Genomic DNA, 72,089 nt, shown 5'->3' with positions numbered 1-72,089 from the left:
AATTTGCGCAATAAATATATTAAAACACTATTTACAAATATACCAATTGCCAATGTTACTATGTACAAACAATCCCAGTGGAAGTATTATGTACAAACATTTCCTGTGCAATATTTAGCAAATGAATAAAGTGCTTTTGTGCAAAATTTACAAAAGGAAGGGGTTAAATTAATATATATATATATAACATGATTACATTAATAATTTATTTTAATTGGATAATATATTTAATGAATATGTTTGTAAGTTTTTAAAGGTTACAATTAAATATAATTAAATATATTTAATGTTTTAAAAATATGTTTTTTAAGACTTTATTTTGGTTTCCATTTGTTGGTTAGTTTAAATATCAATTTAAAAGCTCTATATTATTGTTATAAATATTCTGGGACTCAATTTATTTAAACTTTAGATATTTTTATATTACGATATTTGGATTCAATATTTTGGTAATTTTAACTATCAAGCGTTGGGTGTCGATATTTTGTCGTCAATATTTGTTTAAAGCAATATTTGTATTATCGATATTCAATAATACAATCCATAGAACCTGAAGTATTGCTTTACTAATACCTGCATGAGGAAAGTTGCTCCTTACAAAGTCGCTTCAAGGATCCCAGCAGACTAATAATGAATTGATGCCACTTCCTGTGATGTAATTTCCTGTGATGTCATGATATATACAAATGTTAGGAGAATTGGATTTTTTTTTCTCTGAATAGGCCCCCAAAAATCCTACAACCATCTGTGAACACGTGCTTCACTATATACATGTCCAATATTACTCAGATGAATGAACTTGTCGGGATGAAGAAGGATCGCGATGAAACTCAGCAAACCAAGCAGGTGTTTACTGAAGTCCGGTGAGCACACACAGCAGTGATGCTCAGGCGGCATCTTGGCAGCAGAGGAACATCTGGGGTGATAGACTTCATTCAATTAAATCTAAGTGCTTTCCTTGTTCCATACAAAACAAGAACTGCCAGTTCCTCATCTGGTGATGAAGATGAAGATCCCAATTAAAAGCAGTCGCCAGATTGTGGTATATCTGTTTGCATGACGGAAATCTCATTGAGTGAGGAGCGGCAATGCTACAGATAATTAGAGTCTCATTGAGCGAGGAGGGGATAGTGCTTCAACATGAAACTAATCAGGCACAGCGAGGACAAGATAGCGCTGCAGGGTGATCAGAATGACAAGGAGTCCGGAAGGGATGGCGCTGTAGCGTAAGGAGAATCTCACTGAGTGAAGAGGGCTACTACAAGCAACCAATCAGGAAACAATAGAGAGTTCCGCCCACAGAAAAGACTATCGAGAGCCAATCCCAATCCAGCACCACACACCGGAAGCAACCAACCAAGAAGCAACAGGAAGACACAGTCACAGTAGGTTTCATAAACAGGAAGTCCTACTCACAGGAAGTACTATAAGTAGTCAATAGCAAGCAAGTATTAGTCACTAGAAACAACTAATCAGGAAGTATTTATTCTCCTCTTGTTTAGGAAGATCAAAGGGCATCCTTACCCTGGTGTCTGGAGTAAATGGTAGGCAGAAGAAAGTTGACACTTGTTGATTCCTGATAGGCCAGGAGAGCGTCAAAGGTTCAAACCCTGGCATCACACAGGCCTTATAAGCTACCACCATATGCATTCGTCCACACAGATTCTTTACAATCCCCACGCATACAAATGTATAGAGATCTCAATTTACACACACACAAGCACAGCCAATTAGAACAATCGTATTCACATCCCCTCACTACTTCTTATAACAAATAAACAGAATATAATGTATCTCGTGCTCATCAACACACACTTCGCAGTGCAACGTCAAGCTGACTTCCCAGACACACTATTAAAGCACTAAGCGGGCGCAACCCCACCAAGACATACATCCTTGACAGCCTAGAATTTCCAGCTAGAATCCATCATTCAACTAAGAGCCAATGCCGGACAGGAGTACCTTAGAGTCGTCCACATAGTCCACTCTCCAGGAACAATCCTCAGTCAAGGCTTTTGAACTCATCTGTTCCCTCAGTTCCCTCATCTACAGGCCTCCAATTACTCCACAGCATTTGCTTTGGTGACTTCAACTTCTGTGCAGATGCAGCCACGTAGACATTGTAATAATCACCACTCATTCTCCCGAATGAAAATGAAATGGGTTTACCTCCACCTTGTAAATACGGCCCCTTTACACCCATCACTTTGCATGAAAGGGGCGTGCAATGCGTGTTGCTGGTGGCGTTCCAGATTTACAAGGATCTGTAAATCTAAGACAGATCCAAGCGCTAACGCCGAGCAGCGACAGACATTAAAATGGCAAAATGAGAAGAAATACTTTTATTTCTCCTCGATTTTGCTTTTTCTAGATGTGAAGTATTTTGCAGCAGAAATAGAAAGAGCAAAAGCAAATAATGAGTGTTTATGTGCGGAAAGGTGTCATCCTGCACATAAAATATCATTAAGTAATGACAATTTGCTCCTTCTATGTGTGCGGAATTCTGCAGCACACATAGAAAGAGCAGTACGCCAATACTGGTTGTTTATGTGGAGAAAGGTGTCCCTTCCTGCACATAAACAATCATTAAATAATGACAATTTGCTACTTCTATATTCTGCAGCACATATAGAAGTACCGAATTGCCATTATCATTTGTTTATGTGCAGGAAGGGACACATTCCTGATCATAAAAATTATTGGCGCTATAATTTTTGTGCCAGCGCTAGGAAAAACACAGGGGCGCGCCGTATTGTTGTACATACAGCGCATCCCTGTTTTTTGGAAATGTAGGAGCTCAGCACTGCCAAATTTGGCAACTGCTTTGCACTCTGACTTTTTCCTGTGAATATGCCCCAAAGTACTTTTTCTTTTTAAGTTGAAGTACCGGCTGGAATACTTGCGACATTGTCACTATTATTGTCTCCAATGAGTTCTGAGTTTGTAGACCACACCACTTCCGGGAACTACTGTACCTTTCGAGTACTTGCACCTGGTGGTCGGTTTGTCCGGGCCCAATAGTAAGCTGTCCCCAATTCCACGACGGTAAAAGGATTCAATTGACACAACTAAAGTCAAGTAACCCCTCGCTAACCTGGGACCCCATTGCACTCCCCGAACTAGTCCCCACAAACACATGCAGCCATAGTGTTGGCTGGCTCACAATGAAGAAAATCAAGAAGCCCAGAAGAGAGGCCTTCTCTTGGTCTATAAGAATCTGGAATTCCATCAACACAGATTTAACAAACGTCTTCACTCTTCCTCGCAGGAAGAACTTACTGCCCCTCCTCTTTTACAGCGATTGGATGCCAGACATAGACATTAATTAAGCGAACCCTCCCATTTGTAAGCCAGTCTTATTTTCTCCCACATTGTAGCAGCTATTGTACAGTGCTCTGTTGCATTGCCGCTAGGTCTCGGTTGGACCTGATACTCGGCAGGTAGAGCTTCGCTGAACGTTTTTGCTTTTTTTCCGCCTAGGTTTTGCTGATTCTCTTGTGTGGCCTCTGGGCACTTTCCCACTGTAAATAAGGTGTGAAAGGATGTGCGCCCTCCCTACACGTGTTGTGAAGTGGTGCTGCCTCAATGTTCTGAAACTTGGGCCACTCTGCCACTGCAGACCGGTGTGTGCGCACTGGCATCTATCATGATTGATACACAAGAAAGGGAGAACTAGTTTGAGTTCGGTTGGGGGACAACAAACCTGATATAAGATTCATAATTAACAATCAGGAGTGATCTCCATTATAGCTCTGTAGCTCTCCCGTAGTTGTTAGGAATTGTTATTCCTCTTTTTCTCTGTCCCTAGGATTGTTTTTAACTATTATGTTGTTTACTATTATGTATACTGTCAATGTATTTGTGATTCTAAATGTATTATTACTTTGATTACTGTTTACAAGCCTTAGCTGGTTTTAACTTGTTTTAATAAACTGTATGGTTTTACCACACATATATATTTTTTCTCGCATTTTGAACAATTCTGCATTTTCCGTTGTTTGCTATTTGCTGTTAGTGTATTAGCTATTTGTATGGATGTCTTTTGAGCTGAGTGTATGCCTAGGTTTGAAATTACCAAAGGGGCATTTCATTGTTTGACAATAAACTCATGAGCAGCCTGCCATTGCAGGCCACCATAGGTGCACACCCACACTGATGATGTCTGTGATTGCGTGTGCTGTCTGCCATTGCAGGCTGGTGCGTAGGCACTGACACTTATTAATTAAACCTGTATCCAGTCTGCCATTACAGACTTTGGCCGGTGTGCTTGCACCCCTGGTGCTGGGGACTATCTGTCAAACCTGCCATTTGCAGGTCTGTTCGTGAACTAGTGCACGTCCGCCCAGAGAGTGAGGAAAGTGGTTGGCATTACTTCAGGCTGAAATAGTGGATTGCAGTGGAGCAGCCATGTGATATTTCCTATCAATAGATTCAGCATGCCAAATCCTTCCCAATGGTTAAAGGGGGTTTTGGCATAACTTGCTTAGAAATGCCACTTATAAAATATGGACATTTCTATTCTCCAGGAGTCTTGTGTGCCGAGGTGCCTGGCTCTGGTGTACAATAGGGGTCGCTGGGAGCACATCTCTGCATTCCCAGTGACCGTCGTAAACCATGGGCATGCCACTAGAATGAAAAGACATCTTCCATTTGAGGGCCGGATGGAGAGAGATGTTTTGTCGTTTAGGCTCCAGGGGCCAGATCATGGCCCCACTAAAAATCAAGATATGCATTTCATGGCCCCATGGCAGACAGGTCTACAATTTAGGGGAGACATCTGTGGTTCAAGGGGAAACCCCTTAAACAACCCCTAACTTCAAGGACAGTCGACAGTATAACTCCTGGTGCCATCCTTCAGCAAAGGGTGAGCTACGCTTGTGGGGAAACAAGACTGCAGGACCTGGGCTGCGTGGTGCACACTGCCAGAGGACTCTGCTGTGCATATTAAGGATTACTGCCCATGAAGGGGACCTCGTGCCCTTTCTGAATAGTGGCTGGCCTGGGCCAAAGACCTGCTGAAGTGTGATACCCTGAAGCATGCTCTCAAAGGGCCTTCTGTTCTCCTGGAGATCTCAGGGACATCAAAGATCTCCCGTGAGGGACCAACTCCATCTACCTGTGTCATTTGAAGAGTGGTGACCTGTCAAGTGCCCACATCGGCTACTGAACCCCAACTAGTAGTGCAGTGTGAGTGTGGAATTAAAACTTGTGCCTGGGGACCAGATTGTGTAGTGAGAAGTCCCAGAAATCTTGCCTGTACCGCAGGGACCCTGACACTCATGAGCTGGAAACATCGTTTACAATGCGGGGATTACATTGCAATGCTATTACATCGCGGTTTTCACAATGCAAGTCGTTACAACGACTTGCGCTGGATGGCGTTCTAGGACAAAGCATAGTATAATTTACTATCCAACACCTTCCCTACTGTATGTAGACTGGAGTTGGAATAGTAAATTATACTACTCCTATGTCCAGCGTCCTCCAACGCAAGTCATTGTAAAAACCGCAATGTAATGTACCGCAATGTAAATGTATGCGTTGTAACGTCATCCATCCATCATGAGCATCTTGGTGGTGGTGAGCGGGTTCACTGGTTGCGGACAACGCAAGGTCCATTTAGTTTATCGTGCCACATTATTATTATTATTATTATTATTAAATGAAACTTGTAGAGCGCGCAGCTACCTGAAAGGGTCTCCCGGCACTGGAACAGGCAGCAAGCAGGGGAGCAGAAACCCAAAAGCAGGAACCACGAAGTTAAATCAGGGCAGTTGAAGAGCAGAGTCTTCGGGTTCTTACGGAACGAGAATAGAGAGTGCCGGTTGCTGAGATCTATAGGAAGGGAGTTCCAGAGCTTTCAGCCTAAGTATGAGAAGGAGCGGCCCTTTATGCGGCCAGGCAAAACCTGGGCATGGTACACAGGGTGAGGTTGGGTGATCTCAACAGCCGGGTGGGCACAAAGGGTGACACTTGACCTTGGATGTATGAAGGGGCGAGGCCTGGGCCTAGCTAGAAATATGTAACATAAGGCCTTAAATTTAATGCGCTTGTAGACCTTAAGTAAGTGTAGTTTATGGAGCAAAAGAGAGGCAGAAGCGTATCCAGGAAGCCGAAAGAGTAGGCGGGCGGGCGCTTTCTGGATAATCTGCAAGCGGTGAATCATAGATTTATCGGCGCCCAGATACAGAACATTACCGTGGTCCAATCTGGAGGTAATTAGGGCCTGCAAACCCGTTCTTTGGGTATTCAAAGGAATCAGCCAGTAGATTTTCTTAAGCCGTTTGAGAATGAAAAAACAAAAGGCTATGAGTTTGGAGACCTGCGGCTTCAGTGAAAGGTTCTTATCAATAATCCCTCTCATGCGACATGCCAAGTTAATGCTCATTGCGTGTAGTGTCGATTCACAGGCTGCAACTCTCGGAGGTGGGGTTGTACCCTCTGTTGTGCCTCATTCTACCTCACGTGGCTCTGCTGAATTTGTGCCTAGGTGTGTGACCGGGTTGGTCTGGTGCAACCTGTATCATCGTGCACCGGACTTTGTGCCTCATTTCCAGGGCTACAGAAAGAACGTGGGGCAACCCAATATACCCTTGGAGGCTTGGGCAGAGTTAACAATATCAAGTAAGGTTGCCTACAATGGATTTTATTTGAGCGGAAAAATTCTAATTTGACAATTACACAGATTCAATACCATTAAGTTCTGTGAATTTCTATGTATTTTTCATAGATTTAAGCATTAATGCACAAGAAATTTAATCAAGACACAACAAACAAGCAAACACAGGGATATCTTTTGAAAAATATATTATCTTTTGTAATTTTCAAAATGTATAGGGTGCATTCAACTCTACGGTTGATATCATATGCCATTGTTGATGGCGGTCCCTCCGACATCCTAATCAGGCGCAAAGCGTGACTTTGGCCATGTGCTGCCTAGTATCAGGGAGGAGAGGCTGGTTATCTTCCATCCAGGGGTATAGGACAATCGTGGTGAACATGAGGGTGGAGGGAGGCTTGGACCAAGGAGTCTGCAGGGTGTTATCCATTGACCAGCTGGGTACCAGTAGCACTGCATTAGGTTGCTCAGTGCATATATGTGCAAGATTGTTCGGTACAGGCTGGGTTGATACCTGTCGCACTGTATAGTGGTGCAGAGTGAGTGTGTAGTGGGATTGATAGTTGGCGAACCGCCGGTGATTCGCGACACTGGCATGTGGTACCACTTCATATGTTGATTTCATGCCAAAAGCAAAATACATTTGACATTGGGTTTACTCACATGACTCCGGCCCATGATGCTGCTAAAAAGTGTTCTTGTTTCTTGTACATACAAATGTTTGATATCGGTGTAGCCTATAACTGTGTGGAACTGTATTATCAGGATTGCAAGGGTGGGCCTGGGGTGGATAGCGTGTTGCACCGCATAAGGGTGCTCTCTCGCTCTCTGTGGGGGGTAAATTTTGAAATGTCCACTGTGTGCATACTAGTGATATCATAACAATATGAGTGGGCTTAGTAGTGCTAGTGATATTGCCAAATGTGTTTTATGTCTAAAAGTAGAAGATGTTCATGTTATAATGATTGAATATGTGTGTTGAATATAAATGTTATTTGCATACAACCTGTGTGAAGTCTCTTTTGTGATGCTCAGTGGATTTATCACGAGTGACTGCCTTTGTTTTACACATGGCCTCTGAGAAAAGCCTGACTGCTCAGTGCAAAGTTACCCAAGGGTGAGCACAGGCTACACAACGAGTGTACTCATCCGCCCTTGACGGGAGTAGTATTTTCTGCCTGGCTGGGGGCATTCCCTTCAGCCAACCAGAAAGTGCAGGTTCCAACAGTCTCCACTGTACACTATGCATTTGTGAGTATACATAGGGGCAGAGCTACAGAATGTGCGGACTTGCATGGAGCGAGGAGGGGTGCTGCTATACCATGATGAGGGATACGGTACCGGTATATCATAACCAAAATATAATGTGACAGAAATTTGTGTCCTAAAAACCATTTAACCCCTTGCGTGCGGGGCGTATTTTCCGCCTGTGCTGACTCCGCCTTGCGCGGGCGGAGTCATGACGGAACCGTTCTGTCATCAGCACGGCTCACCCGTAGCTGATGACGGAACCGTTCTGTCATCAGCACGCAAGGGGTTAAAGAAAATATTGTCCCATTGGTTTTTATAATAAACAACAATTACACAAAATACAAGGATATTGTTGTAAATGATATGTAGGAGGAGGACGAGCATTCTCTTACATCACTCCCAAAACGTGGAACGCCCTCCCACTCAAAGTCAGAGCCTCCTCCTCTCTTCTTGAATTCCGCAAAAAGCTGAAGACCTGGCATTTCATCTCACCAACCTATCATAGGCAGGGCTAGGTGTACACATCTCCTCAGCACCAGGATACCCTCGCAGGTGATAGTGCACTTTACAAATAAATATAACAAAAGATGACTTAGGACAAGACATTTCTGTCGGACGATATTTGTGCTAACCATATTCTGACATACAACATGATGGTGACGTAGAAATGGTGACTCAGCATGAAAAGAAACTTCTGCAACAAGGAAAAAATGACACAGCATTAGGGCAATCTCGTGGAGTAAAGAGGAGATAGTGGGATTGTGTGGGATGAAAATAATAGAGTGAGCATTGGCTAATGCAACAGCACAAACAGACTCACAAGGAGGGGATAGGTGATAGCATGAACAGAAGCACGTGGATACCACTGCTGCACGAGCTGAATCTCACAGTGAGGGGAGGAAACCTATTACAACCTGGGAGAAGGAGGAGCCAAGAACCTCATGAAATAAGGAGGGATTGTGTAAAAGAATGAAGAGAGTCGCAAGGAGTGAGGTACCGCATTAAAGCAATCTGGTGAAGTGAGGGGGTGGTTTTACAGATCGAAAGGAATCTCATAAGGTGAGGGGGAGATTGCATTAGAGCATATTTGGAATCACCCTGGGTATGGTGGGGCAGAGCTACGACACAAGAGCGTAGCCCCTGATCTTGGCACAGAATGAAATTCATGACTTTTATGACAAATCAAGCCAATAAATCTAGGGCCTTATTTATAAGGCCTTACCAGCACTTTTGCATGTCCGAAATGTCACTTTTTGGACGTTCCATTGGTGCAATGTGCCGCTCGCATATTTATAAGGCCACGTAAAGCCACGTTGCATGGCTTTTCACTGCATTATAAATATGTGCCCCTTTCACGCAGAACACTGTGTGAAAGGGTCGTTCCATGGGTATTGCTGGGGGCGATCCCAGCAACATCCATGGCTTTTTGACACTGCCCCAGAATTACGAGAAATCGTACGCCTGAAGCAGCACCAAAAACGTACCCTGAGGAGGCATAAGGGAGGCACAACGAGGAGAAATATCTTTATTTCTCATTGTTCGTTCCTCTTTCTGTGTGCGCTGCATTCTGCAGCACACACAGAAAGAGGAAAACGTCTCTTGTGATTGATTTTGTGCAGGAAGGTTTCCCTTCCTGCGCAAAAATAATCATCCCCGCAACACAAGCACCCTTGCACCATGGTGGGAAGGTGCCTGCGTTGGCGCACGGCAGCCCATTGTGCATCGGCGCAGGGGAAAAGGACAGGAATGCCCCGTATCTGGGGTGACCTGCAGGAAAGGCACATTTGCTGTATGACCTTGATAGAGGTCAGGACGTTAGAGAGTGCCATATATAAGAGCAGACTGAGAGCAGCCCACTTCTGGGTGGAGCAGCAAGGGGCGGTGGAAGGGGTGCTCCTTTGTCTGCACGGAGTCTTCTTTTGTTGACTGACTTGGGTAAGAAGTGATAGATGGCTTTGCATTCATCAACTGATGTAGGGTGAGCACGCCTTGCAGTGGGTTCATGCCGTGCCTGATAGCCTGAAGGAGTGCTTTGCTTCAGTTTATTCTTCTAGACTGGGCTATCGTGGAGGTTATAGTAAGGGTGGGCGGAACAAGCATCATTTCATGTACGGTAATTATGGGAAACTATGCGTAATTACGTGAAATGCATCTCTTAGTCCCAAAATATTCACACAGTTTAATTTGCTTACAAATTCAACTCAAAAATGTAATTTTGAGTTGCTTACCAGTTGCTCGCATTCAAAACACTGCTTCTCAGGTTCAGATTTATAGTTTTGCTCTAAAAAAAATACCCAAACGGTCTGTTCAGGTACAAAATCGACCTGAAATGCTCTCGCATTTTAAAATGACCTGTACAGCACACCTTGTGTTCACATTCCTTCCCAAAATCGCACAATGTGGCATAACGCGGCGTAATCTCTATACATTTGGGAATATTTTGTTAAGTGAAATGATTACAATTGTGCCAATTACTCCAGCGTAATTAATATTTCAACCAAGCCTAGTTATAAGGAATCTGCATACATTGGAGGTGTCTTGAGTAGAGAGAGGTCTCGAATCTCTATGTATTCTCGACGTTTGTCAGGCTTCCTTTCAGATAATTCTTTGGTGTACCCTGCTACAGCAAGCTTCTCCCGATCCATGCATTCAATCAACCATTCATCCATCAATGCAGTCGTGAAATTCACTCTTGAATTTCAGAGTGCAGGTCGCAGTGGCCCACCCACTGACATGCTGCCAGCTTCGCTCTGTTTTTTTTTTACCTTTCTCTTCTTTTCTCTTACTTCTCTCTATCGTTTTTCTCTCTTTTTCACCCTTCTCGTCTGTTCCCTTTCGCTTTCTTGTTCAACCACACACGTTAGCCACTGAAGGAATAAGGGTTGGTACTTATTATAATATCATCAAACCATGCCAATGCTTGTTTCTTTCGTTGCTTCTGGCGCCTTTTCTCTTTTGGGACCTCCTGCTTAGTTCGCCATAGAAAACTAAAATTGAATTTTTCATGCCAGATTATGATATTTTTCCTTGCAGCCAAAGGCATTTCAAAATGTGTTTATGTTTTCATCGAGTTCGTATGCCTAACAAGGAAATAGATGAATGGATTTGAACGGGCACCTGCCCGGGTAAGTGCCGTGCCAGCTGGGTGAATGTGCACGTGTTTAATATCTAAAATTAAAGCATTGCAGCCCTTTCGGCACGGGGTTGGGAGGGGGAAGAGGGGAGTGATGGCTCAGTGACTTAAAACACGTACAGAAAGCATCTGTGTTTGACACCATCATGAGATCGAACGCAAGTAAATCAACTCAGGCGTCTATCCTTGCAAGGTCGATAACAATAAACATCCGCGGTTTCTGCGCTACGAAACCCTTTGGGTCGATCATGGCTCTTAACAAATACACCAAAAGCGCCGCCCCCTGCAGGCCTCCTGGTTGGCGCTATGCAGACCTTGGCAGCTCCCATTCCAGGGCGCACTGCCATCCGGGGTTTTGCGGCAGGGGGCGGCTGATGGTGTAATCTCTCCTCGAGGAGCGGGGGAGGCCTCCCCCCTGTCCCAGAATTAATGGCCGAGACCAGCAGCCTCCCATTACCAGGCACAGAAGATGAGTCGAGCTAGCAGGGGACCCTCGGAGAACAGATGTTCGAGGGGAGCAGAATTAATTAATTCCATATTAGCACGATTATGACCCACCCACACCCGGCTCCGGCGTCGTTAAAGTTAGCCACCCATCAAGCTGAAGCGGCTGGCGCTGCGGTGGTGCCCGGGGAAGCAGCGCTGTATGGAGTCCAGGCGCTGCGCCGAGCGGCTGCGGGGGCGACAAGCTGCCAGGAGGAAGCGGGCCTCGGAGATGCTGCGACACGGAGGGCCCGATTCACAGAACTATCTTAAGACAAAATCCTAAACTTACTACCATTTCGGTATTCACAGAAGTTAGGAGTCCTAACTTTAGGGCTCCTAAATGCCTTCTGTGAATACCGAAAGTCTTAAAGTTTGGATTTTTCTTAGTTTAGGAGTAGTAAAATTAGAACTCCTAACTTTACTACTCCTAAACTGAGAAAAATCCTGACTTTAAGACTTTCGGTATTCACAGAAGGCATTTAGGAGTCCATGTTACACAAGGACACATTCCTTTTCTTATTTTTGGTAGGCACAGGGAGAATTTGCCTAGAATCACAGGATGTGGACGCTACCCCAAGGCTAGAGCCTTGGTTTCCCAGCTCCAAAGTCGGCAACCTAGCCGTCAGACCACATCCCCTCTACGTTTGACTCATCTGACTGAACACTTTCCCCAAAGGGTCACGCTATCTTCTATTCTATACTAATCTAATAAAGAGAGAGCGCAAACCTTTGAGGCGGGTACTCTCAGGAACCACAACACCAATCACAACATCAAATACAGCGTTGGAAAGGGCAGTTGCAGCAGAAGGACATAGGCTATGCAGACGCCCACCATATACATTTAAAAGGTAAAAGAACCGTGCCAGCAAAGTAGTCCCTTGTGGGCGTGTCTGCGTTGTGCTGTGGGCGTGTGCTGGGGGCGTGACAAACGCTGGGGGTGTGTGGTATGTGCCGCCCTTCATGCCATGTCATATCGTGTGCTAATCCCACCCTGCTTCCTTTAAATACTCCTGCACCCCATAATCATAACCCGCCCTTACTCCTTAAAATACCCCAACACCCTTAAACACTAACCCATCTTAACCCTATAAATATACCCTGTACCCCAAAACCCAAACCTATCCCTAAACCCTAAAAATACCCCTGTACTCCAAAACCCAACCTAGCCCTGAACCCTATAAATACCCCTGTACCTCAAAACCCAAACCTACCCCTGAACCCTAAAAATACCCCTGTACCCCAAAACCCAAACCTTGCCCTGAACCCTAAAAATACCCCTGTACCCCAAAACCCAAACCTATCCCTAAACCCTAAAAATACCCCTGTACCCCAAAACCCAAACCTATCCCAGAACCCTAAAAATACCCCTGTACCCCAAAACCCAAACCTAGCCTTGAACCCTAAAAATACCACAGTACCCCAAAACCCAAACCTACCCCTGAACCCTAAAATACCCCTGTACCCCAAAACCCAAACCTAGCCCTGAACCCTTAAAATACCCCTGTACCCCAAAACCCAAACCTACCCCTGAACCCTAAAAATACCCCTGTACCCAAAACCCAAACCTAGCCCTGAACCCTAAAAATAACCCTGTACCCCAAAACCTAAACCTACCCCTGAACCCTAAAATACCCCTGTACCCCAAAACCCAAACCTAGCCATGAACCCTAAAAATACCCCTGTACCCCAAAACCCAAACCTAGCCCTGAAACCTTAAAATACCCCTGTACCCCAAAACCCAAACCTACCCCTGAACCCTAAAAATACCCCTATACCCCAAAACCCAAACCTAGCCCTGAACCCTAAAAATACCCCTGTACCCCAAAACCCATACCTATCCATAAACCCTAAAACTACCCCTGTACCCCATAACCCAAAACTATATCTGAACCCTTAAAATACCCATACACCCCAAAACATATACCGCAGTACCCCAAAACATATACCCCTATACCCATACTTACCTTATCCAAACATTAAAAAAAAATGCTTTTACCATTCATGCATTTACAACGAATTTTGTTGTGAATGTATGCGTGGTAAAAGCATATAAAATGTAATGCCATGCGTTATAATGGCATTGCGGAGTCATGGTACTTTCGTAATGAAAGTATGCAGAGTGATGGTATGCGGAAAGAAAGTTGCGGAATAAGGGGTGTTTACCCTCCCCCAGTAAGTACATTGGTGGCACGGCGGCCCACATCTCCAGCAACATACTCATATTTTTTCACCACCCATTTGAAAAATGCACAGGTCTCTCTCATTGATGGCCAGCACCGACATACACTTTTAGACACACCTCCCGCCACAAGTTCTAGAATTGCAAACTTTAGAGCTGGGGAGCTACTTTCTAATCTCGGCATCAGCTCAGCATCCTGTGATTCCAGGCAAATCTCTTTGTCTCCCTGTGACTACCACAAATGAATGTGTTCTTCTGTAATGTAAATTGTGCTCATGCCATGTTGTCGAGTTCGCGCTATATAATATTGCAAGGAAAAATAAAGTAGGGAAACTCGAGTTCAGACACTACTGAACGCGCACTCTTAAGTGCATCAGCAGTGCACTGTAAATCGGAGCGTTTCACAGGCCTGTCACAGATAAGAAATGCTATCAAAACGAAATCCTACAAAACAATATACTACTGGCCGGCAGCAATTCATACCCGGACAACGTCGGGACTGGCTGCTAGTCTATACTATATACTATATACTATACTATACTATATACTATTATAAAGAGAGAACTTGCACCTTTGAGCCAGGTAAACTCGAAAACTACACCACCAATCTGAACACCCAAGACATCTTAGAAAACCTCAGGGCAAGCAGAAGGACATAGGCTACATAAATATAAAAAATAAAACGTTGTTTAAAATATTTAGAAATAAAAATAAAGTAGTCCCTTGCAAGTAGTGCCGGCTGCGACGTATGCGTGAGGGGAGTAGCGTCGTTCACGAGCAACAGGAAGAGGGCAGGGGCGTAACACAGGCCCCCCGCAGCCCACGTGTTGGGGGGAGCGTGCCCCAAGGGGCCCCCACACTTCGGAATTGAATGGTGCACACTGCGCACGGCACGCCGGGCCCCCGCCTCTTAATAAATTAAATGGTGCGCAAGGCATGCATTGCACCTGGGCGGGGGCCCCTGCCGAGCCGCAGTGGTGCCCACTCTTCATTAATGTATGGTGTGCAACAACAACTGCTTAGCGCGGGCCCCAGCCGGGCCTCTGACTTAATTAAATTGTGCGCGGGTTCGCCCCGCCCCTGCCTGGCTAGCCTTCTGCTGCCTGCCCGGCCCGCCTCGCGCCTACCTCGGAAGCTGCCTACAGGCCAGGCTCAGCCCTCAGGTCAGGTGAGTCTACTCTCTCTGTGAAGGCGCGGGCTCTCGGCACTTGTCGCTCTCTGGGCCTGCAGTGAGGCCTCCGAGTCTAAGCACTTCCTCCTGGCTGCATTATCTGTCGAGAGGACACGCACCGTGTGATTTACGTCCTGTGCTGCGAAGACTGCATCTGGGCGCACAAAGGAGCATCGTTGTTATGCAGCAAGACCACTGTACACACGGGACAGCCGTGAAGGCTTTTAATGCACAAATTCGTAGCTGTGCAAGATTATCTCGCACACTTTTTTTGTGGTTTCTTTTAAAACAAATGTAACTGTGCACGGTTTATTTATTTTTTGGGAGTTATATAGTTCGAACCCGTATCGGAGCGCTTTACATGAGCACAAGTTGCATTACAGACGAACACATTCATTTTTGTTAGGCATTGGGAGATTAGTTCATTTGCCCAGAATGACAGGATGTTGAGCATCACAGCTGCCAAGACTCGAACCTGTTCCCCAGCTTCGAGGTCGACCGCTACACACACAGAGTTGGCTCACTTCTTTCATATATACATTTGGCGTTCTGCATTTCTCCACTCATATATAATGATTACTTGGAAAATGTTGCTTAGTGCTTCATATAACAGCGTCCTTCTCTAAGCGCTGTAAAATTACACGATGTTCTATTACCCAATGTAATGTTTGTCCGTTTACATTTAAAGCAATGCCAGCTTCCTGCACAGCGACACGCATGTGCAGATGTGTCTTGGGCCTACTTGTACAGTGTATACGCGTTTGTCACACAAGGACGCTTACAAAAGCTTCTTGCACAGATACGGTTATAATCTTCAGACTTCTCTCACATACATGTGCAACCAAGCACGCTTCTCCGAGAAGCACATAAACATGTGTGAAAACTCAAACAGATTTGTACATTTAGTTAAAGCTTCTTGCACATACATGTATGTATAGGCGTGGAAGCTTTGTCCACATACATAACCAGCTGTGCATTCTTAAGTATAATACATTTATAGTCCTACAAACTTCCCTCGCACAGTGGCACAACTATGTATTTTCCCCTTCTACACATGTACGGTCAAGCAAGAATTCGCTTGCACACATGTACATTCATAATTTTGAGTCCATAGATCTGTACAGTCGTGCAAGTGTCTCTAGGTCATGAACGCGATCGTTCATATATGCTACGGATAAGTATGTCAGCTTGTCTCATGTGCAAATCTATAGCATTACTATATTTCCACATATGCGGTATGTTGTCAGCACACCTGCCGAAAGTCCAAAGCTCTTAACAGATTAGACACACAAAGCACAGACAGCAAGGCAAAGAATATTTCAAGCTGTTTTCAAAGATTTGGATTACACCGATTATAAAAAATACCACAAAAAAAGACTGTGTGCATGACTCGGCCTTTCAGTTGGGACATCGCCAACTTTTCTGGCAGTCGTCTTCACCTTAGCAGTTTTTAGCACAAAAAAGTATTCTAAGGATTTTTCACTTGTAAGTATATCCATATGATTAACTGCACCCTCTAAAGCGCTCTTTATTCATGCTTTATTTGTTCGCTGTTGTTTCCAGAAACAAGGCCACAGCAGTATGGAAGGGAACATGGTACTCGCCCCACATATGTCAAACATGTCTTTTGCCGTCACCCAGACATGACAACAGCAAACCCCCACCCCGGGCACAACAGAGCACCCCGGGCAGGCAGTAAGCGCTTGCGAAGGCCTAATTTGAGGTTGTACATTGCGGTTGAGTGACAAGGGTTGTCCGCCAGGTGATGGGCCATCGGGAAGACCCGGCCAAGCGGCAGGTGTGCCCTCAATGTGTCTTCATCTATTGGGGTGTTCTGACTGGGCTGCGTATTATCGGTGCCCTCCGGGTTGTGGTGTAAGAGACCCCGCTTGCTGCCCCACATTCGATGCCTGTTCTAAGCCATCTCTACTGCGGAGGTTGATTTGAGCCAGCGCTACCACATCTGAAAAAATGTTTATGCATTGCTCCCAATTTGCATTACATTGAGTCAGACAAAGAGGGAATAATTGACCCAAGATCACACAGAGCTTCACTGGGGTAAAGGAAATTAGATCCGTGTAGTGCTTGAATTGTTCATTTTATTGTGTTTATGTATGCCTCTGCTGCCGAATGTCTACTTCAGAGCATTATTCAAGGAAAGCAAGAGTCGACATTACCTTCCACTTTACCACAGAAGGCTACATCATAATTCTGATGTTGCCGGATCTAACGCTGTTTCCCACACATACCGGAGTAAAGCAGACATACTCACTATAGAAGGCAGACGTAGGCGGTAACTGTGCAACCTCTACACTGAGAGCAAGAGCGCTGCAGTAGTGCTTTGGAAAGGGCAGTGTTTCACACAAGGGAGTAGGCAGAATATTAAAACATCCCACACTGTGATCCATACTTCAAATGCCATCGGGTGAGCAGAGAGAAAGCCCAAGACACTTGAAATGTATCTTTCCATCCTTGAAGCCTTTCATGCATTCATCCATCCATCCATCTATCTCTTCATACTTTTATACTTCTATCTATCCATCTCTTCACACTTTCATCCATCCATCCATCCTCCATCTATCTCTTCATGCTTTTATCCATCCTTTTGTTAATGCTTCCACCCATTCATCTCTTCATGCTTCCATCCATCCTTCCTTTACCATTCTGTCTATACACCCTTTCGTATGTAGTTTCATCTATTATTCTAACCTTCCAGTCACACTTCAAGCCATTCATCCATCTATTTTCCCCATCCAGAATCCCTTCTTTTTCACCCATGCATCATTTCAGACTCCTTTTATCAATTCACCCTTTTGTCCAAACATCCATTCATCCATCCACAAATGAATCCAACCTTTCATCATTACAGTCATTCTTGATTCCACCCACCAATGCACTGTTGTTTTACATTTCATCCACCAATCCTTTCACTCTTGCCATAATCTGTTCATCCTTTCGGTCCTTCCTTCTGGTCTCATTTTCCTTCTCCTCTTCATATTTTCTTCGTCTCACTCTTCCTTCCTGCCCTCTCTCTTACACGCTCAATAGCCTATTGTGGGCTCTAGTGTAAGGAAGGAAATGGGCCACCGCTGCAATTTGAATGATAAAATACAGCAATAAACAGGGTTCAGTGACTACCTCAGGCTTCAGCGTCCCAGCGCTACTGCACCTGCTGCACCAATAGAAGCTACGCCTCCTGTGCAGTCTTTATTTAATCTGTTCACTGTATGGACCCCTTTTGCTTTGACTGGCTTGGTATCCTATCCATTATGGTTTTCCCTATTTTAGTTCTTTTAAAACCATTTGTCTGCTGAGCTGCAGACAGAACAACCTCATAAATAATTATGACAAATTGTGTCAACATCACCCCCACTTAAGCTGTGAGGGGGGGCTGACGAGGGGGTGTAGACAACGCCACTGGTTTCACACAAACTGCACCACAGTTGGCACCCTACATAAGGAAGCTTTAGACCTTTACCGGGTGAGGCTGACCATCTCGCACTCAGTCAAACCTGTCACTATCATAGATTGCCTGCCTATCCTTGGACCCTCTGTCTGGTCAGACTTCTAAGACAAAATCCCACAAATAGTTATTCAAGTGCACGCTGTTCTTGATTATAGCCAGGGGCGTAACACTGGCCTCCGCAGGCCCTGCGGTGTGGGGGCTCCCCGAGCTGCAGGGGGCACCCTCAGCACAGAACTCAGGCCTGAGAGATCTAGATTAAATCCAGAGCAGGGGGCCCCTCCGTGTACCTTGCAGGGGGGCCCCCTCCACTTTTGTTACGCCACTGGAAGAGCGAGGACATAAGCGCCGGGAGGAGTGTCTGCGTGAGGGGAGGAGCGGAGTTCACCAGCAACAGGAAGAGGGTAGAACATGAGCGCCGGGAGAAGCTGTGGAGCGGCAAGAAGTGGAGGAGCAGTGGCAGTGCGGGGAGGAGCAGCGGATGAGGTAGCTGACAAGCGGTCAAGCAGTGGAGAGGTAAACACTCCAGCGTAGGGAGGAGCGGCGGATGAGGTAAGTCGGGACCTGGGGGGGGGAGGGTTACAAAGCGGGGACGGGAGGCGGGCGGGAGGCTCAAGGCGGGAGGCGGTAGGCGCTATGCCCAATGTCGGGGCGGGGGCGGCGGGCGGGAGGGAGGCTCAAGGCACAAGGCGGGAGGCGCGAGGCGGTATGGCCAATGTCTGGGCGGGAGGCGGGAGGGATGCGGACTGGGCAATGTCGGGGGGGGGTGCACAGAGGCTTAAAATGCTGCCCCCAGCCCCCTTCTGCCCCGGGCAAAGCCGGGGCGGGCTGCTAGTATATAATAAAGAGAGAGCCCAAACCTTTGAGGCGGGTAATCTCAGGAACCACAGCACCAATCACAACATCAAATACAGCGTTGGAAAGGGCAGTTGCAGCAGAAGGACATAGGCTATGCAGACGCCAACCATATACATTTAAAAGGTAAAAGAACCGTGCCAGCAAAGTAGACCCTCGTGGGCGTGTCTGCGTTGTGCTGTGGGCGTGTGCTGGGGGCGTGGTCGTGTGCGGGGCGCGGGATTACGGAAAAAAAAGCGAGCGCTGTGCCCAATATTTCATTGTTTTCTCTTCCCAGGTTCTGTACATTCCAGCTCCGGGTGTCCACCCTGCTCCCTTTAAATACCTCTGCACACCATAATCATAACCCACCCTTACTCCTAAAAATACCACAACACCCTTAAACACTAACCCATCTTAACCCTATAAATATACCCTGTACCCCAAAACCCAAACCTATCCCTAAACCCTAAAAATACCCCTGTACCCCAAAACCCAAACCTACCCCTGAACCCTAAAAATACCCCTGTACCCCAAAACCCAAACCTAGCCCTGAACCCTAAAAATACCCCTATACCCAAAAACCCAAACCTACCCCTGAACCCTAAAATACCCCTGTACCCCAAAACCCAAACATAGCCCTGAACCCTTAAAATACCCCTGTACCCCAAAACCCAAACCTACCCCTGAACCCTAAAAATACCAATGTACCCCAAAACCCAAACCTAGCCCTGAACCCTAAAAATACCCCTGTACCCCAAAAGTCAAACCTACCCCTGAACCCTAAAAATACCCCTATACCCCAAAACCCAAACCTAGCCCTGAACCCTAAAAATACCCCTGAACCCCAAAACCCATACCTATCCCAAAACCCTAAAACTACCCCTGTACCCCATAACACAAAACTATATCTGAACCCTTAAAATACCCAAACACCCCAAAACATATACCTCAGTACCCCAAAACATATTTATTTTATATTCTTATAACGCGCCTGAATCAGCCCCGAAGGGGTATCTCCGCGCGTAGCTTGTGAATGAGTCGAAAGAACTTATTGAGGGGATGACAGTGTGGGAAACAGAAGAAATTAGTCTAGGGTGAATAAGTATGTTTTTAATTTTTTCCTAAAAGAAAAAAGATTAGAGACTTGTCTCAACTGCGGTGGGAGGGAGTTCCATAGCAAGGGGCCTTTGAGAGAGGGTGCTCGGCCACCTTGTCTCGCTCTGGTAACTTTAGGTACCTGCATCAGCATGGTGTTACTGGAGCGCAAGGCTCGTCCAGGAGAGTAGGGGACAAAAATGTCTTTTAAGTATTTGGGGCCGGACCCATAAATGCACTTATGCATTATGCAACAGAGTTTGAAGTTGACGCGTTGTCGCACTGGGAGCCAGTGAAGGTGGGAAAGGAGAGGGTGTGACGGGTACGAGGGGGGGCATTCAAGATGAGTCTTGCTGTGGTGTTCTGCACCACCTGCAGTCTGCATAGTTGTTCATGATTGGCAGAGATGAGTAGACCATTACAGTAGTCTACCCGCCCAAGAACTAGTGCCTGTACCAGTGTTTTCCTGTGAGTGTCTGGCAGGAAGGGGAAAATGCGCCGTAGAAGACCAATTATTCGGAAGCACGTTCCCGTGACTTGACTGACATGATCTTTTAAAATCAGTGTTTGGTCCAGGCGTACTCCCAGGTTTTTGATGGTCTGTTTGGGCGCAGGAACAGGTCCTAGCTCAAGTGGCCACCAATCCGGAGACCAGAGCAGGGTGGCCCCTCCAAACAACATGACTTCGGTTTTAGTCACATTGCATTGGAGGAAGTTCTGGGCCATCCAACCTGCCACAGCTCTCATGCCATTTTGGAAGGATTGCATGACCGCAGGTGTGATAGTTTGGAAGGGAAACAACAGCTGGGTGTCATCAGCGTAGGAGATTGGGGAGAACCCGTAAGATCTTATAATCTCCGCCAAGGGGGCCACATATACGTTGAATAACGTGGGGCTCAGGCATGAGCCCTGTGGCACACCCTTGGTAAGCTTCCTACAGATAGATTTATGGGAGCCTAGTTTGACACCTTGTTGTCTGTCTGCAAGAAAGCTTTCAAGCCACGCAAGAGCGGTCCCTTTTACTTCCACTCCCCTCAAGCGGTCGAGAAGGATTTTGTGCGACACCGTGTCGAAGGCAGCGGACAAATCCAATAGCACCAGAATCACTGAGCTCCCCCTGTCAAGTGACATTCTGATGTTATCAGTCACTGACAGGAGGGCTGATTCGGTGCTATGGTTGGGCCTAAACCCAGATTGTGAGTGGTCTAGGCCGCCCGCTGCCTCGATGTAATTAGACAGGTGTGCGTTGACATGTTTCTCGGCCAGCTTGCTGAAATACGGTAGGAGGGAGATGGGCCGGAGGTTGGAGAGCTCCGTCCAGGGGAGAGCCGCGTTCTTACGGATGGGGTTCACCACCGCTCTTTTCCATTCAGTTGGTACATATCCCTTCTTCAGAGACTGATTAATTACATCTTGGATGTGGGGACCTAACAAGGTGCTGAGGGAGGTTAGAGTTTTAACAGGGATACCACTATATTCATACTTACCTTATCCAAACATTTAAAAAAAAAACATGCTTTTACCGTTCATGCATTTACAACGAATTTCGTTGTAAATGTATGCGTGGTAAAAGCATATAAAATGTAATGCCATGCGTTATAATGGCATTGTGGAGTCATGGTACTTTTGTAATGAAAGTATGCAGAGTGATGGTATGTGGAAATAAAGTTGCGGAATAATGGGTGTTTACCCTCCCCCGGTAAGTACATTGGTGGCACGGCAGCCCACATCTCCAGCAACATACTCATATTTTTTCACCACCCATTTCAAAAATGCACAGGTCTCTCTCATTGATGGCCAGCACCGACGTACACTTTTAGACACACCTCCCGCAACAAGTTCTAGAATTGCGAACTTTAGAGCTGGGGAGCTATGTTCGAATCTCGGCATCAGCTCAACATCCTGTGATTCCAGGCAAATCGCTTTGTCTCCCCGTGCCTACCACAAATGAATGTGTTCTTCTGTAATGTAAATTGTGCTCATGCCATCTTGTCGAGTTCGCACTATATAATATTGCAAGGAAAAATAAAGTAGGGAAACTCACACACTACTGAACGCGCACTCTTAAGTGCATCAGCAGTGCACTGTGAATTGGAGCGTTTCACAGGCCTGTCACAGATAAGAAATGCTATCAAAACGAAATCCTACAAAACAATATACTACTGGCCGGCAGCAATTCATACCCGGACAACGTCGGGACGGGCTGCCAGTATTTCATATAGCGCAAACTTGACCCGGAGGTATTGGAACCTGGTTCCCAAGATTTGAGTTTGACTGCCCTAGCCCTTAGCAAAAAGAACAATTGATGGACAGAATGCAGAAAAATGTCATACATTCACCCCAGCACAGAGATCTGGGCCTGGACCGGTTTCTGACTTTCAGCCCTCATCAGCCAGGTTAGCTTGACTCCCACTCGGGGTGACAAATGCAAAAAGAACAATTGATGGACAGAATGCAGAACAATGTATTACATTCACCCCAGTACAGAGATCTGGGCCTAAATCCATTGTGTTTTTTGCTCACCATGTCATTCCAGTTTGGACCCAGTCATATGCAAACCAGTCTTGAACCTGCTCCCAATGGGAACAGTCCAGCCCGAACTGCCAGGCCAGGTCCTCCCTGGACTGGAAACAAGCATCCTAGGACCGGTTTCGGGCTTTCAGGCCTCATCAGCCAGGATAGCTTGACTCCAGTGGCATGGAGAGCACAGGACTCACGTCTGAGCATTCAGGCTTGACTGTTCTCATGAGGCACAGGGTCAAGGCTGATTTGCATATGGCCAGGTCTAAATTGGGGCGGCATGGTGAGCAAAAGAATGATGGATTTAACCCAGATCTCTTGACTGGAGGTGAATGCTTTGATTTGTTTTGCATTCCGTCCATCAATTGTGTGTCTTTTACTTTCTTGCCCTAAGTGCGCCAGGTATGCCCAGACGTGGTTGCCGGGCTCACTGTGCCACTGGGATCAAGCTATCCTGGCTGATGAGGGCTGAAAGTCTGAAACTGGTCATAGGAGGCTTGTTTTTGTCCAGGGAGGACCAGGCTTGGCAGTTCAGGCTGGACTGTTACCATGAGGCACAGGGTCAAGGCTGATTTGCATATGGCCAGGTCTAAACTGAGGTGGCATGGTGAGCAAAAGAATGGTGGATTTAACCCAGATCTCTTGACTGGGGTGAATGCTTTGATTTGTTCAGCATTTCGTCCATCAATTGTGTGTCTTTTGCCCTAGCCCTTGGGCCAAATCCTCTCCCAAGTTCTGTAGTAAGCGTAGTTTGGATCTAAGAGATATCCTGCTCCGTAGGGCCATGTGTTGTGTAGAGTTCTGAATTAAGCTTAGTTTGGACCTAAGAGACATCCTGCTCCATAAGGTCATGTTATGTATTTAATTCTGAAGTAACCTTAGTTTGTGCCTAAGGGATCTCTTTCCCCACACATTTTGTGTAAAGTTCTGAGGTAAGCTTAGTTTGGACCTAAGAGATATCCTGCTCCATAGGGTCACGCTTTGTGTGGACTTCTGTAGTAAGCTTAGTTTGGGCCTAAGCGATATCCTGCCCATAGGGTCACGTCTTGTGTTCAATTCTGAAGTAACCTTAGTTTGGACGTAAGAGATCTCTTGCCCCATAGGGTCACGCTTTGTGTAGAGTTCTGGGGTAAGCTTAATTTGGACCTAAGAGATATCCTGCTCCATAGGGTCACGTCTTGTGTTTAATTCTGAAGTAACCTTAGTTTGGACCTAAGAGATCTCTTGCTCCAAAGGGTCACGCTTTGTGTAGAGTTCTGGGGTAAGCTTAATTTGGACCTAAGAGATATCCTGCTCCATAGTGTCACTCTTTGTGTTTAATTCTGAAGTAACCTTAGTTTGGGCCTAAGATATATCCTGCCCCATAGGGTCTCACTTTGAGTAGATTTCTTGAGTAAGATTAGCTTGGGCCTAAGAGATATCTTGCTCCATAGGGTCACATTTTGTGTCGAGTTCTGTAATAAGCTTAGCTTGGACCTAACAGATATCATGCTCCATAGGGTCATGCTTTGTGTTGAGTTCTGTAGTAAACTTAGTTTGGGCCTAAGAGATATCCTACTCCATAGGGTCACGTTTTGTGTTGAGTTCTGTAGTAAGCTTAGTTTGGCTTTGAAAACAAGGAGAGGGGCTCAAGAAGTCCAAAGGAACAGAGCACCACAAACAACTGTATAGTTATAAAGATTCCCTTTGAACCTATGTTTTATAAACTATCTCATTTAACAAGAGAAATCCTATTTTTGTCAAACTATACTATAATTTGTAAAAAAGGTTTGATTAATAAATTTTGTGAAAAAATTTATTTTCTCTAAATTAATTTATATTATGTTTTATGTCAGGTACACTAATTGATATCAAATAAGGAAGACAAATTATTGTCAGTCCTGAAGAAGGTGGTCCTATTCGTTTATATCCACCGAAACGCGTCGACGCAGAGAGCTTGGTTAAATTTGATTTGGGACAAGAACTACAGAAGTCAGGGATAGTTGGTCTCTGCTAAGTCTTGTCAACATAAGGTTCAAATTAACACTGTCAAGGCATAATTTGACTGCCTTTTCTATTTCCCTTCCATGTGGTGTTTTCTGTTGTTCTTTTTAATGAAGATACATTTACTGTATTAGCTCTGAATTTTTGAATGTTTTTAATAGCCCTTTTGGGTACCATGTGATTTTCTAATGAGTTTTTATTATGGATTTTTATGATGTGATTTACCTTTGTGAATTCCATAACTGATACATTAAAACCTTTTATTATAAGTACCTTCATATCTGGAGTGGAGTTGTTCCAAGTGTGTGATACATTTGGACAGAGGGGTGTGAAAAAGGATGTTTGACAAAAATAGGATTTCTCTAGTTAAATGAGATAGACCATAAAACATAGGTGCAAAGGGAATCTTTATAACTATACAGTAAGCTTAGTTTGGGCCTAAGAGATATCTTGCTCCATAGGGTCACGCTTTGTGTTCAATTCTGAAGTAAGCTTATTTTTTACCAAAGAGATATCCTGCTCCATAGGGTCACGCTTTGGGTTCAATTCTGAAGTAAGCCAAGTTTGGACCTAAGAGATGTCCAGCCACATGGTGTAGTTTGACATGTTCAATGGAGAAAAAGCACTTGTCTTTATAACCAGGGCGTTTTGGTAAAATCATAGTTCATGTACCTTGAAGACCAAGAACCGGAACAGGAACACGGTACGCCAGGCAAATTCCTTTTTGATGGCCACCTTTTCCCAAACAAGATCTCCAATTTTTGGAAGCCAGTCTGAAACTGGAAAGAAACATCAGTAGTCGACGTCAGTAGTCGAAGGATGAGATGCAGACAAATGGTCTCGTGAGTTAGCTTCGCGTAACTCTTGTACCTTCTGTAAGACAGTGCAATGGTTATATACGTCAAAGGTTGCAGCAACGACACAGATTTTGGGCCATAAAGGTCTGGAACACACATCTTAATGCCAAAAAGTATTTTGTACATGGTCCGCCTACCCAGAGATCTTTATGGGAAGTTATTTAAAGCTCTTTGAAAGCCATATAGATGGTTCAACAAACAATGCCCTATACCTAGTACTCTAGCCATTGAGGACTGCTTTAAGTCACAGTTCATTCACTCCACAAAGAATTAACCTTGGGTCGATATGGAGAAAAAAAATTATTTGCACACTTAATCGAAAACGGTACGCTTTAGAAGCGAAAGCTGGACCTTTGTACGAGTGGAATGGGCTGCAGGCATAAGCCCCGATAAAGATTTGCAGGACTTTAATAACAGTTTGAGCGTCAGCTGAGCGCTGTGGCCAAACCCAGAGGAATCTGGACCAAGAATTAACTGCAATCAAAATAATTTTGAATGCAGCATCCAAAATCAGAGGACCGCTATGATCTTAAAAATGCAACCAAAAGGCTGCTTAGTGATCAAACCGATTTGCCAGCAATTGGGCACACAGAACAATCGGGAAGCCCTGCGCGTCCCAAAATCAGAAATCTTTGCCTGTGCAATGGCCAAGTTCTAAAGTGGCATGGGGTGCACAAGGAGGAAGGGCCGAGCGCGAGAAAATTACAGTATGCAGTAGGCTGGCCCTCAGGGTTAGCTGTCTTTTGTATTTCCATTTATCCCTACTGCCCAGACGTAATGCGCAAGCACTTTATTACAATATAATTATTTCGCCAGCTTTTGCAATGAGAGGGTTCAATAGTGTATAGGTATGTAGATTGTTTTTGTATATTTTAACTGTTGAAATATCTCGATAGCTTTTATTGTAAGAATGAGTTGGACGTGCATGGTATTTCTTCAAGGATTATAAATTGGACTGCATTTTAATTCCTGTTGACGCCTGCAGTAGTACTGCGGCAACTGCAGATTTTGCTGATTCATCAGCCAGAGAATTTCCTACGGCGTGTGCTTTCACACACTGATGATTCAATGTATGTATAACATGAGTTTGTGGCAACCTATCCTTAAGATCTGTTACTTTAAACCAAAGCAACTGGTAATTGATTGTGATACCCTTTAAATCTCTGAAGTCATTTTGTCGCCAAAAATGTAAATTTTCATTAAAGGATTGTACACAATAATACGAATCACACACAATAAGTGTGGGGAATTTAGGATCCATGTGTTCAAGTGCAAAAAGTAAAGCCTTCAGTTCAGCCAACTGCAAAGTGCAGTCTGCAAGAGACTGTGTGCGAGATTTTGAGGATGAAAGACGCCATTTAAGATAGTGCCAAGAATGATGGCGCATGCAGCAGAATATAGCTGATTAGAACCTATAGCAGGTTGTTCAAAACCATCAGTATAAATGATGGACTTATAGTGGTCAAGACGCAGATATGAAGAAGGCAAAAGATAAACATGTTCATGTTGCAACAATTCTTGTATTTGCAAAGAAGGGTCAAAGACAAAGTCAACATCCATAGCTCTTAAGGACATAGCCATTGTATCCATCTGGGATGAATGACCTTAGTGTTAGTAACGCTAGCCTTTATTACATCTTCTAAGGCTGTCACCGGAGTGACAACAGCAATACGTTGTCCTTGTGCAAACGGGCATTCTTCAAGTATGGCCATCTGCACTGCAGTCAGTATTTTTTCAGTAAAAGTGACACGCATTTCAGCAGGTTAATATAAATGCAATTTATATGCAGAAAGTTACTGTCCATTCTTCATTATATGTGACATATGTAAATCCAATTGCACCCGGTAAGACACGGATGACTACATTTGTGGTATTGACATGTGTATAAATGGCACGTTTCAAGCAAATCAGACTGTAAAGATCTGAGTGATTCAGTGTGTTGTGACGACCAAAGGGAAGTGGACACATCAAGGCTTATTAAAGTGCAAAGTGATTTAATACGTTGTCCATAGTCAGGTATATAAGTTCTGCCAAAATTAAAAAATCCCAGTAGGGACTGTAACTTCTTAAGTGTACTTGGAGGTTGAAATTGTGCACACTTCTCCAGAAAGTGAAGATCAAGACTTTTTCTTTCATTTGTTAGAAAAGGACAATGAGAAAAGCCATAAAATATTTTTGTAACCAAGTTTCGCAAACCCCGATATTATGTGACCCACTCTTGCTAAATGAGGTTTCAATTCATCGTCGGTTAATTAGATGTCATCCACGTAGGACTGTGTGTCAGGGTCAATGTCATGGAGAATCTACACAATTCACAGCAAAAACATCTGGACTGTTCTTATAGCTGATAGGAAGTCAGGCATAGCACATTTGAAAACCAAGGGCGCTAAATGCAGACCAGTCATGGCTCCCTGGAGCCAAATTGTGAATGAAAAAACATTGGAAATATCCAAAGTGGTTTTATATGTTTTATGGACCACATTATTAATAAGTGCCGTACTATGAGTATTTTGTTCTGTAGACATGTGTGTATGACTATTAAATGTCTATAATCTAAGACAATGCAATATGAATGATCTGGTTTCAGAACCATAAAACGAGGATTATTCATTGGAGATACACAGGGTTCAATCACAGCCTGGTACTCTGGCTGGGAAAGAAAGTCCTTTACGGGCATTTTCGCATCCCGTTTAATAGGATACTGTGGTTGTACCTGAGGTGTGTACCATATAGGAATAACATGGTAAGGAGAATTCTTATCCCAAACAGTATGGCTATGATTTAAGTGCGGGGGCCAATGCAAGGGCCCGTTCAGATGCATAAGCTTGTTTGACTTTGTCAGGGCAAAGATGCAAGAAAAAAGGGAGTATGACATCCTCACGGTGGGGGCATGCAAGAACAAAAGGTGGGGGCCAGTCGACCTCTGCTAAGAGAATGTCATAAGACATAGTTAAATTGGCCCAAAAGATTGCTTTACTTGTGCATTTGATGTCACCTTCAATTTGAATATACAAGTGATATAGTCTATCTGGTGGGGCCACTCAGGTGTCAGCAGTCTCAACTGTAATAAATGTTTTAGGTGATTTCACTACCAGAAATTGGTGGAGATTCTGCATACAATGGTGACTTCTGCCACGCTGTCGAGGAGAGTTACCGCCCAACTCCTGTTCAGGAGGAGGTACTCACCATCTGCGGCATATTTAGCTGTTAAAGCCGCAACTTTCTTTTTCTGAAAAGCGACTTTATAAGGAGGAGGTCTAGTCTCTTTCTTTATCTTCACTTCAGATGAGTGTTGTGCCTCTCTTTTTCGGTCTCACGTACTCTTTTTGTCTGCGGTAAGATTAACCTACTCTGTTCTACTGATGGTCAGACGAGTCCTAAAAGGAAGAGGAGAACGAGGATCAGGTATTAGATACCTGTGTAGATTCTTAATTTTAGTGCAATCACTAAAATTGTATTGCCTTTCAGAGGACTCTGAGGACGGATAACCTTCGCATGGTCTACTTTTCTGCTGTTGTGGTTCAGATTTGTACCAGTGTTTCTTAGGAAACTCATGGGTGGGTTTGGCATCCTTGGTGGAACTAGTTTTGCCAAGTTGTGCTACTAAAGGTCAGGTTCCCAAACTATTACGTCCTAAAGACATATGTGCATTATTAATAATAACAGGCAACTCATGTTCACGGTTGGCAACTGCCAAAGACGCTGGTCAGAGTCGGTCGCTCCTCCTGCCCCATCGCTGCCGCTGCCTCCGCTACCTTTGATAAGTATTGCCCAGTATTGACCATCGTCCTCCTGTAATTATTGTGTCCGCATTATTGTGCCAGTCATTGTTTGAGCTGATATTAATTGTGCCTGCATTAGTAATTATTTTGTGCCTCATCGTCCTCCGTGCCCCTCGAGTGATTGTGCCTGTGATTATTGTGCCTCATTGTCCTCCATGCCCCTCTTAGCATTGTGCATACTTTTGTTTTGGACTCGTCCTCCTGCCCCACCCCCGCTCCCTCCAGCTTCACCGCTACCCGTCCCCACTCGCCACCCCGCTCCCGCCTCCCAGCTGCTCCTCCCTCCCACTAGAACCAAAAGGAGAGATCCTAGTAGCGAGGGGCTGTGACACGACCTGACCTGGTCAGAGTCGGTCGCTCCTCCTGCCCCATCGCTGCCGCTGCCTCCGCTACCTTTGATAAGTATTGCCCAGTATTGACCATCGTCCTCCTGTAATTATTGTGCCCGCATTATTGTGCCAGTCATTGTTTGAGCTGATATTAATTGTGCCTGCATTAGTAATTATTTTGTGCCTCATCGTCCTCCGTGCCCCTCGAGTGATTGTGCCTGTGCCCCTGTGATTATTGTGCCTCATCGTCCTCCGTGCCCCTGTTAGCATTGTGCATACTTTTATTTTGGACTTGTCTTCCTGCCCCACCCCCGCTCCCTCCAGCTTCACCGCTACCCGTCCCCACTCGCCACCCCGCTCCCGCCTCTCAGCTGCTCCTCCCTCGCTCCGCCCCCCCTCCACTCTCCATTTATGACAGATGCACTTGCGCACAGCGTTCACGCCCAGCGGGCGCGCCCTATACGACCGAAGGCGCGCCAAAGGTAAGCCTGTCTACGCCCGTCCGCGCCATGACCGCGCCCAGCGCCATGCACCCTGGCCCCCGCAAAAACCAACCCACCCGCCTATCATACGAAGCCTCATCCCTCACTGCACTCAACACTGGCCGACTCCCCGACTGCTATCGAGCAGCCCCAGGACGCACTCATGGACCCTTCACCTGCCAATCCTGCAAGTTCTGCTGCATCAGGACCCACACTACAGCCAATAACACCAAACTGAACTCAAACAACAACCACCTGAAATGCATCCTGCTCAACACCCGCTCGATCCACAAACACGCCATTGAACTATGGAACCTACTTGACACCACAACTCCGGACGTCGCCTTCCTCACGGAAACCTGGATGAACTCCTCATCAGCACCCGACGTCGCCATAGCCATCCCGGATGGATACAAAATCATTCGAAGAGACCGCACCAACAAAACAGGAGGAGGCATTGCCACCGTTCACAATAACACCATTCGCACACGACCAGCCCCGACGACACCCTCACAGCCGCCGAACACCTTCACTTCCAGATACATACCGATCCCAAGACCACACTCAGAGGCACCCTCATCTACAGACCCCCAGGACCCCGCTCAGTGAAGACATCGCTGACTTCATCAGCCCACACGCCCTTCCCTCCGATGACTACATTCTCCTTGGGGACCTCAACTTCTACCTGGAGAATAACAACGACAACAACACCTCCACCCTGCTGGACAACCTCTCCAATGTCGGACTCAAACAACTAGTGAACACCCCCACCCACTATGCCGGACACACACTTGACCCAATCTTCTCCTCCAGCAAGCACATTTCCTTCAATCACCCCACTGGTCTCCACTGGACAGACCACAGCTGCGTCCACTTCAACTTCAGAAAGAACACGACCCACCACCACCCGAAACAAGTTCCTCGCAGAAGCTGGAACAAAATCACCACCGACTAGCTCACCACATCTCTGAACCAAAACCCTCCCGCCAGAACAACGGACCCAAATCAAGCAGCCATCAATCTCGCACAATGGATCACCCACTGCGCTGACGAACTAGCACCCTTGAAAAACCCTCCCAACAAGCCAGGAAGCAAAAAAGCCTCTTGGTTCAACGACGACCTCAAGGACTCTAAAAAGAACTGCCGCACCCTCGAGAAAGCCTCGAGAAGAAACCCAACGACAGACAACATGACCGCCCTCAAGGACGCCACCCGCAAACACCACCAGCTGATCCGCACCACCAAAAAATCAGCATTCAAGGATCGACTAGACAACAACGCCCACAACAGCAAGGAACTCTTCAGCATTGTCAAAGAGCTCACCAATACAAACGCCGGCAACAACGACATCACTCCCTCGCAAGACCTCTGCGACTCTCTAGCCTCGTTCTTCCACAACAAGATCACAGACATTCATAACAGCTTCGGCGACCAGTCCACTCCCCTCACCACTGAACCGAAGCCCCCCACCACCACCCTCTGCGCCTGGTCCCCGATCAGCACAGAAGACACCATCCGCTTGATGAACTCCATCCACTCCGGATCGCCAACTGACCCTTGCCCTCATCACATCTTCAACAAGGCCGACTCCATCATCTCCCCCCAACTACGGGACATCATCAATTGCTCCTTCAACACCGCTACTTTCCTGGAGAGCTGGAAACATGCCAAACTCAGCGCCCTCCTGAAAAGACCTACAGCAGACCCCACCGAGCTTAAGAACTACCGCCCCATCTCGCTCCTCCCATTCCCCGCCAAAGTCATAGAAAAGACCGTCAACAGTCAGCTCGCCGCCTTCCTCGAGTCCAACAATTCCCTCGACCCCTCACAGTCCGGTTTCCGAGCCAATCACAGCACCGAGACCGCCCTCATCGCAGCCACAGACGACATCCGGGCACTGCTCGACAACGGGGAAACAGTAGCCCTCATCCTCCTGGACCTCTCCGCAGCGTTCGATACGGTCTGCCACCGCACCCTAGTACAACACCTCAGGAACGTCGGGATACAAGATAAGGCCTTGGATTGGATCATCTCGTTCCTGACCGAAAGAACCCAGAGAGTCCGCCTCCCCCCCTTTCAGATCAGAGGCCACCGAAGTCATATGCGGCGTATCACAAGGTTCATCGCTCAGCCCCACCCTCTTCAACGTCTACATGAGTCCCCTTGCATCCATCGCACGCCATCACAACCTCAACATCATCTCCTAGGCAGACGACACCCAACTAATCCTCTCCCTCACCAAGGACCCAACCACCGCTAAAACCAACCTTCACGAAGGGATGAAAGACGTAGCCGAGTGGATGAAGAACAGCCATCTAAAACTGAACTCAGACGAGACGGAAGTCCTCAACCTAGGATCATCCCCCTCTGCCTGGGATGACTCATGGTGGCCCCCGGCTCTGGGCAGCGCACCCAAACCAACGGACCATGCTCGCAACCTGGGATTCATCCTAGACTCCTTCCTCTCGATGAGCAGACAAGTCAACGCCGTCTCATCATCATGTTTTAACATCCTACGCATGTTCCGAAAGATCTTCCGATGGATCCCCACCGAAACAAGGAAGACGGTCACCCATGCACTCGTCACCAGCCGACTGGACTACGGAAACACCCTCTACGCCGGAACCACAGCCAAACTACAGAAAATACTTCAACGTATTCAGAACGCCTCTGCTGGACTCATCCTAGACATTACTTGCCACAACCACATATCCGGTCACCTGAGAGACCTACACTGGTTCCCTGTCAACAAGAGAATCACATTCCGTCTCCTCACCCACGCACACAAGGCCCTCCACGACCAAGGACCCAGATACCTCAACACTCGCCTATCATTCTACACCCCCACTCGCCAACTACGATCGTCCAATCAAGCCCTCGCCGCGATTCCACGCATCCAAAAAGCCACCATGGGAGGAAGGTCCTTCTCCTACTTGGCGGCCAAGACCTGGAACTCCCTCCCCACCCACCTCCGTCTTACACAGAACCACTTCTCATTCAGAAAGCAACTCAAGACCTGGCTGTTCGATCAATAGCTAACCCCTCTCCCTCAAGCGCCTTGAAACCGTCTGGGTGAGTAGCGCGCTATATAAATTTTTGACTTGACTTGACTTGGCTGCTTCACCTTTAACATTAGAAAGAATAATTTTGGAGACAATGGGAAAATTCCCGACAAGTTTCATCCCCAAATGAAGGACAGGACCTGCCGCATGCTCATTCTTTATTTGTTTGAGGACATTCGGTAGACCAGCCATCGAGAGAGTGCCATGACAAAGAATGTAAACAGTGGCAAAAGTAGTCCCCCAGGTGTTGCAGTTAGCTACAGGGGGGAACCAGGCCACTTAGCAATCACATAGTTAACATTTTGTGCTTGTCTTGTGGTCCCATAAGCAGAAACACAGCTTCAAGTTGATGTATTTTTTGGGCAATCCGAAAGGGTATCTCTTCACAATTTGTGGGTCGTTTGCCCATAACTGAATGAACAATTACAGGACTTATAACATGAGCTGCATGCACACGAGGCTGTCATTGCAGTGCAACTGTAGCTGGACCAAACAGCAAGGCATGTGCTGTGAATTGGGTCATGCGTCTATATAAGGCAACAAGAACATTGTATAAAGCACGAGTCTGCACTAAATATATATTAGCAAAATCTGAAAATATGGTAGAACCCGCCTGTGCCGGCCATGGGGCACCATCAATGCTTAAGGGGCCCATTTGGATAGTGTCAAGCACATGGGAATGGGGCCATTGAACCAAGTCTGGTGCTCCCTGGCAGTAAGAGGAATTTCAACAAGTTCATACGGTCGATAGGCATTAGGAACCGAGGGTATAGGGTATTCATAGAAAGTATTATAATTTGCATCCACAGCCTGGAAAGTGATCCAAGAATAAAAAACTTCAAAAAGAATGCTAAGTCTGCTTCAATTACAAAAATCACAGCTTGTCCCGCATTAGGAACCTGTGTTGCATTAAATGCTGAGTTACTGCTGGACGGCAATTAACAGCAATAGCTACAGGCTGAGCCATAATTAAATCAGAAAGGATTGGAAGTGTAGCACAATCAGGGTGTAAACCTTTTAATATTCAAGCTTGAAAAACCGACAGCACTAGGTGCTCCCTAAAACCTGTGGAGAAGAAATCCCTAAAACCACGAACGTTCCCGCAAGTAAGTACCTGACCAAATCATTGGTGGCGCCATGTTGCAGGGATTCATCTCTGGAACTGAACTATTCTTGGGACCATAGAACATCAGTATGTAGGGACTGAGTCACCATACCACCTTACTATCCATGAGCCCGAGTCCGACTAGCCATGGTGCCTCACTTGCACTCCTAACCTTACCAGAGAAACAAGTGAACTGGCAGCCCAGAACACAACACTCTTGACCCTCTCAGGAATCGCAGTCACAGGACACCCTTTCGCTCTCTCACTTGTATTTGTCCACAATAAGATAACCAGGAGACACGAAGGAAGTTCAGAATATTTATTTAAACTACTGTGCTCTGAAATGCAGCATTTGTGCAACAATTAGAAAACAAATGCATCCTAAAAAATACTGTTAGCATGGTTATTAAACCGTATATCAGGATAAGCCCTGTCATTATATAGGACAGAGTAGCCTAAACTCCCCTGGCGTGCTACTGAAGCTAAATGATTATATATAAACGATCTCTGGGATGAGTGGTGAACCCGGCACATTAGCATACATCGATGGACTCTCTAAATCTCAACAGATCCAGTGATCTTGTCTTAGAACTCTTGCTCCATGTGTGTGTTTTTGGCTCTTGTGCTCATTTACATAACAAAACATGTATGCTCATAAACAGCTGCATTTCGGTGTTATGTCTCGGTGCTGGTGCCTGGCCAGAAAGAATAACAAGGGACATTGTTGTTTGACCTTGTCCATGATGTTCAGACTTAATTCCAGGAAAAGAACTGAACACGTAGACATATGCAGGCTCGTGTGAAATTACAACGCGGCACAAAAGCCAACATGTTTTTATAGTAATGTGTGCAAAAACGAAAATGAGGCCTATAATGTGCACAGTTAGGCTAACATAGGAAAAACTACAATAGGCTGTGCAAGAAACAGACAACACTATAAACAAAAGGATGGTGACCTGTAAGTTGCAACAGACCACCATCCCTGTGTTTGCATTCCCAAAGGGGAAACGTTCTGCAAAGGAACTGGTACTGCTTAAAAAAAACACTTTTCCATTTGAAAAAACATGGGCACCCTCCATGTGCTGTCAACACGATTCACAAAGGAACACATTCCCCATTATGAATCACCTTAATGGAAGTGTCAGTTACTGATCAATGGTTTGTGAACGCAATTGGGGTGACAAATCATTGACAGACACCGGGCGAAATAGCAACTAGGAGTTATGCTCCTTTCACGTCCAATCCTATTGCGATTCACAATGGATTGGTAAACCCATTTTGTGAGTTGGAAATGCTTTTCTGACTCTTAAAACAGTTTTACATCACACCAGCCACTTTTTGGGACACAAACCCTGCAAAGTAGGCTTTGTGGTCAGACCACCCACAAGATGGCCGTCGGGCTTTAGTTCTCCTGATGCCAAAGTTCGACTAGACGGATGTTCCTATCAGCAGAGAGGATGGGAGTGCTTTCAGTATTATACATTATGGAACACTTTTCTTTATTTTCTAAATGTTGATGATAATAAGGGTGGCAGCTTTTCCATATGAGCATAATATTATCCTAGCACTTTTTCCTTACATACGAATTGGCATTAGCCTGTATTTAAGGAATGACACGCTTGGTGACATATGTGTGAGCTTTTCATCTTGAAATTGACTGTTTTTTTAATATCACCATCTCTTATTAGCATTGACACTTTTGGTCTCCGATAACATCCTCAATCTGGCTTTTTGCCTTTACTGGATCCCCTCCTAATCATTACTGGAATCCGGGGACCCCATCTGAATAATTATTGGAATCCCAAAACCTCAACTGAGTTATTATTGGAAGCTGTGGGCCCAGGACTAAGCAGTTTTTATTACTTGAACCGCAAAACAATACACAAGTCAAGAAATATTGTATTTAATTCACACACAAATATAAAATAAAATCACAATTTTAATTTAATAGGGAGGATTGGATCTTTTCTCACGTGAATTAAGGCAACCTATCGTCCATACTATACTTTAATGCATTTGCACTGCCCCACAGATCAATCTAAGGATACCAACTTAATGTTTAACCTCCAATTTCAAATTCCTTCACATTTACAGAACGTTTTAACATTTTCAATTTTCAATTTTGTTTTTCATTTATATATACTTTATCAAGCTGTGAGCATTATTACATTTCCTAAGCATTTACAGACCCCCTGAATAGGCTTCACAGATCCTCATGGGTCCTCGCACCACAGGTTAAGAACCGCGGTACTAATCCTTTTGTAATTATTACTGTCATTTCTTGCTGTAATATTCTACTTTGCTTTGCTTTTCCTAAATAAGACATTTTTAAACAAACCCTGCAAGGTATCTTTGTGCATCTGACCCTAGAATCACCGCACAGAAGACACAGATAGCACAAAAGGCCAGCACAGGGTAGAGATGGTGAGGCACCGATGGAGACCTGACAAAGGAGAGCTGGGCAAGAAGCAGGGGTGGTGGGAGGAAAAGACTGGGACCCTCAACAAAAGAGCTTCAGAAGACTCCAGCAGAGCTTGACATAGTTTCTGGTAAAGGCACACCCCCTAAGACACAAATTTTCTGGCAATTCGTGGACCACTGGAACCGGTGCATCGCAAGTACTTGATGTTTGTGAGTACTTCGAGGCCGCAAAACTCTAAGGGTTGGGGGTTCACATGGTTTGGTGTCACAAGCCTGATCATTCTGGGATGGTTTCCAAACCCAAGCCCCTCTGTAGGTAGTGTCTCTCAGGACCAGAGAAGCGGAGTTATGACAATACGCAGTACATGTTGTTCAGGGCCGGACTGGCCATAGCGGGCATCAGGCGTTTGCCCAGGAAACTAGAAGGGTGAGGGATGGTTCGGGAGCAGTGGGTGCCAGTTTTGCAGCGATGATGCAATATCGACCCCCAGTAACACAAGCAGCAGTGCTTCACACTTGCACCCGCCCCTCCCACTCCTTTGGGGTGGTGGCCTGTCTGACAAAATGGCCATGGCTGCTCTGGGTTGCCAGTCTGGCCCTGATGTTGTTTGGGCTGTGTCATTGTTTTTGTCATCCTTTTATTGTGCCATACGGCGATTGCAAAATTATTTTTAAATTTAAAGGTATTCTACCTATGTATTGATGAAAGCCAGTTTAACATGTCAGTGCCACTAGATGGGGCCAGATGCTGGAGCTGCCATGTTTTCCCATAAACATGGCCAGGAGAGAACATGGAGGGGCCCCACAAGTTGTTTTGACCCAGGCCCCACAAAACCTCTGACAAGTCTGGCGAGAGTGACAATTCACTCAGGTAAGCATGATGAAGCGACCATTGATGGCCTACGCGGGAACAAGGTGCCATTAATGTCATGGCACCATTAAGCAGGGAGGGAGAAATCCCTTCTCCCGTGCTCATCATCCATACAGAACCTGAAATGGCGCCTGGTTTCCCTTTTGCGCTTTGTCCGGCGGCCACCATTAGAGCGGTGTCCTTTCAGAGCCCCAGTTTGCAGCGCTCTAATTATTGGCTGACGCGAGAAACTGCCTATCAGCATTGCAAGGGATGGCAGCATTTGTTTGAAAGAGTCTTTAATATCCTGCGAAACGCCAAGGGACAGCGCAGTGCGACGAATGTATGACTCTGCGCAAGCGGTAATCTCTGCGGTGAAGAACCGGCGCTGTTTGTAACGCAGACCCAAGGTTAGCATTAATGAGACACAACTGCACTGCTTTTGCAGAGCATGACCGACACATGCCCAAAGCCAGCTGTGGCTGGGACTGAGCTCTGGGACCCTTTGCAACAATCAGTTGCCATCAAGCATTGTAAGATGTTGCAAAAATACAACACTTAATTCAATGAAGATTTTTTGTTTTTAAAGGTGGTGGATTCCAAACTTGAGATTCAATCACCAGCCATGTGACATCTACGATTTACGAAGGATCGATATAAATTCCGTCCGGGTCCCATACCCACCCCATAAGCATGTGTGTCCGTTCATTATAATCTCATTTTACGTTTAATGATCATAAATGCATATCTTTTATTTTTGCTGTGGGTGGTTTAACCCCTTCCATGCGTCGGACGTCACAGTGGGTGTGTGCGGAGGACGGCCAGAGGCCGTCCAAACCACTTCACGTGTCATTTTTTTCAGCACCACGGCGGAATGTCTGCAGCAGCGAAGGCGTTGCGTAGCCATGATCTCTTCAGTGAGCAGTTTCCCTATTGGCTGAGGAGGGACAGATTGTCTAAACAGCAGCAAACTTCAAAGTTAAACAAGCACTGGCAATGCCAATATCTCTCTATAGGAATATTTTATGGTAGTGTGAAGCATTACAAGTAAATAGCATTGTATAAGATATGTATTTGTGTGGAAGCAAAGAACTGTAGAATAATATTGGTTGAAATGTCAGGTGAAAGTTGCACTATCAAGTAAGGCATAACAAACCCTGTAGGTTAATGACTGCCCTGCCCCATCTATGCTATTGCCAAGGAAAAAAAACATAAATTATATAGGGCCAGATGTAGGTAAGTATATTTTACCTATTCATAAATACCGAATTTTACCGATTCGGTATTTATGAATCGGTAAAATAGAAGGGGGGAGATGTAGGTGAAATCGGTAATTGAATTACCGATTCTGTAACAATCGGTATTTACCGAATCGGTAAATACTGATTCAGTAATGCCCATTAATTCCTATGGGCATTGAAGCCCATAGGAATTAATGGGCATTACCGAATCGGTATTTACCGATTCGGTAAATACCGATTCCAGCAAGGGTGCAAGGGGTGTCACTTTGACACCCTCTAGCACCCCAAATACTGGCATGTGTGCCATGTGGCACACAGACATGCCCTAAGGGAATGTCTGTCTGTCACATGGCATAGGTGTGCATGCACACATGTGCATGCACACCGGGATTCGGTATTTTACCACCCAATTGGATTGGGTGGTAAAATACCGAATCTGTAAGGCCATTGGGACTCAGGAGGGTCCCACCTACATCAGGAAGTTACCGAATCGGTAAAATAGGGCCCCTACATGCCAATTACTGAATACCGGTCGGTAACGGCCGAAATCGGCCGTTACCAACCGGTATTTCGGCTCCTACATCTGGTCCATAGTTCTCTAACACATTTAATGGCATTACAATATCATGTATATGCCCCTGAAATGTCAAACCTAGGCAGCTGGATAAATAAACAAAATGATCACGGCTGTGTGGAGGGCAGGTAATGTTTTGTGGTAGCACACAACTTCAGCCCAATCAAAACATGTACTCGACTCCAAACATGTGGGAGGTGCTAATGCTCCTCTCTAGTGGTGCTCGTATAATTGTCTGACGACAGATGCGCTGGCAAGTCAGACTGTAAAAATGTTAAGTAAACCCTCACAGGTAATAAGTAGTACGCTTTACCAAAACGCATAACAGAAGCCATCTATTTACAAGTGTCCTTTTAGGCTCCATTGCAGATACAGTTTCCATTCCTAGTGTCAGCACAGATCATTTGCAGATGCTGTTGTAGGTTCCAGTGCTGATGCAGGTGTAAAGGGCTGGTGTCAGCACAGGCCCTTTGCAGATGCTGTTGTAGGTTCCAGTGCTGATGCAGGTGTAAAGGGCTGGTGTCAGCACAGGCCCTTTGCAGATGCTGTTGTAGGTTCCATTGCTGATGCAGGTTCCAGGGCTGGTGTCAGCATAGGCCCTTTGCAGATGCTGTTGTAGGTTCCATTGCTGATGCAGATTCCAGGGCTGGTGTCAGCACAGGCCCTTTGCGGATGCTGTTGTAGTTCCAGTGCTGATGCAGGTTCCAGGGCTTGTGTCAGCTCAGGCCCTTTGTGGATGCTGTTGTAGGTTCCAGTGCTGATGTAGGTTCCAGGGCTGGTGTCAGCACAGGCCCTCTGCAGATGCTGTTGTAGGTTCCAGTGCTGATGCAGGTTCCAGGGCTGGTGTCAGCACAGGCCCTTTGCAGATGCTGTTGTAGGTTCCAGTGCTGGTGCAGGTTCCAGTGCTGGTGTCAGCACAAGTCCCCTGCAGATGCTGTTGTAGGTTCCAGGACTGGTGCAGGTTCCAGGGCTGGTGTCAGCACAGGCCCTTTGCGGATGCTGTTGTAGGTTCCATTGCTGATGCAGGTTCCAGGGCTGGTGTCAGCACAGGCCCTTTGCAGATGCTGTTGTAGGTTCCATTGCTGATGCAGGTTCCAGGGCTGGTGTCAGCACAGGCCCCTTGCAGATGCTGTTGTAGGTTCCAGTGCTGATGCAGGTTTAAAGGGCTGGTGTCAGCACAGGCCCTTTGCAGATGCTGTTGTAGGTTCCCTTGCTGATGCAGGTTCCAGGGCTGGTGTCAGCACAGGCCCTTTGCATATGCTGTTGTAGGTTCCAGTGCTGATGCAGATTTCAGAGCTGATGTCAGCACAGGCCCTTTGCGGATGCTGTTGTATGTTCAAGTGCTGATGTAGGTTCCAGGGCTGGTGTCAGCACAGGCCCTTTGTGGATGCTGTTGTAGGTTCCAGTGCTGATGCAAGTTCCAGGGCTGGTGTCAGCACAGGCCCTTTGCAGATGCAGTTGTAGGTTCCAGTGCTGATGCAGGTTCCAGGGCTGGTGTCAGCACAGGCCCTTTGTGGATGCTGTTGTAGGTTCCAGTGCTGATGCAGGTTCCAGGGCTGGTGTCAGCACAGGCCCTTTGCAGATGCAGTTGTAGGTTCCAGCGCTGGTGTCAGCACAGATCATTTGCGGATGCTGTTGTAAGTTCCAGTGCTGATGTAGGTTCCAGGGCGGGTGTCAGCATAGGCCCTTTGCAGATGCTGTTGTAGGTTCCATTGCTGATGCAGATTCCAGGGCTGGTGTCAGCACAGGCCCTTTGCGGATGCTGTTGTAGTTCCAGTGCTGATGCAGGTTCCAGGGCTTGTGTCAGCTCAGGCCCTTTGCAGATGCAGTTGTAGGTTCCAGTGCTGATGCAGGTTCCAGGGCTGGTGTCAGCACAGGCCCTTTGCAGATGCAGTTGTAGGTTCCATTTCGGATGCAGGTTCCAGGGCTGGTGTCAGCACAGGCCCATAGCAAATGCTGTTGTAGGTTCCAGTGCTGATGCAGATTCCAGAGCTGGTGCCAGCACAGGCCCTTGGCAGATGCTGTTGTAGGTTCCAGTGCTGATGTAGGTTCCAGGGCGGGTGTCAGCATAGGCCCTTTGCAGATGCTGTTGTAGGTTCCATTGCTGATGCAGATTCCAGAGCTGATGTCAGCACAGGCCCTTTGCAGATGCAGTTGTAGGTTCCAGTGCTAATGCAGGTTCCAGGGCTAGTGTCAGCACAGGCCCTTTGCGGATGCTGTTGTAGTTCCAGTGCTGATGCAGATTCCAGAGCTGATGTCAGCACAGGCCCTTTGCAGATGCAGTTGTAGGTTCCAGTGCTGATGCAGATTCCAGAGCTGGTGCCTGCACAGGCCCTTGGCAGATGCTGTTGTAGGTTCCAGCGCTGGTGTCAGCACAGATCATTTGCGGATGCTGTTGTAAGTTCCAGTGCTGATGTAGGTTCCAGGGCGGGTGTCAGCATAGGCCCTTTGCAGATGCTGTTGTAGGTTCCATTGCTGATGCAGATTCCAGAGCTGATGTCAGCACAGGCCCTTTGCGGATGCTGTTGTAGGTTCCAGTGCTGATGCAGATTCCAGAGCTGATGTCAGCTCAGGCCCTTTGCAGATGCTGTTGTAGGTTCCAGCGCTGGTGTCAGCACAGATCATTTGCGGATGCTGTTGTAAGTTCCAGTGCTGATGTAGGTTCCAGGGCGGGTGTCAGCATAGGCCCTTTGCAGATGCTGTTGTAGGTTCCATTGCTGATGCAGATTCCAGAGCTGATGTCAGCACAGGCCCTTTGCGGATGCTGTTGTAGGTTCCAGTGCTGATGCAGGTTCCAGGGCTGGTGTCAGCACAGGCCCTTTGCAGAGGCTGTTGTAGGTTGCAGTGCTGGTGCAGGTTCCAGTGCTGGTGTCAGCATAAGTCCCCTGCAGATGCTGTTGTAGGTTCCAGGACTGGTGCAGGTTCCAGGGCTGGTGTCAGCACAGGCCCTTTGCGGATGCTGTTGTAGGTTCCATTGCTGATGCAGGTTCCAGGGCTGGTGTCAGCACAGGCCCTTTGCAGATGCTGTTGTAGGTTCCATTGCTGAAGCAGGTTCCAGGGCTGGTGTCAGCACAGGCCCTTTGCAGATGCTGCTGTAGGTTCCAGTGCTGATGCAGGTTTAAAGGGCTGGTGTCAGCACAGGCCCTTTGCAGATGCTGTTGTAGGTTCCATTGCTGATGCAGGTTCCAGGGCTGGTGTCAGCACAGGCCCTTTGCATATGCTGTTGTAGGTTCCAGTGCTGATGCAGATTTCAGAGCTGATGTCAGCACAGGCCCTTTGTGGATGCTGTTGTATGTTCAAGTGCTGATGTAGGTTCCAGGGCTGGTGTCAGCACAGGCCCTTTGTGGATGCTGTTGTAGGTTCCAGTGCTGATGCAGGTTCCAGGGCTGGTGTCAGCACAGGCCCTTTGCAGATGCAGTTGTAGGTTCCAGTGCTGATGCAGGTTCCAGGGCTGGTGTCAGCACAGGCCCTTTGTGGATGCTGTTGTAGGTTCCAGTGCTGATGCAGGTTCCAGGGCTGGTGTCAGCACAGGCCCTTTGCAGATGCAGTTGTAGGTTCCAGTGCTGATGCAGATTCCAGAGCTGATGTCAGCTCAGGCCCTTTGCAGATGCTGTTGTAGGTTCCAGCGCTGGTGTCAGCACAGATCATTTGCGGATGCTGTTGTAAGTTCCAGTGCTGATGTAGGTTCCAGGGCGGGTGTCAGCATAGGCCCTTTGCAGATGCTGTTGTAGGTTCCATTGCTGATGCAGATTCCAGGGCTGGTGTCAGCACAGGCCCTTTGCGGATGCTGTTGTAGTTCCAGTGCTGATGCAGGTTCCAGGGCTTGTGTCAGCTCAGGCCCTTTGCAGATGCTGATGTAGGTTCCAGGGCTGGTGTCAGCACAGGCCCTTTGCAGATGCTGTTGTAGGTTCCATTTCGGATGCAGGTTCCAGGGCTGGTGTCAGCTCAGGCCCATAGCAACTGCTGTTGTAGGTTCCAGTGCTGATGCAGATTCCAGAGCTGATGTCAGCTCAGGCCCTTTGCAGATGCTGTTGTAAGTTCCAGCGCTGGTGTCAGCACAGATCATTTGCGGATGCTGTTGTAAGTTCCAGTGCTGATGTAGGTTCCAGGGCGGGTGTCAGCATAGGCCCTTTGCAGATGCTGTTGTAGGTTCCATTGCTGATGCAGATTCCAGAGCTGATGTCAGCACAGGCCCTTTGCGGATGCTGTTGTAGGTTCCAGTGCTGATGCAGGTTCCAGGGCTGGTGTCAGCACAGGCCCTTTGCAGATGCTGTTGTAGGTTCCAGTGCTGGTGCAGGTTCCAGTGCTGGTGTCAGCACAAGTCCCCTGCAGATGCTGTTGTAGGTTCCAGGACTGGTGCAGGTTCCAGGGCTGGTGTCAGCACAGGCCCTTTGCGGATGCTGTTGTAGGTTCCATTGCTGATGCAGGTTCCAGGGCTGGTGTCAGCACAGGCCCTTTGCAGATGCTGTTGTAGGTTCCATTGCTGATGCAGGTTCCAGGGCTGGTGTCAGCACAGGCCCCTTGCAGATGCTGTTGTAGGTTCCAGTGCTGATGCAGGTTTAAAGGGCTGGTGTCAGCACAGGCCCTTTGCAGATGCTGTTGTAGGTTCCATTGCTGATGCAGGTTCCAGGGCTGGTGTCAGCACAGGCCCTTTGCAGATGCTGTTGTAGGTTCCATTGCTGATGCAGATTCCAGAGCTGATGTCAGCTCAGGCCCTTTGCAGATGCTGTTGTAGGTTCCAGTGCTGGTGTCAGCACAGATCATTTGCGGATGCTGTTGTAAGTTCCAGTGCTGATGTAGGTTCCAGGGCGGGTGTCAGCATAGGCCCTTTGCAGATGCTGTTGTAGGTTCCATTGCTGATGCAGATTCCAGAGCTGATGTCAGCACAGGCCCTTTGCGGATGCTGTTGTAGGTTCCAGTGCTGATGCAGGTTCCAGGGCTGGTGTCAAGACAGGCCCTTTGCAGATGCTGTTGTAGGTTCCAGTGCTGGTGCAGGTTCCAGTGCTGGTGTCAGCACAAGTCCCCTGCAGATGCTGTTGTAGGTTCCAGGACTGGTGCAGGTTCCAGGGCTGGTGTCAGCACAGGCCCTTTGCGGATGCTGTTGTAGGTTCCATTGCTGATGCAGGTTCCAGGGCTGGTGTCAGCACAGGCCCTTTGCAGATGCTGTTGTAGGTTCCATTGCTGATGCAGGTTCCAGGGCTGGTGTCAGCACAGGCCCCTTGCAGATGCTGTTGTAGGTTCCAGTGCTGATGCAGGTTTAAAGGGCTGGTGTCAGCACAGGCCCTTTGCAGATGCTGTTGTAGGTTCCATTGCTGATGCAGGTTCCAGGGCTGGTGTCAGCACAGGCCCTTTGCATATGCTGTTGTAGGTTCCAGTGCTGATGCAGATTTCAGAGCTGATGTCAGCACAGGCCCTTTGCGGATGCTGTTGTATGTTCAAGTGCTGATGTAGGTTCCAGGGCTGGTGTCAGCACAGGCCCTTTGTGGATGCTGTTGTAGGTTCCAGTGCTGATGCAGGTTCCAGGGCTGGTGTCAGCACAGGCCCTTTGCAGATGCAGTTGTAGGTTCCAGTGCTGATGCAGGTTCCAGGGCTGGTGTCAGCACAGGCCCTTTGCAGATGCAGTTGTAGGTTCCAGTGCTGATGCAGATTCCAGGGCTGGTGTCAACACAGGCCCTTTGCGGATGCTGTTGTAGGTTCCAGTATCAAGCAAGCTGAAGGTGGTTGACACACGGGTGGCCGTTATTGCTACGAATGCTGGTGGTATCCGAGATTAATGGACTGCGGAAGCTTCCTGGTACAGCAGAAGATGTCTGCGTATGTGTCCGATCAAGGACTGCGTCGACTTTAAAGCCTCTCATATCTACCGTGTGTCATTTAAGATTTTTAAACATTTCTGTTGCATTCGGTTTGGCGCCCTATCGCAGTACCGATTGAGACTGTCGTACTTACCCACCTTATTGTGTCATTGAGCACTGATAAAGATTGTCGGTCCTGAGAAGTTTGTTAACTCGCTGGTTGAGAGATGTTTTAATAAACATAGGAGGTATCTACCGTGAGCTGTTATGCTTTGAAATTTTCAAGAATTTCTGGGAAGAAATTATATATAACCCTGATGAAGGTGGTCTGACCATATGATCCACCGAAACGCGTCGCATAATAAAAGGAGGATTGTGCTTTATATCGAGTAGAAAATAATTCTGACGTTCTTGCTGAATTTAATTTCCTGTCTATACCTCCTTTTTTACTAATAGGAATTCATTGTTTCCTTTATTTTAATGTTCTTCCCCGTCTTTTTAATTGTTGAATCACTATTTTTTTAACATTGCATTGTGTAATAAATTGTTCAGGATTTTTCATAATTTCGTTTGTGTTTTGCCTCATGAGTACAGTATTTTGTTAGTTTATCTGTTTCTGTCCTAATTGTTTGCTGTACGTTTTGTCATTTTAATAAGGTGTCCCAAAGGGATTTTTTGTTTGACTTCATAAGGTTCCAGTGCTGGTGTTAGCACACGCCCTTTGCGGATGCTGTTGTAGGTTCCAGGGCTGGTGCAGGTTCCAGGGCTGGTGTCAGCTCAGGCCCTTTGCAGATGCTGTTGTAGGTTCCAGTGCTGGTGCCGGTTCCAGGACTGGTGTCAGCACAGGCCCTTTGCGGATGCTGTTTTAGGATCCAGTGCTGGTGCAAGTCCCAGTGCTGGTGTCAGCACAAGTCCTTTGTGGATGCTGTTGTAGGTTCCAGTGCTGGTGCAGGATTCCGGGCTGGTGTCAGCACAGGCCCTTTGCAGATGCTGTTGTAGGTTCCATTGCTGATGCAGGTTCCAGGACTGGTGTCAGCACAGGCCCTTTGCGGATGCTGTTTTAGGATCCAGTGCTGGTGCAGGCCCCAGTGCTGGTGTCAGCACAAGTCCTTTGCGGATGCTGTTTTAGGATCCAGTGCTGGTGCAGGATTCCGGGCTGGTGTCAGTACAGGCCCTTTGCGGATGCTGTTGTAGGTTCCAGTGCTGATGTAGGTTTAAAGGGCTAGTGTCAGCACAGGCCCTTTGCGGATGCTGTTGTAGGTTCCATAGCTGATGCAGGTTCCAGGGCTGGTGTCAGCTCAGGCCCTTTGCGGATGCTGGTGTAGGTTCCAGCGCTGGTGCAGGTTCCAGGGCTGGTGTCAGCACAGGCCCTTTGCGAATGCTGTTGTAGGCGCAAGTGCAGGCATACACCAGCGTATATACCATTGCACATTCTGTTGTAGATCCCTTTGTAGGTGCCAGTGCAGATGCCAGAGTGCCCATTTATGCACTGGTGTAAGTAAGTGCAAGTGTATGTACTGAAGTGAGTGCCAACGCCAGTACCAGAGACGACACTGCCTCTGACACCCACGTGACATAGCACATGTGGCTGGCACTCACGGCACATGTCAATATAGCGTGGCCTTGAATCCTGAAAAAGGGTATATTCAACCGAGATGCTCCCGGGCACCAAACATGTGTTTAATGAACCCTGGCTTTTCAGGTCTTGTGTACAGAAGAATGTGTCAGCAGAGAATCCTCGCCTGACCTTGCCATGTCCTTCAGCATGAGACACATATATACATTCAATAATGAGATGTATGCTTGACACCTACCATCAGCGGTACAATGAGCACCTTCTCAGTAATGAAAACATACCTAGAAATATGTTTACATCTTTGTACTACTAACAGGATGTGTACCAGTGTAAAGTCGAGCTTGTGTACATGCATTTTAGCACACACATTTTCGGTCAGGGCCCATTACAGCCAGTTCCATAGAGGGTTTTATGTCCTTGGTGAAATGTAGGGCAATAAAGGGGATGTGATGGGGGTGTCATGGTGGTGGCAGTAAAAGGGGCCATCAATCATCACAGAATCAAAGAGACAAGTATTAAGCATCAGCCCTCCCTCTTGCTGACCTGACTTGTCCATCACTCACACAGAGAAGAAGCGGTGGTTCAGACGTCATTGTGTCACTTGCATCTCTGTGATGGAGGCAGGAACACTGCAGGCGCCTAGAAGACAGTGGGCGTGTGCTGAGTCCTCATGCCAATTATGGACATTGAGGGGCATATTATCAAGGCAGGCGAAATGACATTATCGCCGCTTTAGCGGCCGTTTTCGGCCGCTAAGCGGCGATAATTTAATCGCCCTATTAGCAAGCTGTCGCTAACATCAGTTAGCGACAGCTTGTAGGCGATAGCGAGTGGTTTGGGGCCCGCTTTGCATGTCAGCGATATTTATCGCTAATGACATGCAAAGTGGACGTACCCAAACTGTTAGCGACTGAAAACAGTCGCTAACATCGCTATCGCCTATTATCAACGCAGGCATAGCGATGGAAATATTCGCGCTAAGCGCGAATATCTCCAACAAGTAACGCCTGCTCAGACCAGTTCTTAGCCATTATATCCAATGGGAGGTGGATATAATGGCTAAGACCCTGTTAGTGATAATGCGTGAATATTGCTGTATTCTCAGTGATATTCACGGATTTCGCCACTATCGCAGGAAATATTATCGCTTTTGAGATAAACGTTGCTAATAGCACGTTATCTCAGCGATAATATCCGGCGATGCGCAGCGATAAATAAATTGCCGCTAAGCCTACTTACCGATAAATATTGCTAGTTGTTAGTAATATGCCCCTGAATCCAGCCAGCAGGGGGCCTTGGAGAAGGCTACAACACTTTGGCCACCTGAGGTTATGGCCCCTCCCACTCCCATTTGGCAGCAAACTCCTGGTCTGACGAGGGCTGACATACGCCGCACGAACACCAAACGACAAATGTCTGCTCACAAGAGTGCAAAAAAGATAAGTGATTGGTGGACTTACACCATATAAAAAATGCACAATATAACATGCACCTCACAACTCATATTTTCAAGGGCCACTTGGTTCAACTAAACCAGTCTTTGACCACAACTCTCAGAAAGCATTGGGTTGTTCAGGATTAAAAAACACGTGTCCTAGCGATGGCGAGCCAGGTAGGAACTCCAGTTCCGTGGCAGGATCTCTTTGTCTCTTTTCTTGATGGCCCATCAGATCCATTAACATAAACTAGTGGCTAATCACATTAGTGAGGCCCTTGGCCTCCTGTCGCCTGCTAAGATCCCCCTCCTCCCCTTCTCTGCTGCTACTGATGATCCTTGCTTTATTTGCTTTTAATATGGCCTCTTTTCTTCATTTGAACATTGGAATGTTGAGCACCCCATTGAAGACAATGCAGTGCTCCGGGCTTCTAATGGCTGGTATAAGCCTGGAGAACAACATTCCAATTTTTGTTCACAGCAAGGCCTCATGTAGCACGAGGGGATTTCACCCCCTAGGGTTCAGTGGCGCCTTTGTTTCACAAAGTAGATCATTCTCCCTTCTTGGGGCGGAATGCTCAAATAGCCTTAGAGCCGTCCGTAAAGCCATTAAAGGCCCACTTATTTGTTAAAGGCCCTCACCTTCAGTTCAGGCTTTTAACCCCTTCGACGCTGATGACGAGCTCAGCTCATCATGAAGCACACCTCTCGTACGCTCATGACGAGCTGAGCTCGTCATGAACTGCGGGATTTTCGAATCTTAAGCGCACAGCGGGAAAATGCGCCGCACCGATGGTGTTAATGCTTGAGCAGGGCTTTAATGGACAGTAGAGCCCACTACGGCAGGTTCTAAGGCTCTATTAGAAAGAACATTGGAATGTTGAGAGCTCCATTGAAGACAATAAAGCAGCTCTGGGCTAATAATGGCTGGTATAAGCCCGGAGCTCCAACATTCCAATGTTTGTCTTTCAGTTTCTCCCTTTTTAATTTACAACATTCTGACCTTAGGGTTGGAATGTCCTAATAGTCTATAGGCATCAGGAGGCAGGAAGGAACCTTTCATTATCATTCCCTTCCCTGCAGAAACACCACCTCGATAGCTGGATGAGAAAGGGTGAGACCAGAACCTCGAGGCACAAACCCCCAGGACTGCTGTTTTCAGTGCCATCTCTAGGATTTTTGGAGCCAAAAACAATACCTATTTTGGTTTCCTCTGTTTGGAACAACTGTTAAATTTGTACCCATTTTTTACAAACTTTCAGCTAATGTGAGCCCTCGTGATGTCAAACAAAAGTGAATTATACAGTAACCTTTGAGATGTAGGCAGTAGATTTGGGGTTGTGGGGGTAAAAAGGGGTAAAGAGGTATAATTGTAAAATAAATAGAAAAATTCACTTGCCTCCTCACCGCTCTGTCCCACGTTGTTTCTCCTCCGCCAGACAGGAAGCAGCCAGGCTCCTCTGAACCAATCACAAGGCTGCAATACAACACTGTGATTCACTCGCCTAAACCAATCACAACACTTCAATGCAGCACTGTGATTGGTCTGAGCGGCGTGGTTCGGCGCTCAGCAGGAACTGGGAAAATGGACATGTTTTCCATGCAGGCTGTAATTCTGCCTGTATGGCGAACATGCTAAAGTGCGCATGACTGTTTGGCCGGCCCGATAGGGCTGGTGAAAGCATCAGGCACACTTTAGTGGGCTCCCCACTCCTCCCCTGCTCTGTCAGCAGAGCAGCTCCACCCTCATGCTGCCGTAGCAGGAAAGAATAAGATTTTAATAATATCACATTATTATCATTTTATTTTCCCTTTTTTTTTACTGTGGGTCGACGCTCCTTCGCCTTATCGGAGGAGCCGCCACTGCATATAGGTGTCCTCAAAAACAGCCGAGAGCAAAACCTGTCTCGAGTCTGCCGACCAAAGAGTACCTAACTAAAGCTCGAACAAGCATTGGCGAAGCCATTTCTTTTTGTGCCTGGATCTAAATATTTTGTCATGCAAAAAAAATGTTTTGCATAGTGTCTAACAAGCCTGTTCCTCCCTTTGTATGTAAGTCACAGTAAAGGTGATTTGGAAGATATTTAATGAACCAGCGCATATTAATAAAACATATGCACATAGTGCTCAAAACTGTACCTGTCTTAGCCTAATATTTGTAATCACAAATAATGTCCTCTTCACCACTGGCCCTCTTGCTGCAATAGTGAAATTCGAAGCACTTCTCCAAGGATTTTCCTTGTTATAAAACAATCTTCTGCTTAACTCTCGTCCCCTGCATTGTTCTCTCTTTCTCTGTCTAGATAGCGATCTCCAGCCCTGCTGAGTGAGGAGATGGAAAGAACAGCGAGGCAATGAGAACGTCACAGCGAGATATAAAGCAGAGTGAGACAAGAGATAGAGATGATGAAAAGACGCAGGAGATATAAGGAGACACATAAGGTAGAAAGAGAATGGCGAGGAGGCCAGAAATAAAGATACGGAGAGGTAGAAAGAGGAAGAAGTAGATTAAAGGAGATAAAGTGATAAGGTTTTGGAGTAAGGTAGACAGGGAGATATGTAGAAAACTAGAGATAAGGATAATTAAATGTAAAGAGAGGAGTGGGGTACACAGACTGGTGGGGTAGAGAGAAGCATACTTAAGGAAGAGGGTTGAGCTAGAGACGGAGAGCTCGGGAGGTACACAGGCAAAGAGATGAGGAAGAACTATAGAGAAATGAGGGGAGGTAGAGAGAGTGGAAGACTGAGTAGTGAGGGGCAGAATGAGAAGTAAGGTGCAGAAAGATAGGTGAGGTACAGTGACCATTGCTGATTCCTTAGAACACCTCTGGTGTCATGTGGATTGGTTTTGCCTTCGCACTGTGTTATGTTAGCATGAGCTTATTAGAAGTTTAAACACCATTTTCCTTTTCTGCAGCCTCTGCACACAACACATTTTGTTATTAAGGCTTTTCGCCTAGTAGAATATTTTGCTTCACACGAGATTAATATGTTTGTTTATAATATCAGCCTTGCTTGGTAAGCCATGTCTGTTCAGTGAGTGCCTGCCGAGGCCTTCAAGGTTATTTCAACACATCGCTTGTTGTTCGGTTTGATCAGCGCACGGTCTAGACATAATACATATGCAGCTGTGGCCAACTTTGGGTTTTAGGCGTGATTAATAATGCACTGCACAGAGCATGAACTACACACTTGATGAATATTCACATGCAGAGAGTTGGTGCAGGAGATGATGTGATCCATTTCTGCTAAGACCAGAGGTATGGGGCTGCCCTTCTAAACCCAAAGAGACCTTCTGTAGATATAATATAATATACTAGCAAGGGAGGGTATGACTGAGGTTCTATTTAGACCTTTTCCCATGCTTTCGCCCTTTGTATTTTATGGAATAGTAACCATGCACTAACCTTGTTCCTTATAATATGTTTGCTTGTATTAGCTAAGATACTGCGCTTGAGAACACTGCGTTAGAAATAAATATTTCAAACTTGCATGTGTCATCATTGACTCCTCGTTCTGGATTGATATGTTAGTATAACGAAAGAGTGTTCATGTGTTCATGTGTTCCACGTTACCCGAGGTGTTCTAAGTCCATGTTCTGGGTTGTCTAATCATTGGGGGTGTGTAAGAACCAATGAGACACTGATTGCTAGTCTGGTAGGGGATACTAAAGTGAGTTTTGGCACACCCTAATTCACTGAGGTTCCAAGTCTTTATGCACAGTTCTGTGTAGGAGCAGGATCCCTGTGACACTGGCTGTTTCCTGCACTGGCAGACTGGAGAGTGAGGAAGGTGTCCAAGGCATAGGTATTCCGACAAGAAGCTTGAATGTCTCTTACTGCTGGGGGGGCAAGATCCACAAACATCTCCCAATATTATTAGGGTCCTTCTTAGAAATTCAGGTATTGCTCCATTAAAGTATTACCAATGTATTTTGAAGTTGTGTTGCTGTCCTATTAAAAGTCCCACTGAAGTCGTAGCCAGTGGCACCCACCCTGAATTGCTCCAGCAAGAGGGGTCACTGAGTTGTGCCTACTTTTGGCATCTGTGGCATCTGTGGTGACCAGCAGGTCAAGTATTCTAATAAAGACAAAACTAAAAACAGCCTTTTGAGGTAGGAATATTAAACACTTTTCAGTTGGGTAGAAGTGACAATCGTATACAGATAGACAGGGAAGCATATCATGTCTAGTCACAACAGCAGAGCTTGCAACACAGAACATGAATGCACACCTCTGGCCTATCTCCTCATTCGCTCATCTCTCATTCTTCTTCTTTTATGCACTTGCACACACAGAGGGGCATATTACCAAGGGCCTTATCGCCGCTTTAGCGGGAATTTTTCCTGCTAAAGCGGCGATAATATTATCGCCCTATTACCTAGCTGTCGCTAACACCAGTTAGCGACAGCTAGTAGGAGATAGCGATCATCTTGGGGCCCACTTTGCATGTCAGCGATATTTATCGCTAATGACATGCAAAGTGGGCGTGCCAAGATGTTAGCGACTGTAAACAGTCGCTAACATCGCTATCTCCTATTACCTACAATGGCGTACTTTTGGAAATATTCGCGCTAAGAGCGAATATCTCCGAAAGCTAACGCCTGCCCAGAGCAGTTCTTAGCCATGTTATCCAACGGTAGGTGGATAACATGGCTAAGAGCATTAGCTCGGTAATGCATGAATATCGCTGACTTTTCAGCGATATTCATGCATTTCGGCTGATTTTTATCGCTTTTGAGATAAACCTTGATAATAGCAAGGTTTATCTGCGATAAAAATCGGCAGTGCTCGGCGATAATAATATTGCCGCTAACCATGTTAAGCGATGATTATCGCTTAATCTTGGTAATATGCACCAGAATTCTCAACTTCACACCTTCTTGCCCACCATTCATCTGTCTACTTCTCACCCCTCTCGTCCCCTTTACACCATCTTTAATCTCTCGACCTCTCTTTCACTCATTCCTGATTCTCTCTCCTTTGTAACTTTCTCTCAATCCCCTCCTTTACTACAGTTGTTCTCTCTCTCCTTCCAGTACTTTCTCTTTCTTATCTTTGCTCTTTGTGTCTTTCTGTGCGTCTCTCACTCTTCCTAAAGCCCTGTCTCTTTCCCCTTCCTATCCCTGCCTATCCCACAGCTCACCCACTCTGTCTGCCTATCTCTCTCCCTTCACCCTCTCCACTACTCTTTTGCCCCCCCCCCCCCAACCCCCCCACCCCGCCAACCAGTTAGTCTGGGGCGGTGTAATGCCAGGCTCGCTTCTAAGGGGAGGAAATGAAATGGCCCACCTCACCTGGTCTCCATCGCGGCTGCTCGGGATCCCACTCCACGCCTAGCAAGTGCCACTCAGGGGGAAGAGGGGGCAGATGAAGGACACTGCTAGCCTCAAAGAGTGAGGTGAGGGGGTGAAGATTGCTCTTCATAGCTGGGTTCCGACGATACTACTGATACTCACTCACTTGGCTTCACCCTGCCCAACCCGGCCCAAGCCAACCCCATACACTAATGGTCCGGCCCAGCAGGGGACGGGTATGGACACTCCCAGACTCCACTAGGTTGTGAGGAGGTGACAAGAGTCTTTCTGGCTTGCTATAGGCTAAGCGAGAAGCGTTGAAGCCCCGCAGAGCCACTAGAGACGCCGAACCACACAGATCAACCCAAAAAGCATTAAAAAGGGGCACCACTATTTCTGATAACTACTCAACGTTTCTAAGACAACTCCAGAGCCACCACCCACAAATTTGGTCAGTCATTCATGTAACGCAAACTGAAAACACTTATCAGTTGTCTTTATACTCACCAGATTTGGATTACGGTTTGGGAGCAGATAAATTCTGTGTTTCAATCAAATTCTCCTTTTTCATATGTCATTCTCTTCCTAGGAGACTTATTGGAAAGTTGTACGTTAAATGTTAAAATAATGTAACTTATGTTAGCAGTTTCATTACAACAAATTACCAAAAACTGGAATAACTCACAGCTTGATGGTATAGAATATGTTATAACCATAGACTTCATCTAGCTCACATTACACCCATCTCACTTGTTATGATAAGGGAAGCGCTAGGGTCCCCTGTTACCATTCATCTAAATCGTGGTAACTAGTAATAATTTTTCCAAGGGGCCACAAACGAAGGTCTGTGGTGTGCCCGTGGACCGCATTGATGCCAGCGGGGTGGGAGTAGGGCTTTGCAGTTGGGGAGGGTGGGTAAAGTGGGCTTATGGGAAGCAAAGTATGTGCATGGTGTGGTCAGTGAGTCATGTTCTTTTGAGGGTTTCATTCTATACTACCCACTAAATTAACAGGCACATGCATCAATGTAGGCTTTTGCGATTCCTGAATTGCGATTATTAAGGAATAGCAAAAGCCTATGCATGTAGGAATCCCTATAAAATAAGCGTTTCCCAAGCATTCCTTAATTGCGACTCGCAAATTGTGAGTCGCAATTAAGGAATGCCTTCCCATTCATTCCGATGGGCTTACAGGCCCATAGGAATGAATGGGAGGTTTCATGCGCAATTTGCGAGTACCAATAGGTACTCGCAAATTGCGCATGCAATTTCAAGGGTGCAAGGGTGTCAAAAGAACACGCTGTTGCACTCATGGAATTGCTATGTGCCCACATGTTGCACACACACATGCCCCAAGGGCATGTGTGTGTGCAACCTACAACTTTGAAAACTGCACTTTAGTGCATTTTTCAACGTATTTGCAAATTACCATCAAGTTCAACTTAATGGTAACTTGCGCCCCCTAGTAGTGGTTCTTGCATTGCATTTAAGGAATCGCGAATTCCAATTCCTTAAATGCAATCGCAATTTGAGAAATCACAATTAATTGCGAATGCCTTGAACCTTGATGCATTGCAAATGCCATTTTTGTGGCTGCAAACGGCTGATTTTTGTGAATCGCACTGTTTGCACTCGCAAAAATGGTCGATGCATGTGCCTGTAAGTCCCTTGTCTATAGAAGAGTAATAGATTTGACTATATTGTGTTATGCTATGTCTGAATTGCTCCCCCTCTACCGCCCCTTAGGGTAAACCTTCTCTGTTTGCTATCACTACCTTGGGATAGTCGAGTGTAAAAAGGAAATCACTTGATTACTGAATTGCAATGACTTAGGATTCCACAAATTGAATCCAAAAAACTTGGGATCAGTCCCGGCTTCCCCACTTGACCATGTTGTGTGTGTGATCCTAGACAACTGTTTTATTGAACTTTTCTGTCTTTTTCTTCATGATCACATATAAGAGCATCTTGACATGCATAAGGCCAGGAAATGCACTGTACAAAACCTTCACTTGTGTCTGAGGTAATAAACTCGAATATTGTCCATGTGTAACAACAACCCAAGCCATCCAGATGAATCCACATCACACTCTCGCGCTCTTAGCTCACTGTTGACATTGTTGTGAGGAAGGGAGAAGGCACGAATGTTTATGCGCTCATTTTTTTAAACTACCACTTTTAAAACAAAAATATTTCTCAATATATATTGATATAATCTGATGTAGTAAGATACTTTTTTAATTTTGAAGAAGCTTTATCATATTTTTACAAGTATGTTGAAAGGTGTCTTAAAAATGAATGTATTCCCAAAGTTAAGTGGTGAGGGCACCTTATTTGCTTCTTTTTTCAGTTATAGTGTCAATAAATACTTGCCCGTTCATGTAACTTCTTTCTGCATGTTAGTGCTCTCTCGAGTAAACAGCAGCCCAGTGCCGCCCTTTAGCAGGGGGCCACATGTGAAGGTCAGGAGGGACCCAAGTGGGCCCTGTGCTGTACTTTGAGTATCACTGATCTCATTAATACTGCTATTTCATATTCCTTATATCAACCTTTGATTGAATAGGTTCCTAGCCCCCTTGAAAATTCTTCTTTATTAATTTTATTTTACACACAACTTTTAATTGATTAGCACATTTATCTACATTCTGTATTTATGGCCTTTATAACATGATGATTCTAAATTGCTGTTGTTTTTCTATAACATACTACAGGTTTTACTAAATTATCAGGATTGCAAATATATAATGCTCCATGTTTATTATTAACTATACTTAACTTCTCATTTAATTCTCAAAGGTTTCTAGCTTTTAATTAATTTCCCACTAGTCAGCCCCTTTTCTCTTTCCTTTTCTTCTCTTCTCTTTCCTTTTTATTTTCTTTTTCTAATGTCCTTATTGATCATGCAGGGATATTTGCATATATTCCTGTTGTTAATGTTCTGAATCATTTATATGTCCACGTGCATTGTTTCAGATACGATGTTCTATTACAAACGATTTTCTAATTTAAAGCGGAATTCTGTTTTTCATTACAGAAAGTGTATTAGCTCATATTTTATATTACTATGATCTTTGAGGTATTTCTAGGTATTTCTAAAACTCAAAGAAACAGGCACCACTTAAACAAACAAATCAGCTAACAGCTTGGCCTCAGACACTTGCCCAATACACGAATGCCCGGTGTATTGGTGGTAAACAGATGCATTGTTTGGTCTGATGTCCCCAGCATGAACGCATAAATGCCAACAGAAATGATCGAAGCAGGTGGCCTCCAATTTATTTAGTATTAAATCTTTTTATTAAACAAAATTCTCTCAGGCAATGCAGGAAGCATACAGTACACATTGTATATGCAATAATGGCTAAATATAAGACAGAAACATCCGAAGTAGGTATATCATATAGCATACAAGGCAAAATGAGTCTCTGTGCCGTACCAAAAGGCAACTGAAGAAGATGCTGAAGTATAGTCGCCAAGAGAGAAAGCAAACCCACCAAACCTCCCCAACCCCATCCCGGAACCCGCCCCCCTCCCAACTTGCCCACCCGCCGCCCTCGTTCCAAGTCCAGTTCCTCACTCCTCACACACATCCGGTTACGCAATCGAGGTTCCAAAATCTAGCTGGGATAGCCGAAGCAGCCTTAGGTAGCAGGGACAAGTCACCTCCCTGAACTCTGTGGCCAACAATGACAAAAAGGGCTACCACAATTCCGCATATTTGGCCCTCTCTCCTGCTTTCACCAGAGAAAATGTTTCCATTCCCAAGACTGACCAGAGCCTGCCCAGCCAGCCCTGCAAGGTGGGTACTTGTGTCGTGCGCCATAGGGCCAGAATAGTCTGCACGGCAGAGCCCAGTGCTATTGCGATCAGCCTCCCTCTTCTAGCTTTAAGGGAAAAAGTGATGGCATGGGGAAGTCCCAAAAGGACATAGGCCGGGAATCTCCGGATCTCTGTGTCAAAATGCGCATCTATCTCATCCAGAACTACCTTCCAGTATCCCTGAACATGCATGCAGTCCCATAACAGGTGTGTTAGTGTGCCTGTCTCTACGCAGCCTCTCCAGCAGGTCGCAGCGCGGGAGGGATCCATCTCATGCAGTCGCTCAGGCATGTAATACCAATACGCCACCAGCTTGGTAAAAGTGGATGTCAGGCCCATGTGGTAAGCAGAGTGTCGTGCTCGGTAGCAGATGTCCTCCCATTCTTTATTACTCAGGTCTCTTCCCAGCTCTCTCTCCCAGCGTGCCCTTCCCGCATTGTGAACCCGCGAGTACCTCTCCAGAAGTAATCGGTAGAGGTCTGATATAAGTCACTTGTCCGTCTTACGGGAAAGCAGCCAGTACTCATTTTGAGTGAGCTTCCGGTCCGCTCCCTCCCGCACCTGGGGGTCGCGCGCCCAATGATGCACCTGTAGATAGCGGATGCGCTCCGATTCCGGAATGTCATACTCTTGACATAGGTGCTCAAAGGGAGCCACCCCTCCGTCAGAGTACAAGTGAGATAGCACTCGACAGCCCGCTGGACGCCACAGAGCGGACGCCCGCACATCACAGCCAGGCCCAAAATCTGGATTTTCCAACAGCGGCGACAGGGGTGACGGGAATGTCGTCAGACCATGTCGAGTACTGGTCTGGTCCCATACCTCCAGAGGAGCTCTGGTGATGAAAGAGGCATATAGATTAGGTGGTCTGTGCTGTTTACAGAGAAAGGGGACTTCCTGCAGGGGCCGCCCGGCTATCGCCTGACCTTGAAAAAGCCAATGTCGTTCTGACTCCCACTTACTCCACTTCACCAAAGTGCGGAGTTGCGTCGCTTGGAAATATAGAGCCAGATCGGGTAGTCCCAGGCCCCCTTTCTCTGGGGGGAGCATCGCTAACAGCAGTTTCATCCTCGGACGCTTCCCGTTCCAGATGAATTGCGCGAGTTCTGATTGAGTTTGGCGATCCAACCCTCCGGTGGCTGCAGCGGAATAGTCCGAATGATATACAGAATCTGAGGTAAGATGGTCATCTTCACCGCCGCCACCCGACCCAACCAAGAGAGAGGCAGGTGTCGCCAGCGTCCCAACTCCGCCCGGATTGTACGGCGGAGGGTGGCATAGTTAATACGCACTGTGTCCCGTAAAGAGTTCGCCAGTTGAATCCCCAGATAGGGGACTGCCTCCGAGGACCAGTGGAAGGGGAAGCGCTCTTCCAGCCAGGCACAAGTCTGAGGCTCTAGCGAGAGATCCAAGGCCAACGATTTCGTCACATTTACTTTGAAGCCCGAGGCCCTTGCAAATGTGTCCATAATCTCTATACTGGCCGGCAAGGAGTCCCTCAGGGTGGCTTCATCATCAGCATATAAGCTGACTGTGTGGATGTACACTCCAAATTTCAGCCCCCGAACTCTGCGGTATGTCCTTAGCGCTTGTGCGAGAGGTTCCATATATAGCGCAAATAATAGGGGGAGAGCGGGCATCCCTGTCGGGTCCCGCGCTCGATAGGGAACCGGGCCGATGAACAACCATTGACACGGACAGTCTCCGTGGGAAAAGTGTAACAATTCAGCACCCACGTACGGAATTTGGTCCCCAATCCGGCCCTAGTCACACCTGTTCCAAATATGGCCAGTGAACCCGGTCGAACGCCTTTATGGCGTCGGTTGCTAGCAACATGTACTCACCAGGCAGTCTTGTGGCCCGCTCGATCAGCTGTAATGCTCTCTTTGTATTGTCGGCTGTCTGTCTTTCCGGGATAAACCCTGTCTGATCCGAATCCACCAGTTCCTGCATCAGGGGTGCTAGCCGAGCGGCGAGTATGCTGGTGTATAGCTTGATATTTACAAAAAGGGGTGGTGAGGGACAGAGTCTCTGAATTAAGCAGAAAGCTCTCACCCAGTCAAAAGATCAGGGCTAGATCCAACACCGTTTTTTAGCTCACTGCACCATCACAGTTTCAGAACCTGGCTGTATGCAAATTAGTCTGTTCCTGTCCCAGTGCATGATGGGAACAGGACAAACCAAACTACAGAAGCCAATTCTTACACTGGGAAGGAAACAAGCTCCCGGGGACCGGTTTCTGGCATTACAGCCGTCTTCGGCCCGGTTTGCTTGAATCCTGATGGTGCAATGAGCAAGGGTCTCACATCTGAGAATACCCTTCCACGCTTAGGGTGGACAAAAATATTTACAAAAAGGGGTGGTGAGGGACAGAGTCTCTGAATTAAGCAGAAAGCTCTCACCCAGTCAAAAGATCAGGGCTAGATCCAACACCGTTTTTTAGCTCACTGCACCATCCCAGTTTCAGAACCTGGCTGTATGCAAATTAGTCTGTTCCTGTCCCAGTGCATGATGGGAACAGGACAAACCAAACTACAGAAGCCAATTCTTACACTGGGAAGGAAACAAGCTCCCGGGGACCGGTTTCTGGCATTACAGCCGTCTTCGGCCCGGTTTGCTTGAATCCTGATGGTGCAATGAGCAAGGGTCTCACATCTGAGAATACCCTTCCACGCTTAGGGTGGACAAAAATATTTACAAAAAGGGGTGGTGAGGGACAGAGTCTCTGAATTAAGCAGAAAGCTCTCACCCAGTCAAAAGATCAGGGCTAGATCCAACACCGTTTTTTAGCTCACTGCACCATCCCAGTTTCAGAACCTGGCTGTATGCAAATTAGTCTGTTCCTGTCCCAGTGCATGATTGGAACAGGACAAACCAAACTACAGAAGCCAATTCTTACACTAGGAAGGAAACAAGCTCCCGGGGACCGGTTTCTGGCATTACAGCCGTCTTCGGCCCGGTTTGCTTGAATCCTGATGCCGGTCCCCGGTAGCTTGTCTCCTTTCTGGTAAAGAATTGGCTTGGTAGTTTAGTCTGCCCTGTTCCCATGATGCACTGGGCCAGGGACAGACTAATTTGCATATAGCCAGGTTCTGAGCTGGGATGGGGCAGTGAGATAAATAACGGTGATGGATCAAGCCCTGATCTTTGGACTGGGTAAGAGTGGTCTGCTCAATTCAGACACTCTGTTCATCACCACCCCCTTTTGTAAATCGATTTTGGCCACTATAGGTGTGGCAGGGTATACTCAGACATGAGTCCCTTTCTCACTGCTCCATCAGGATTCAAGCAAGCCGGGCCGAAGAGGCTGAAATGCCAGAAACCGGTCCCCGGTAGCTTGTCTCCTTTCTGGTAAAGAATTGGCTTGGTAGTTTAGTCTGCCCTGTTCCCATGATGCACTGGGCCAGGGACAGACTAATTTGCATATAGCCAGGTTCTGAGCTGGGATGGGGCAGTGAGATAAATAACGGTGATGGATCAAGCCCTGATCTTTGGACTGGGTAAGAGTGGTCTGCTCAATTCAGACACTCTGTTCATCACCACCCCCTTTTGTAAATCGATTTTGGCCACTATAGGTGTGGCAGGGTATACTCAGACATGAGTCCCTTTCTCACTGCTCCATCAGGATTCAAGCAAGCCGGGCCGAAGAGGCTGAAATGCCAGAAACCGGTCCCCGGTAGCTTGTCTCCTTTCTGGTAAAGAATTGGCTTGGTAGTTTAGTCTGCCCTGTTCCCATGGTGCACTGGGCCAGGGACAGACTAATTTGCATATAGCCAGGTTCTGAGCTGGGATGGGGCAGTGAGATAAATAACGGTGATGGATCAAGCCCTGATCTTTGGACTGGGTAAGAGTGGTCTGCTCAATTCAGACACTCTGTTCATCACCACCCCCTTTTGTAAATCGATTTTGGCCACTATAGGTGTGGCAGGGTATACTCAGACATGAGTCCCTTTCTCACTGCTCCATCAGGATTCAAGCAAGCCGGGCCGAAGAGGCTGAAATGCCAGAAACCGGTCCCCGGTATCTTGTCTCCTTTCTGGTAAAGAATTGGCTTGGTAGTTTAGTCTGCCCTGTTCCCATGATGCACTGGGCCAGGGACAGACTAATTTGCATATAGCCAGGTTCTGAGCTGGGATGGGGCAGTGAGATAAATAACGGTGATGGATCAAGCCCTGATCTTTGGACTGGGTAAGAGTGGTCTGCTCAATTCAGACACTCTGTTCATCACCACCCCCTTTTGTAAATCGATTTTGGCCACTATAGGTGTGGCAGGGTATACTCAGACATGAGTCCCTTTCTCACTGCTCCATCAGGATTCAAGCAAGCCGGGCCGAAGAGGCTGAAATGCCAGAAACCGGTCCCCGGTAGCTTGTCTCCTTTCTGGTAAAGAATTGGCTTGGTAGTTTAGTCTGCCCTGTTCCCATGATGCACTGGGCCAGGGACAGACTAATTTGCATATAGCCAGGTTCTGAGCTGGGATGGGGCAGTGAGATAAATAACGGTGATGGATCAAGCCCTGATCTTTGGACTGGGTAAGAGTGGTCTGCTCAATTCAGACACTCTGTTCATCACCACCCCCTTTTGTAAATCGATTTTGGCCACTATAGGTGTGGCAGGGTATACTCAGACATGAGTCCCTTTCTCACTGCTCCATCAGGATTCAAGCAAGCCGGGCCGAAGAGGCTGAAATGCCAGAAACCGGTCCCCGGTAGCTTGTCTCCTTTCTGGTAAAGAATTGGCTTGGTAGTTTAGTCTGCCCTGTTCCCATGATGCACTGGGCCAGGGACAGACTAATTTGCATATAGCCAGGTTCTGAGCTGGGATGGGGCAGTGAGATAAATAACGGTGATGGATCAAGCCCTGATCTTTGGACTGGGTAAGAGTGGTCTGCTCAATTCAGACACTCTGTTCATCACCACCCCCTTTTGTAAATCGATTTTGGCCACTATAGGTGTGGCAGGGTATACTCAGACATGAGTCCCTTTCTCACTGCTCCATCAGGATTCAAGCAAGCCGGGCCGAAGAGGCTGAAATGCCAGAAACCGGTCCCCGGTAGCTTGTCTCCTTTCTGGTAAAGAATTGGCTTGGTAGTTTAGTCTGCCCTGTTCCCATGATGCACTGGGCCAGGGACAGACTAATTTGCATATAGCCAGGTTCTGAGCTGGGATGGGGCAGTGAGATAAATAACGGTGATGGATCAAGCCCTGATCTTTGGACTGGGTAAGAGTGGTCTGCTCAATTCAGACACTCTGTTCATCACCACCCCCTTTTGTAAATCGGTGTATAGCTTGAGGTCTACGTTGAGGAGGGAAATGGGCCTATAAGCTCTGCACTGCGTACGGTCCTTCCCAGGCTTGGGGATGACCGAGATGGTGGCCTCACTGGCCTCCATCAGATCCCTCGGGATGGCCCCAGCCTCTGCAAATGAGTTAAAAAGAGAGGTGAGCAACGGGGCTAGCTGGACGCAGAACGTTTTGTAAAAGATGGCGGTATAGCCAACCGGGCCCGGAGCCTTAGCTAGTTTAAGTCGTGAAATCGCTGAGATCACCTCCTCCGGTCGTATCGCCCTCTCCAGCGTCTCTGCCTGTTCCGGTGAGATAGAAGGCAACGCTGTATCCCGCAAAAATGCTTCACCATCCGCTGGGTCCAAACCCGCTCCTGCATATAACGCTGAGTAAAAGTCGCTAAAGGTATTAGCTATGTCTCTATCCTCTCTGACTCGAGTGCCCACCTGAGTAGTCAGTTCTTGCACCGTGTGTCGCTGAACCCGCTCTCTAAGTGCCCTTCCCAGCAATCTCCCGCAACGGTCCCCACCTGTATAGTACATGTGGCGGACCCTCAAAGCTGCGTACTCGGCGCGATCTTGGTCAAGCGCCACCAACTGTTGACGCGCCAGTCGAAGCTGCCTCCAGATTCTCGGCGCCCCCGTTCGTTGGTGGATTCTTACCAGCTCGCGCGTAGTCGCCGACAGCTCCTCCCGTTTTCGCACCCATTCCTCGTTCTCCGCCGCCGATATAGCTATGAACTCCCCTCGTAACACCGCTTTAAGCGCCGCCCAGTGTGTGGCCCGTGAGGTGTCAGAGGGTTGATTGTGTGTCATGTATTCCGAAATGACCCCTTTGATTTTAGCTATTACCTCTTTCCTATGCAGTAGGGTGTCGCGCAATCTCCAGCAGCGCGGGCGCGGGCTAGGGGCGGGAAAGAGAATGCAGCCGTGAGCGGCGCGTGGTCTGACAGTGCCATTGCTCCAATGTCAGCCTGGGAAGCCAGCGCTGTGAGTGAGGTGGATGTTAGTAGATAGTCCAACAGAGCATATGTGTTATGGGCATTGGAATAGTATGTGTAATCCCTGGTGCCAGGATGAAAGTGCCGCCAAAGGTCAATCAGCCCCAACTCTCTCATTCTGCAATGCCCCCCTTCTGACAGAGTGCCTGTTTGCGTGTAGCGCTGCCCCGACCTGTCCTGTAGGTTGTCAAAGACCAGATTAAGATCCCCTCCCACCACCATATGTCTATCAGGGGATGCCGCTGTCTCGTCAAGAATCTGATGTAAAAACTTTTCTTGTCCCTCATTAGGTGCATACACCGAACTGGCTGTGAAGGTGACCTCCCCCATGGAGAAACTGTAGGACAGTAGCCTCCCCTTTATCTCAGCTCTTTTCTGCAAGACCTTGCCTCTGAAGCGGTGTGACACCAGTATCGCAACTCCTGCGGTCTTTGTGGAGGCTGAGGAGAAAAACTGGGTCGGGAAATGACGCGATTTCATTCTATGACAGTCTTTGGGCAGTAGGTGTGTCTCCTGTAAAAGGCAGATATCAGCCTGTGAGTTTTCAAGGAGGGACAGGACCGCCCTGCGCTTCACTGGGTTGTTCAAACCCCTGACATTTAAAGTGAGGAGGCCCAACTTAGTCGCCATCAAAGGGAACCTTCAAACCCCCAAGCTGCTTCCCCTGTGGCATCGGCATCTCAGCATGTCCAGTGTCATCCATTCTTACCGGAACTTGGAACCCCTCCCCCCACCCTGTCATGCACCCCGCACTGGCATCACTCCCCTTCCACGTGTCAACACCCCTCCCCTCCCCGGTGCCCACCCTAACCCCAACCACAAACTCCCCCATTAAACCCCACACAGTCAAAAGAGTCCTGGGCCTGGTGTGTCCTTGTTCAGGGCCCTGGATTGAAGTGGTGACAGGAAACGTAGCACTGGCTACCCCAGCGGCCCCCTACCCGGCCCCACTCAAGCCCACTCGATTACAGTGCTATTGGAAGAACCCCCCCCCATCCACTAATCATGAGGAGAGGACTCATTCAGTTGTTGCCGTGTCCTTGGACACCTCTTCGATAGCTGCCGCTTTCTCCTGTGCCACCGTCTCGGGGTCCGGCCTACGGGCCGACCTGGGTGCTCGCCGACGTCGCACTGTCTGCCAACTCTTCCCCGAGGGACGGGGGGGTCTCTCCTGTGAGGGGTTGGCCGCATCTGTCCCGGCCCCCGAGGACTACTCCGATTCTATCCCCAGCAGAGCGCATGCGTCCGTCAATGAACGGAACTGGTGAAGTGCACCGTTCCATTTGAAAACCAGGCGGAAGGGGTGACCTCAGGAGTAAGGGACCCCCTTCTTGTGTAGGTGCGAGGTGACCACCCTGAACGCCCTCCTTTTTTGTAAAGTAATAGCAGAAAGGTCTTGGTATAGTGCAATTTGATGGTCCCGGTAGCGTACAGATTGCTTTCTGCGCGCTTCCTGCATGATCCTCTCTTTCAATGGGAAATGTGGAAGGAAGGCCAAAATGTCCGGCGGAAGGGCGGACGCCCATCTCGCCAATCCCACTCTGTGCGCCCTATCAATGCGTATCACAAAATCCTCTCCTTCTCCTAAAATGTCCCGAAACAGGCCCTGCAGGAACAGGGTGATGTCACCTCCCTCTGCCTTGGATGGTACACCTCGGACGCGGATGTTATTCCTCCGGGAGCGATTCTCCAAATCCTCCGCATGGGCCTGTAGGTCCAACTGCTGCTCCTGCAGACGCAGCACCTCCTGCTGCAGTTGCTCTACTTCCTCGCTCCGTGTGTGATCAGCCTCCTCGACCGCTGCTACCCTGTCTCCCATTCCATCGACGTTGCGTCGAAGTTCCCGGTATTTGCCCGCCATCTCTTGTTTTAGGGTCTGGAAATCTTCCCGTAAAGAGTTGAACAGGGATTCCAGGAATCCCTTGGTGATCGGGGCCGCCTCCTCCTCTCGCTTCCCAGAGTCCGCACCTGCCGCCGGACCCGAGGGGCTTTTGGAGCCTTTCGGTGCTCCTTTCGTTAGCATGTCTGTGATGGTGCGTCCACCCTTGCGTGATTCCCCGGACATGGCGGGGGCCTGCTGGGTAAGTGCCGTTCGGGGCCTCCCTCTGTGGCTCGAGGATGCCCCTCTCCGTCACCACCTCCAACTCCCCGGCCCACTGGTCACTCCTGAGCCACCCGTGCAATGGTGCCTATCGGTGGGGGGCAGTCCGTCTACCCGGTGGCGTTCGCCAATATCCCAGACTTAGGAAGGTCCCTTGCAGTCCAGGCTCAGTCTATCCACTGCTGGGACCTTGGGGGGCTCACCCGTGTAACACTCCAAGCGCCTCGTGTCCTGAGGGCCCCTCTCGCAGCTGCTGCCTCCCGTCCACCAAGCAGGGCCTCGAAGAGGGGTCTCCTCCAGCTTGAGCTCGGGGGCAAGTCACTCTCTAAGGGCAGGCCGGCCGCCGGCACCGATCTCTCTTTGCCACTGCAGGGGTGTGTTCCGAGGTTCCCCCAATCTGCCAGGCAAGTTCGGGGCCGCAGCGGCGTTCCCACGCTGCGCGAAGGCAGGCCCCACCACTTCAGCCACCCCACACTGTGTGCCGCCCTCGGCCTCCTCACCTCGGTCCTGACTTGCGCTAGGCCTACACAGTCTCCCGGCTTCGTTAGGCCCCCTCTCTGCCTCAGGCCTCTAGACCCCGGCCTCAAGTTTCACTGTGCCCGCCGGGTCTCAAAACGGCTGTGCCAGCCTCCGTTGCTCGATCGGCGTGCTCCGCCTTCCTCCTCTACACCACGTACCCCGGGGGGCCCCCGGGTGTCAGCCCCCCGCGGCTCTGGGGCTGAGGCCACGCCACTTGCTCTCCGCCGCACCGGGAGTAGGCCCCCGAGCCGGGACCTCGATTTCCGCGTTCCCCGGGTGCGCGTGACCACCGCCCCAGGGTGACTCTCACCTCGGTGACTGTTGCATCGTCGTCCGCCGAGGGGCCCCAAGAACCGGGCCGCCGCCCAGCGCTCCTTTGCTGCGGCTCCGGCTACACCGTCCAGCTCCCTCACGCTGCAACCCTGGGGCTCACAGCCAGCGGGCCGCAGCCGCTCCCCGGCGACCGGAACTCCTGCCGCAAGGGCCTCCGCGGCTCCACCAGCCCCTTCAGGGGTCACGCTGTGGTTTCTGCGCCAGGGGCCCCCAACTGGAGGCGCTGGAGGGGGGTCTAGTGGTGCTGATCGGGCATTTACCGGGGCCGGGGTCGGGAGCCTCCTTAACACAGGTCCGCTGCAGTCGCCATCTTGGCCACGCCCCCCTCCAATTTTTTAAAAAGAAAATAACTTTAATTCCTAAAATTCCCTACTTAAAAGGAAGTCAATAGGGAACAATAAATAACCTGTGGATATTTATTTTCAAAATCTCACTCTTTAGTGTTTCCAAATTTTAGCACATACATAAAAGGCATAGTACCCTTCTGAGCAGGGGTAGAATGTGTTGGGTCTTAGTTGGAATGTTCAGTATGGAATGTTCACATAGGGCTGCAGAATGTTATGGTTGGAAATGAGCAATTGTTAACCTGCTTCCCTGCTGGTCGTTTTTGAAGGAGCCTAAATAAAGGAGTAAACTAACAGAAGTGCATAAGCGTCCTTTCTCTGGCGACGAGGATGGGATCTGAACCCACGTGCGTAGAAAGGAAGCGTTCCGGGGTCAATACTGAACCGCATCTGGATGCACAAAGGAGATGCCTTCTAAGGAGACCTTGGATGGTGTGAGTGAAAGGAGGAAGGCTGCTCAAGACACGCTTGTGTCTAGTGCATCTAGAAAGTTGATGGTGAAGGAAGGTGACGTGGTCCAGGTCAAGATCAAAATGGACCTTGGATGTGTGAGTGAAAGGAGGAAGGCTGCTCAAGACACGCTTGTGTCGAGTGCATCTAGAAAGTTGATGGTGAAGGAAGGTGACGTGGTCCAGGTCAAGATCTAAAGAGACCTTGGACGGTGCGAGTGAAAGTAGGAAGGCTGCTCAAGACAAGTTTGAGTGGAGTGAATCTAGAAAGTTGATGGTGAAGGAAGGTGACGCAGTCCAGGTCAAGATCAAAATGGACCTTGGATGTGTGAGTGAAAGGAGGAAGGCTGCTCAAGACACGCTTGTGTCGAGTGCATCTAGAAAGTTGATGGTGAAGGAAGGTGGCGTGGTCCAGGTCAAGATCTAAAGAGACCTTGGACGGTGCGAGTGAAAGTAGGAAGGCTCCTCAAGACAAGTTTGAGTGGAGTGAATCTAGAAAGTTGATGGTGAAGGAAGGTGACGTGGTCCAGGTCAAGATCAAAATGGACCTTGCATGTGTGAGTGAAAGGAGGAAGGCTGCTCAAGACACGCTTGTGTCGAGTGCATCTAGAAAGTTGATGGTGAAGGAAGGTGTCGTGGTCCAGGTCAAGATCTAAAGAGACCTTGGACGGTGCGAGTGAAAGTAGGAAGGCTGCTCAAGACAAGTTTGAGTGGAGTGAATCTAGAAAGTTGATGGTGAAGGAAGGTGACGTGGTCCAGGTCAAGATCCAAATGGACCTTGGACGTGCGAGTGAAAGGCGGAAGGCTGCTCAAGACACGCTTGAGTCGAGTGTATTTAGAAAGACGATGGTGAAGGAAGGTGACGTGGTCCAGGTCAAGATCTAAAGAGACTTTGGACGGTGCGAGTGAAAGGAGGTAGGCTGCTCAAGACACGCTTGTGTCGAGTGCATCTAGAAAGTTGATGGTGAAGGAAGGTGACGCAGTCCAGGTCAAGAAAGTTAGTTCTGGTAAAGGAAGGAGTCACTTTCTAGCCTCAAGAGGATAAGAAGAGCCTAACGAAGGTAATTGTTGGAACAAAGAGAAAATATGTTGTTCAGAGTGTTAAAACAGACGATTTTCGGGAAGATGTTATCATGTAAATGTCTAGTATTTGTAAAGCGCGAACAATTACCCGAAGGTGTCAAGACACTGGGGGCCATCGGGAAGATTAAGCGAGCTATTGCCCAGAGTCACATGGTGCTGAGCAAACCCCTACAGCCGGAACCGGGGATCGAACTGTGATCTCCAGTGTCCAGCGTCAGTCACCCTGGCCGCTGCGCCACACCTCTTCCAGATACTCAAGGGAATAAACTATGCCTGTTAAGCTGCAGGATTATATGTTAAAAGGAATCTTGGTGTATATTCTCCTTGCTTACTTATAATTAGTGGTTATTAATATTCTTTTCTTTGTGTTTATTATAATTTGCATATGTGTTATTTGTTTTACGTGTTCATATGTGAATTTTGTATAATGGGGAAGATGTGTGGGGTCTCAGTTGGAATGTACAGTATGGAATGGTTACATCACAGTGTGATCTGTGGAATGTTATCGTTTGAAATGGGCCAGTTGCTGTTAACCTGCTTCCCTGTATTTGAGTGAGCTTAGATAAAGGTGTAAACTTACAGAGGTATATTAGCTTGCTATCAGAAGGGCCCACGTGCACAGTTTGTTTGTTTGTTTGTTGAAAGAAGTAAACGGTACATCGACAAGCTATCCCTGAGCCCCACAAGAGAAAGGAGGCAGAGAGCTACCAAAAACAGATAAGGAGAATCAGGAGGGGTCCCTCTTCTTCCTCTCCATCAGTCATTTGAAGGAGGGAAGGACTGGAGCTCCCACTGGACGAAAATTTAACTGAAATGATAAACGCTGATCCCGTGAGAGCAGAGCGCAGATGAAAGGCTGCCGCTCACAGTAACTCAAGGCCGATGCCTGTATTTTAAGGACAAGGTTTGAGGGACAGGCTCGTGACAGCCTCACTGTAGGCCCGATTCGAAAAGAAATCTGAGACAAAATCCTAACTTTACGACTTTCGGTATTCATAAAAGGCATTTAAGACTAGTAAAGTTAGGGTTTTGTCTTAAATTTTGGTTTTAAGACAAAATCCTAACTTAAGTTTAACTTAAGTTCGGATTTTGTTTTACGACCAAAACTTAAGACAAACTTAAGTCAAAATCCTAACCTGACTACTCTTAAATGCCTTTTGTGAATACCGAAAGTCGTAAAGTTAGGATTTCGTCTAAGATTTCTTTTGTGAATCGGGCCCCATGTTATTATCACCAGCCACAGGGATGAGGCATGTAAGAAGAACCAGCAATTAAACCATGGTGCAAATTCAGGTTTGGATCTTTTTTTTAAATCCCGTTTTGGTATTTATTATAGTGTTTATTTTGCCTTCTCCCCTGGTTTTAATACTTGGCCCACTTACCTGCACTATAATTGGAAACTCACCGCTTTTTCTGCGGGTCCCTTGCCGAGCATCTCCACTTCGGCGGACATCTTGGGGGAGTGAAGGACACCTGGAGGCGCCATCTTGGCTGACGGCCTAGTCGTCATAAGGACGCTAGACCTTTATTTAATACGCTCATGCTAACGCGCAGCGGTCACGCGCAGCGGGCTCGCCGGATTCTCGCCGGAGTCACGCCAGAGTCCAGCCCGTCTGTGCCCGCCCGGGCCCAGGCGGGCTCAGGGCTAGAACCCATGCTAAATCTTTCAGGGCCCAATATTACTTATACCCGCGAGGATCTTATATCATTACTCCCCCCTAAAATACCTACCTGCAACTACATGCACAGAGGAGCAAAACCTTTCTCTGATTGCAAGGTGTGCTGCCCGTCCCAGCAATCTATGGTGAAGAATTCCCTGTAAATGGCCTTGTTGAACTGCAGATCCCTCCCGAGGCACTCCTTAGAAATTAATTTTCTTATACAGGACCATAACTTAGATATCCTGTTTTTAACGGAAACGTGGCTCACATCATGCTCAGGGGTGGACATTGTACGGGCCCTCCCTCCAGGCTTCTTAATTTACTCCCAGAATAGGCCAGTAGGTCGGGGAGGTGGTATTGCCATACTATATAGGGATTCCTTTGTGTGTAGGGCACAGAATAGCGGAGTCTTAGATTGCGAGAGCTGTAAGTTCTCTTTCCAGATTTCACCTACGGTATCAGTGGCAGGTCTACTGGTGTATCGCCCACCAGGATGCATCGGAAATTTTGTCAGCTCCTTGATGGAAACCGTCACGGTCTTGGCTTCCACTACTACCAATTTTATGATGCTGGGAGAATTTAACCTTCATTTTAATGACCCGGCGGATGTGTTGGCGGCAGACCTACAATGTGATCTTAAGGCTTATGAGGTAGGCCTGATTAACTCGGGAGCAACTCACAATTAGGGCCATCTGCTTGACCCGATCTTTTCTAACGTGTCTCTTTTGAGAGCCATGTCTCCTTTTCCACTCCCGTGGTCAGACCACTTCTTGATTCCTTTTACTTGGCAAATTGAAGCCATGACTACATTCTTCCCTAGTGTTTACACCTTGGAAAGAGCCTGGTCCAGGCTGTCGGTCGAGTATTGGATTTCTAAACTTGAATGTTCGCGCCCCACCCCTGCTCTGGACCCAGTACTGGCAGATGCGAACCTCAATATTTGGTTGACCAGCTCATTTGATTCTATCCTCACTAAAAGAACAGTTGCAAAAAGGGAGAAGAGAATGGGCTCTGCTCCTTGGTATACGCCCGAGCTAAGAACCCTTAGAAAGGGCTGTAAGAAGCTCGAACGCGTCTGGAGGAAAGACTGGGATGAATCTAATAGAATTGAATACCGCTCTGCGATAAGGGCCTATAAACTTGCTCTTCATTGTACTAAAGCACAATTCTTTGATGAAAGAATTAAAAACTCCTCGAACTCCTCTAGAGAAACCTTCCTAGTGGTTAAGGAACTATTGAGGGTTCCCGAGCCCTCTCCAGCCTATGATAACCTAGAAGATAAATGCAAGGACTTAGCGAACTATTTCCATACCAAAATAGTGACCATTTTAGGTGCCCTGCCCCAGATGAACCAGAGAGTAGAGGCTAGCAGTGAGTTAGCTGGAGCCCCCGTCCATTTGGAAACCTTCGGACCAGTATCTGTGGACGAGGTCCTTAAAGTACTGGTCACTATTAAGAGCGGCTCTCCTAGTGATCCAGTCCCTATGAGGATTTTGAAACAGGTAGGATCCATTATTGCTAACCCTGTGACCGACGTAATCAATGCATCTTTGGCATGTGGTCTGGTTCCATTGAGCTGGAAGGGAGCAGTTGTGAAAGCTCTCTTGAAAAAGCCCAATCTAGACCCTCTAGACCTAGCGAATTACAGGCCTATTTCTCTGCTTCCTGGACTCAGCAATAGATTGGTGATACTACTTCTATCACACTTTCTTGAGTCCAATGGTTTGCTGAGAAATTCGCAAACAGGCTTTCGGCCGGGACAGGGCACTGATACCGCCCTACTGGCAGTCGTTGAGGAAGCCAGAAGCATTTTGGATTCGGGAGGATCAGTGGCAGTGATCCTCCTGGATCTCAGTGCGGCTTGCGACACTGTTAATCATCAAATGTTAACTCAACGGCTGTCAGATGTAGGGGTGACTGGAACGGCATTGATATGGCTTAAGTCATTCCTTAG

Source organism: Lissotriton vulgaris, chromosome 6 (genome assembly GCF_964263255.1).
Source record: "Lissotriton vulgaris chromosome 6, aLisVul1.2, whole genome shotgun sequence".
NCBI lineage: Eukaryota > Metazoa > Chordata > Amphibia > Caudata > Salamandridae > Lissotriton > Lissotriton vulgaris.
This window is presented reverse-complemented; position numbering follows the sequence as displayed.